This window comes from Mustela erminea, chromosome 4 (assembly GCF_009829155.1).
Source record: "Mustela erminea isolate mMusErm1 chromosome 4, mMusErm1.Pri, whole genome shotgun sequence".
NCBI lineage: Eukaryota > Metazoa > Chordata > Mammalia > Carnivora > Mustelidae > Mustela > Mustela erminea.
The window spans coordinates 34,686,944-34,759,032 of NC_045617.1; the positions used below are offsets into that span (position 1 = coordinate 34,686,944).

Here is a 72,089-nt window from a genome sequence, read left to right on the forward strand (position 1 = left end):
TAATTAGAGGAGAAAGCAGATGGCTGAGACTTATTGTAAAATTATGTACCCATTAAATGGTAACTTATGTATTCCCAGTGACTACTTTGTGTAGTAGGGTAAACTAAACATTTAAGAGGTGATTTTTTTAAAAACGTGAAACAAAATACATTTTCTCTTCTAGGCAAACTTGCTATGTGCAATCAGAATCACTTCACAGGTTAAGTTTCAAATTACTATAGGTTAACTATGTGGAATTTTTGTTCCAGATCCTTTTCATAGATATTGTGATATAGACAATTTTGGAACAAGAGTTCTTCTCATACCGTCAGCAATTTTATCCTTTCCACTTTACTTTCAAACTATTCCTCTATGAAAATTATTTTCAAAGGCATTTGACCTACTTCACAGCTGTTTTACTGTTACTTCTAAAAAAGACACATTTGGGCATGTGCTTTTTTAGGTTGTGGATAGAGGCAGGTGAGCCAGCTTATCATTATCTGATTCTGTTTTAATTCCACCCAGAGGAGGCCATGAGAGTAACCAAGCGTCGGAGGTGTGCCTCTGCCTTCTAGTGTTATCCATGCATTCCCAGCCACTCCATTAGACGCAGGTCAGTGATGCCTTCCTTCTCATACACTCATTGAACACCTGTGTTTATCAAGTACTTTCACTTTCTCTCAATGCGTATTTGGGGATCCTGCTAGCTGTGGGTGGAAAAAGGATTCTAATTTTATGGGGCATGAGGTCTGAGGATAATCAAGTACAATGTTTTAAAGACAACATTATTATACCTTTAACATTCCGCTTGCAGGTGGCAGAACCTTTAGACCAAATGTATGGCTGTGGCATTACAGAGGTTATGTCCCTGGGAGGAAGGTTGTGGAGTGAGTCCTACCATTTCCAAACCAAGACAGATTTTTGTTAGTATGTAGTTCTACTTTTTCTCTGCCTAAAATGTTCTTTTAGAGTAACTGGGGGGGCCTCACATGGTGACTAATGTTGAAATTAAAGTCATGAATTCCATTTTATCTCTGATTTGTGTTTTCATGTTAGTCAATGTTAAAGAGTCTTTGTCTAAAAGGAAGGGGTGGGCACCTGGGTGGCTCAGTGGGTTAAGCCGCTGCCTTCGGCTCGGGTCATGATCTCAGGGTCCTGGGATCGAGTCCCTCATCGGGCTCTCTGCTCAGCAGGGAGCCTGCTTCCTCCTCTCTCTCTGCCTGCCTCTCTGCCTACTTGTGATCTCTCTCTGTCAAATAAATAAATAAAATCTTTAAAAAAAATAAAAATAAAAAAAATAAAAGGAAGGGGTATTATATATTACAACAATTCCTTGGAAATTCTGGAAATATCTGCTTTGGTATTGCATGAAATAAATATATGGAAGCATAAAACTATAGTCAAATATTATGTTAACAAAAAGAGGTTGCTCAAAATACTGATGGGCATAATTCATGTTTTATTAACTGGGAAATCAGGCATTCTTTGCAATGGTTTTTTAAAAAATATTACATGTCTTTTGTTGAGAGAAAAATATTTCTGGATTACTTTCATGCAAACAATGAAAGCAATACAAAGAAGAGAGTGATGTTGTGTTTACAATAAAGACTTGCTAGGTCTCATTGGTATTCTTAGTTGTAACAATCCTTACCTTTTTTAGGACCAACTACTTAATGAATCAGCTCTGAAAGCAGCAAGCGGATATGCCTGGAGGGCTTCGAAACTGGCCTCAGTCCAGACCTCATTATCGTTAAGGATTTCAGTGTTTAAAGAACAACCAGAAGTTTAGGAGGTATGAATGCTAGCAGGATTAAGATTCCGTTCTCTTTTCTTTTAGGTTCAGAATCTTAATTTTGTCCTAGGCCTTTTCTTATAGAGTCCCAGACATCGGGGTTGACCATACCATCCACCCAAGACTTGGATTGATCCTAGGAAGCATGTTAAGATTTTAGGTCAGGATTCCCTCCCTGCAGACTTTTGGGGGTACCCTTCTTAACAAAGCATGTAAATAGGCGATGTTAGTGAAAATAATGCATCTGTTTGTTCCTTCTCCCAACTGGTCGTTGTTCTCATTTAAAAATTACCCCTTTGAATGATACTGCTTTTGTGTTTGATATACAGGAGCCCGCCCATGAGTTTAAAAGACCCTAGAAGGCACTCGGGTATAAAGAATGGAGTGGCAGCCTACACACCAGCAATAATAACTGGTTCCCAGGTGGACATGTGAATCAGCAAAAAAAATCAGCAGTGATTGATATTAATTATTCTGATTCTGTAAAGGCAAAAACTTTTAGTTAACTGTTGCAGTAGGTAAGACTCATGCATGTATGTATCTATTACTTAAATATGAGTGTGTATATGTGTGTGTATATATCTATATAGCAGGGACACTTCCACTCATTCAGTGTAAAGAGAATATAGTGATAATATTTTGGACATTTTTTTAAAGATTTTATTTATTTATTTGAGAGAGAGAGCATGAGAAGAGAGAGGTCAATGGGAGAAGAAGACTCCTTGCCGAGCAGGGAGCCCAATATGGGTCTTGGTCCTGGGGCAGTTGCTTAACCAACTGAGCCACCCAGGTGCCCTGTTTTGGACATTTTTAATTTAGCTTATTAGATTAAAATTCTGTGATTTTTTTTCTTTGGTCTTCCACCTTTATTGCTTATATACATGTATAAATTGTGCATCTATATATAATCTATAGGTACATTTGAATGTATATTGAACATATACTAAATATATATACATATTATTTATATTTATCTCCAGAAATTTTTCTTTAATCACTTGGGTAGTGATAGAATATTTTTCTCATGTTCATTGTTCCTGATCAACTACAACTACATACACTATATTGACAAACATAAAATTGGATTTTTTCTTTCTTTTTAATGTTTAAAAATTGCTCTGGGAATTCATGAAGATTCTAAACAAGGACAGACATTACATGATAAGAAATTATGTGTTAACTATGTTTTTAATACCTTTTTCTCTCCCAGTATCCAAAAGGTTAAATTCTTCTAGAATATTGTTGAATACTGAAGGGAAATTGGACAGTGGTCTCAGAAGTAAGAAACTTCAGACATAAATGTAAATCATCTTCCATTGAAACTACTCAGACTGTGCAGCTAAAACAAAAAAAGAACTTTATCTAGAGATTGATTTCCAGAAGGAAACATGTGCATTATCACCTGTCACTTGTATGTTCTTTGTTTGATAATAAATTATACAAAAGTTGTTTCCTCATAAGTCTGTGATCAATGCATGGGGCTAGAGATTTCTGATTCACTCCTGATTTTACATAAGTTAAGATAAGGAGCTACTTATTTATACGGGGCTAGAAAATATGGATTTATAGAACATATTCATTTAAAGAAGCCAGTAGGAGTTTCTAGTAGAAACAGAATACTAAAAATAACTGTGTAACCTGAGGACTTGACTCTCTCCTGGCAATTCTGGACTTACAGGCTTTCCCAAAATTTAGTAATTCCCATTTCCCACTTTCCTCCTTGTACTGGGCACCACCTCAATAACCTTCAGAAGCATATTCTTAGACATCCTCCCTCAAAATCCAGATCCAAAAACAAAAGGCCCCAAACACTGTCTTCTCAGTTTGAGTTTTAGTTTCAAGACTTATTTCTTCTCTAGAAGATCAGGGTTTGTTCAAGTGCTAATCACTATTAAGGTCCATGACACTAGTTAAAGTTGTTTTGTAAAAATTAAATATAAATGAAAGCCAAAGGAAAATTTTAAAACATGCCAATATTTTATTTCTTTATTTTAGTTTTTTAAAGATTTTATTTGTTTATTTGACACAGAGAGAGAGCACAAGCGGTGGGAATTGTAGAGGCAGATCCTGGAACCTGGGATTAAAAAGTAATGTACAATGAACAGTTGTGTATCTACCACCCAATTTACAAAACAACCCACAAAAACCCAACCCATTCCCTTGAGGTCACAGGTATTCCTCTTATCCCTCTTCCTTCACTCCTCAGATATAATGGTCAACCTGAATTTGAAATTTATTATTCACTTGTTTTTCTGTATTAGTTTAATTTTACATATGTATCTCAATCAATACATTGTTTAGACTGATAAGTTTTTGAAGTTTATGTGATTCAGTTACATCATTCTGTGTGCATTATTCTACGATTGCTTTTGCCATTCAAAATTATTTTCCTAAGATTTATTTATGTGATTGTATTTAGCTGCAATTCGTTCATTTTCTCTGCTGTATCAGATTCCATTTGCAACCATTTATTTGCAGATTCTACTGTCGATGAATTCATGGCATTTTGACAAGTTAATTTCTTTTGTGTCCACTTTCATAATCAGGACTTTTTTTATTTTTGTTTATTTGATATCCACAGACACTAAGTCACTGAGTTTGAGCATTTTAAGATTGTCATTTAATTTCCCTCTCTAACAGAACACCCTCCTCACCTGCCTTCTGTGCTGAGCGTCCTTCCGTTCTGAGCATATGCTCCACTCAGCTCACCGTGTACTGCTGTGAGCGATGATGTATAAGAAGATTGAGGCTAAAGGAAAAAATGTTGGTCAGGAATGAGTTTGGGCAATCTGCTGATAATAATAACTTTTAAAAGACCGAAATTTCAACTTTATCAAAATGTTCTGCTTTTCCGGGTTCACCACACAGTATTTTTAAATAAATGAAATGCCTCGGTGATAAGCCAGCCATTTCAATTCGCTTAGTCTGACGCCCTTTCTGTAGATAAACATACAAAACTTGGATGTTACCATATAATTTCCTATATTGATGTGCCTGGTTCGGAGTACCTGAGTTTTGTTCTTTGTTTCACTTCTATATAATAGGGAAAAAATTGCTGTTGCCACCAAAAGAGAAAGACAATCGGCAGAGCTTTTCTTTCTGTATTTTCAGTGATTTTGTAAGAAGGGAGTTAATTCCCCTGGGATGATAATACTTTATAAAATGTGCAAAAGCTTACTGTGAATCAAGGAGATGCAGTGCTGTCTTGGGAGGAAACTGAAGGAAATTTATATGGGAGATTAGAAAAAGGAGTGAGATTTTAGCCAAAAGAACTGGGGAAGTAATTAACCTCGCAGGAGAGAGAGCATGGCTTATATCTGAAGGCCTTATTGGAATGTGTATTTTTTCCTTATTGGTTGATTTACTGCATTATATATGTCAGAAAAAAAATGCAATGAAACTTAAATGAAAACATCTTGCATTGCACATGGAGTAATTTTAATTAACACTTGTATCCTGCTTGTATTTAATAAGCACAAGCCAAAGCTTGTGTAAGGGAGTGAAAGGCTGTCACACTCTATTCTATGAGTCTGCACCACTGTTCTCCTATAACGTACAGGCTTTGCTTCTGCGGATATTCACAACTCATTCTAAGGAAATGAATAAGAAAACACTCTGATGATTCTCAGGAGAAACACCAGCCTTCCTTCTCCACCCACTTGTGGTATCTTCTTCATACAGCATTCCTTCTGCTCAATTCTAGCACCTTGTAATGAAAAGCAAGAAGAATGTTTTTCCTGTCCTTGTTTCTGTGACAATCCTGGCAAGTTCCTCTTTCTTTGTAAATAAACTTAGAATGTAGTCTTGGGGAAGTGTACACTTGAAAATACAGCTAATGGATCAACTTCTTATAAATGAAAGCCTTAAAATTAATGAAGATCGAGACTGAAGTACAGTCTGTGTTAGTTTGTTAAGCTTGCACAGAAGTAGGCAATGGGGCTTAGTCATATTCTCAGGAGGGAGCTCATGCTGAAGTAGGACGGAACATTTATTATGGTTGGAATGCTTTGGCTGGACCAGCAGGCCTGAGCGAGAATGCAGAGGGACAATATGGTGCAAACTGGATTGATAGTTATGAGGCTATGCAAATGCCTTGGCTCTATAGCTATGCCGCTCTACCAGCTGGGTTACATTGACCTTGGGTTAATAATAACCTTTCCCTTCCATTTCCTCATCTAAAGAATGCTGAAAGCTATACCTGACCTATCTACTTCCCAAGATTATTGTAATCATTGAATAGAGAAATAGATGTGAAAGGTTTGTGAACTTTTAAATGTTCTTGTCCTTTAAAAAAGAATAACAATATTGTTCCTGGTCATTCATTTTTCACAGTGGCAGGAAGTAGGGTTCCAGATATTTTTCAGATGGATATAAAGCTCAGAAAGTCTAATGACTTGTCAAATGTCGCATATGGTAACCCTACTAATGTACTTGGGGTTTCATTCTAGGCTATTGCCTTTGGCCTCTGTTTTAAAAATGTTTGAAAACAAAGCAGAGTTTGTTTGTTTTTAAAGATTTATTTTTTTTAATTTTTAAAATTTTTATTAATATGCAATCTATTATTTGTTTCAGGGGTACAGGTCTGTGAATTTTCAGTCTTACACACTTCACAGCACTCACCATAGCACATACCCTCCCCAATGTCCATCGCCCAGCCACCTCATCCCTCCTCGCACACCCCCCTCCCCTCCAACATCCCTCAGTTTTTTTTCCTGAGATTAAGAGACTGTTATGTTTGTCTCCCTCTCTGGTTTCGTCCCATTTCCCATTTATTTATTTTAGACAGAGTGAGAGCAGGGGTGAGAGTGGTGGGAAGGGCATAGGGAGAGGGAGAAAAAAACCCCAGCCGACTCCACATTGAGCAGGGAGCTGACCTGGGGCTCAATCTGGGGCTTGACTACGAAGACACACAAGTGCCCCCAGGACCAGAGTTTCCTGAGGAACGAGATTGGTTGATGATTATACAGCAGGCAGAACTCTATTTTGGCTGCCAGTAACAGAAACCCAAAACAAAGTAGTTTAGGATTAAAAATAAAAGGGAGTGCATTTGTTTGTACAACTTATGTTCAGCCTTACAGATGGCCCCAGCAGCCCCCTCCTCCGGGCACTTAAGCCATTGTATAGTCCCCTCCCATACTGCTGCGGGCTGGTCTTTGTGACAAATAGGCGGCAGCAGGAGTGAAGGTATATGACTCCTGAAGATAAATCATAAAGATGTAGATTCCACCTAGCTCTCTTTCTTGGATTTGCTCATGCCAGGGGCACCTGTCATGTTCTGGGGACACACTTGTGGCTCTATGGAGAAATCCCTATGATGAAGAAATGGGGTCTCCTGACAAAAGTCGGTGAGGAACTCTGGCCAACACCATATGACTGAGTGAAGACCTTGGAAAGTTCCCTCCCACCCTAGTCACATCTTTTTTTTTTTTTTTTTTTTAAGATTTTATTTATTTATCAGAGAGAGAGAGCGTGGGAGAGAGAGCGAGCACAGGCAGACAGAATGGCAGGCAGAGGCAGAGGGAGAAGCAGGCTCCCCGCCGAGCAAGGAGCCCGATGTGGGACTCGATCCCAGGATGCTGGGATCATGACCTGAGCCAAAGGCAGCTGCTTAACCAACTGAGCCACCCAGGCGTCCCCACCCTAGTCACATCTTCCGTTGATGTTCTACTCAGCTGACATTGGTCTGGAACATGTGAAAGACCCAAAGTCAGACCACTCATCTAGTCCATTCCTGGATTCTGGACTCTTAGCAATGTGTAACATCATAAATGTCTGTCTGGGGCTAATTTATTATAGAGAAATAGATTCCTAATAAAACAAAAGACAAATCCAATGGTAAAACTTGTTGAGACACATATGGATTCATATATTCAAAGCTGTGATCAGGGCTCTACTTCATTTCATCTTCTGGCTCTGCATTTCTCCACATTTCTCCTAGTCTCGGCTCTCCCCGATGTGGTAGAAATGATGACCACCAGCTCACATTAAATTTATAGCTTTTAATTTTAGAAGAAAAGTTATAGCTTCTCCTACTCCTTTGGTAAATATTTTATACAGTGAACTGTGTATAAACTGTGAACTATGAATAGTCCTATTTGGGACAAAGGCAGAGGGATGGGTGCTTTGATTGCCTGGGTCTACGTCCTGGGTCAGATCCAGCACCACAGAGGAAGAGATACCTCTTTTATGGACTGTCCCACTGGAATCATATTAAATACAGATGGGGCTGTTCCCCAAAGAAAGAGGTATTGGATAGTCAGACATCATACATTCATCACAGGATAGGTATGACTGACTGGAGAAAAAAAAAGCTATTCTGTAGTTATTCTATATGTTGCTCTTTATACTTTTATTAAGATAAGGAAAATGTCAGATAGCAGCCACTGAGTATTTTCTCTTAAGGATGCCTTAGTCTATACGACTGAAAAGACATCTGCAATGTTTCTTTTGTTAAAGTATTAAAAATTAGCTGGCAAACAAAAATTTCACATGTTAGTGGGAGATACCCCAGAGCAGAAGTCTGGGAGTCTCGTGTGCTTTGGGTGATAATTTGTGTCCTCATGTCCTGCTCTGTCTTTACTACACATTGTCTGAAATGACTATTACAGAATTGGTTAAGCAAATCCATCCCTCAAAGGAGAGGCTGTAACTAGAAGTGGGTATTCACTCATCTTTAAAAGATCCTCGGACCTGGCATCCCTGTTTTTTGTTTTTTGTTTTTTGTTTTTTGTTTTTTTTCCGTCTAGCATCCATGTTTACTTCAGTCATTACCAGAAATTCAGATCTCTCAGAGGTTTAATACTTCTGTATATAAGATTTGATACATCCTTCATGTCAGGATGACACATCCATCTATTAACAAGACCTATTGGCTCTATCTTCAAAATATGCTTTTTTTTTTTTTTAAGATTTCATGTATTTGTTTGAGAGAGAGAAATACACACAGAGAAAGAATGAACAAAGGAAGGGGCAGAGGGAGAAGCAGGCTCCCCACTAAGCCAGGACCCTAATGTGGGGCTCAATCCCAGGACCCCAGGATCCTGACCTAAGCTGAAAGCAGACGTTTAACCATCTAAACCACCCAGGTGCCCCTTCAAAATATGCTTTTATTCAACCATTACTCACCACTGCTGCTCAACACTCTAGTCTAAGGCACAATCACCTCTATCCTGAATCAAGCTGATGGTAACCTCACTGCTTGCATTCTTGCCTCCCTAATGTCAGTTCTCCATATAGAAGCTGGGCTGCAGAGAGCCCTTAATCATGTAAATCAAATCATCAAAAACCTCCTTTTGTTTTATGTTTGAAGTCTTCATCATGGCCTGCAAAGCTCTACATTATCTGCCTCTGTGTATGCCTCTGATGCTACATCTGACCGCTGTTACCTTACTTTGTTCTAGCTACAGAGTCTTGGTGTTTCTCACTCATCATGCTAAAAATTCTTATCTCAAGTCCTTTGCACTTACTGTTCTCTGTATTTGAAATGCTCTTTGTCCACTTTGCACTGTCTCAATACCATACTTTATGCAAGACTCTGCTCAATTATTACCTTGGTTAGAACTTGCTTAGTCACCCGACTGACAAAGCTCCCATATCTGTTGTTCTGTTTATTATATAAGATGACTTGGTAGGTGTAGTGAATAAAACAAATTAAAAGATAGTGATTTTATGTGTCAATATATAACATAAACTGGCATGAATGGCTAGCTTGAAAAATCCATATAGCCAATATCCATGTTAAAATACCTTAAAGAAAAATCATAGGCTTAAGAAAGACCATAGAGATCATTCTGGCAAGCAGAGAAGGTTAGAGGGTAAATTTGAGGAGGCAGTGAATATCTATAGCATGAAAAATTTTCAGTGTCAAGTCCCAGGGAATTCCATTAGACTTAAGTAACTGTATTGATGTTTTATAAATAGATTAGGAAAATATATATTCAATAGGATGAGTCAGCAGAGTCCCTAATAACATAAACCTTGAGAATTTACACATTTAATTTATTCTTCCTCAGTGCAAAAATAAACCCCTTACAGGGGGGAAAAATAAAGAAAAGAAAAAAAAAAGAATAATGACTCTGCCAAATTTAGGTAGAACAATGAAGTAAGATAAAATGCTCTTCCCATAAGAAGGAAAATTATATGGTGGTGGGAAAGTATATGAGAGGGAAACCAGACCCTAAGGGGACAGTTTTCTGATGACCTTATAATAATGTATTCATCCATCATCCTACTATTGAAAAATTTGCTTATTTTCCATTTTTCACTATTAAAATACTTCTGCAATAAATGTAATTTTACAAGTGCTTTTTTTATACATAAGAAGGTAGTTCTGTAAAGAGATTCCTAAAAGTGAAAGTATTGAATCAAAGCTTATACAAATTACCCTCCAAAAAGATTTATATCATTTAAATCAATATTAAAAATGTGACAGCATATATCTAATTCATTCTTCTGACAAAGCTCCCATATCCATTGTTCTGTTTATTATATAAGATGACTTGGTAGGTGTAGTGAATAAAACAAATTAAAAGATAGTGATTTTATGTGTCAATATATAACATAAACTGGCATGAATGGCTAGCTTGAAAAATCCATATGTTCAACACTGGAATTATCATTTGATTTTTCTCCCAAACATATCTGTGAAAAATAATATCTTACTACTGTTTTAATTTGCATTTCTTGATTGCTACTAAGGACAACTGTCTATTCATGTATTTGTCATTTGTTCTGTGACTTGTCTGTTCATAACTTTTGCCCATTTTTTCTTTTCGCGTCTTTATTCTTTTTCTTTGGGATGCCTAAAGTCTTTATACATTATCGACAACAATCTTTTGTCTATTCAATAAGCTACAATTTTTTTTCACATATTTATTTTTTAACCTTTTTATACTTTCATTTATTATTGAAATTTTTAATAAACTGTTATCTGACATTTTCTGTCTCAGCAACACAAAGTTTCACTCAGCTACCTAAGCAAAAAACCGCAATGCCATTGTTGATTCCTCTTTTGATATTTGATCGGACACCAGCAACTCTTGTTGGCTTGACCTTTGAATCCTTTCTCACCACCATCACCTCTGCCATCCTTTCCTGAGATATCAGCCCCTTTTGCCTAGACTCTTGGTATCTTTGCTTATGCTTGTCCCTCCTGCAATCCATTCCACCACTCAGCCCAGGTGACACATTTCTTTTTGTTACCTTTCAATTATAAAACAGGAAATAAAATATTATAGAATTCATATTTTATATATACTGTATGTATATTTGATATAAAAATCAATTAAACACACATATATCCACCAACTAGCTTAAGAAACAGAATATTAGCAACATATTTGAAGGCTTCTGTGTGTCCCTTTTGACAGCATCAACACTTTTTCCTCCAGAGACAACTTCTACTCAGAATTTTGTGTCAATAATTTCCTCACTTTTCTTAAAGCTTTTGCCATATATATATATGTGGCAAAAAAAAATATAAAAGAAAATAAATATATATATAAAATATATATGTATATAATATATAAATATATATGATAATAATATAAAATATATACTATATATTAAAATATATAAATATATAATATATAAATATATATGTATATAAAATATATATGTATATAAAATATATATATAAATATATATGTATATATATATATATTAGCACGGTATATATATATATACCGTGCTAAATAATTTATTTCTTATTTTTTCTGATTGTATACTTGCTTATTTGAAACATACCATGAGGTTCTTTAATATTGATATTTATTGCTATAAATTATTCTTTCTTTAACTGCTGTCTATTATTTCTTTGTAAGAACATGCCATGATTCATTTATACATTCTATGTTGATGGGCTTTTTGTTTTTTTAATTAATTCATTCATTCATTCATTCACCCATCCATCCATCCACCCATTTTTATCTTCTGTTAGAAACAATGATTCCATGAATATATTTGCACATACCTCTCAATGTACATAGTAAGAATTTCCCTAAGATAGATACTTGCAGGTGGAAAGACTGAATTATCAGATACATACATCTTCATCTTCCACCATTGCTTGAGTATGCTATTCTTTCCCCACCAATTTTCTTTTTTTTTTTTTTTTGAGATTTTAAAAAAGATTTTAAAATCTTTTTTAATCTTTTCTAATCTTTTTAAATTAAGATTTTAAAAATTTTACTTATTTATTTGACACAGAGAGAGAGAGCATGAGCACAAGCAAGTGGAGCAGCAGGCAGAGGGAGAAGGAGAAGCAGACTCCCTAATGAACAGAGAGCCCAGTGTGGGGCTTGATTCCAGGACCCTGTGACCTTGACCTGAGCCAAAGGCAGACACGTGACTGACTGAGCCGCCCAGGTGCCCAATTCCGCACTAATTTTTATTGCCATCTCTGTTATTTGGCAAACAAGTCTGGCTTCTCCACTTTGTTTTATTGTTTCAGTTGTCTTTCTCTGTGCCAGTAACAATGTATCTTAATTATTACAGCTTTGTAACATTTTGAAAATGTAGATATATGATAGGTATGTCTCCTATTCTGGTTCTTCTTTCTAGGGTCTTGGCCAATGTTGGTTCTTCTTCATTCTTCCACATAAAGTCTATTGATTTATATTTTCTTCCATACAAATTTAGAATCAGCTTGTCATGTACCATGAAAAATCCCATTTGTTATTTTTTGTTGAAAATGGCATTAAATGTTGACTTACTATCCATGAAATGGTCTATTTCTCCCTTTAGGTCTTTTTTATTTTAATGAATTTTATGATTTTCTTCAGAAAATTTTATGTATCTTTTGGTAGATTTATTCCTAGCAAAATGTACTTGCTAATTCTGCCTGGTTAATAAAATTTAACTCTCCTTTTATGTAATCTTATACTCAGCAAATTTCATTGCTCTCTTATCAAATCCAACAATTTGCCCTTAAATATTTTTAGGTTTTTCTACACAGAAATTCACGTTACCTGCCAATAATGACAGATCTTTCTTTTTTCCAATCCTTGTATCTTTTGCTCATAGTTACACTATGAAACTAGTAGGAGACCATAGTTTGTAATGGTGTAAGACTTAATTTTTTTTTTTTAAAGATTTTATTTATTTATTTGAGAGAGAGAGAGAACGAGAGAGAGAGAGAGCATGAGACGGGGGAGAGTCAGAGGGAGAAGCAGACTCCCTGCTGAGCAAGGAGCCCGATGTGGGACTCAATCCCAGGACTCCAGGATCATGACCTGAGCTGAAGGCAGTCACTTAACCAACTGAGCCACCCAGGTTCCCCGGAAGACTTTATTTTAAAGGAAATGTTTTCAATATTTAATTTTAGAATGTGGTAAATATACTATTTTTCTAGGTAACATCAGAATGAGGAAGGTTATTATGTTCTTATTTTCTAAAACTTTGTTTTCTTAAATAATAAATTTTTCTGAATTTTAATGATTTTTTCCTACATTTATTGAGATGATCATTTTCTTCCTTTATTAATTTTGTGAAATAGAATATTTGACTTTCAATGTTGATTTATTATTGGAAAGAAACAAACTCATTAATTATTTTGTAAGGGTATCTTTGAATTTAAGATTTGTTTTCATTTTTTACATCTACAGATATAAGTATTATTGATCTAAAGAAGCTTTTTCTCATATTGTCCTTATTTGTTTTTGGAATCAACATGATATGAGCTTCTTGAACTGAGGTAAGTAGTATTCCCTCTAATAAATCAGGGAGTATTTCCTCTTCAAACATCATTAGATTTTATGTAATATAGCATAATCTATATCTCAAAAAATTGGTAGAATTTGACCATAAAATTATTTAGCCTGGTGTTTTCTTTGTGGTGAGACTTAAAACTGATTCATTTTCTTACTAAAACAATTAGGGTTTCTATTTTTGTTTTAAGACAATATTGTAAATTATATTTAAGGTGAATTTCTTTGTTTCACCTGCATTTTCAAATGTATTGACTTAAAATTATTCATAATGCTCTTTTGCTTTGTTTTAATCTCTCTTGAATTTGGAATTATGTTCTCTTTTTCAGTGCTAATGAATGACTAATTGGTAGTTTTCCTCTTTAAGTTTTGATCAATATTGCAAAAGCTTGGCAAATTTAGTAGTTTTACCAAAAGCCAAATATGACTTGATTATGCTCTCTAATGTAATTAAAATTTTTTTTTCTTCTCTGATTTCTTCTAATATGTATTAATTAATATGTATTAATGAATTAATATGTATTAATTCTTTATTCTTTTTATTTTCAAATATCTTATATGTCTTATTAATCTTTAGCTTTGTTTCTTTTCCAAAATTAATCGTTAAGGATAGAAGTTTCTTGAGTAGTGGTTTGCTATATCCAGTAGGTTAAAAGAAATATTTTCACTATTGTAAATACAGTTCTAGCTTCTTCTCCTAGTAAATACAGTTTCTAGCTTCTTTTATTATTTCTTCTTTCACCCATGAATTACAGAGAGCTTTATTTTAAGTATATTATTTTTAACATCTTGTTAATGATTTCTGAGTTGCATCGTAGTCCATAACATATATGCTTTATGATATAGACTCTAAGTATACTGAGATTCATTTTTGTGGTCTAGCAAATTCTCAATTTTTAAAAGTGTTCTATGTACTTAAAAAAAAATATTCTCCATTTGTTGGCGGTAGTGGTTCTACAATTAAATGCCAATTAAGTCAAGAAAGTTGATTGTGATTTTTAAAACTCTTCCTCAGTCTTTTCAATTTTATTAGTCTACTAAATCTATTTGGTATATTTATTGATTTATCGTTGAAGTCTATAAGTTTTTGCTTTTTGAAATTTCAGTTTATATTATTAAGTTCACAAAGATTTTAGAATTATATCTTCCTGTGAATTGAAACTTTGTAATATATATAACTCTATTGTTTAATAAAACTTTCAACATAAAGTCAATTTTTTCTGATACTGATATGGCTATACTAGTTTCTGAGGTTAATATTTTATACCATTGTTTTGTTTTCTTGTTCCTTCATTTTACTTGCCTTTTTATTTTATGTTTATATCCTATATACCAATAGTATTATAATTTTTATAATATAATCAATGCTTGAATAGCTTTATTACTCAACTTGTCATTTTCCTTTCCTCATCTTTTTTTTTTTTTTTTAATCCTGGACATTTTTTCTTGACCATTTTCCTTCTTTTTTAAGTAGGTATCTTAGAACACCCTTTTGTGAAATAGTTACAGTTAAACTCTCTCTTCTAGGGGGTCCTGAAAATATCTATATTTCTTATTTTTTTAAAAAAAATCTATATTTCAAGCTTATTATTGAAAGAGTGTTCACCAAATACAAAACTTTAGTTTGACAATTTGTTTTATATCTTGATATAGAATTTTCTAAATTTTATTATAGCTATTGAGAAATTAGCTATCAATCTAATTACATTTATTTTATGTTAACTTTGTCATGTACAAAGGTTTTTGATACTTTCTCTTTGTCTTTCTCATTTTGTGTTTTTGCTATCATGTGATTTCTGGTGGATCTCTTTGAAATTTCCCCTGCTTAGGTTTCATTCAGGTACCTGAATTTGCAAATGACATCACTCTTTCTTCAAGTTTTTGAAAATTCTCAATTATTATTTCTTTCTCTTCTCGTTTCCTGGCACTCCAATATGTCTTACAGTAGACGTTCTCATTCTTTCTTCACCTTTCCTATCTGTTTAGCTGTTTGTTGCCCGCTTTGTAATTTTGTTAGATCCATTTTTCAGTTTATTCCCAGCTCTTTGTAGTCTGTGTTAAGACATAACATGGCTTTTCTTTGTATATTTGTGTCTCATAGTTCTATTTGTTTTGTTTCTTTTCAAACCTATCAATTTTGATAGATTCTTCTTCCTTTCTCATGCATTTAGTCCTCTCCTTTATGTCTTTGTACCTTTCAGAACTATTTCTTTATATTGAGTATGGATAATTCTAATATCTTCTTTCTATTTGGGCAGATAGCCTTGTTCTTTTATTAATGATTTTATTTATTCATCAAAAATTATTTAAAGATTTTATTTATTTATTTTAGAGAGAGAAAGTGAGTTGGAGAGAGAGCACGAGCTGGGAGAGTGGTAGAGGAAGAAGCAGACAGAGTCAAACCTCTGTGAGTATGGATTTATAAGCTCAGTGGGTAAATTCTCTTTTCTTTGTTACCACAAAACCCAGAGTAAAATTCATGTTTTGGTCTTGTCTCCACTATGGCCCCCCTTTGGGTGCCCATTTTCTGTTGATCCCTGAGAGAGCTGTGTTCCAAGCCTTCCGGTGTCCTCCGTGTTCTCCAATCAGACGTGCCAGGCTTTCTCCCTCGTCCTCCATGCACTTCGTTTGTTCCAACCCAGCTTTCTTCTGCCAGAGATGGGGAGACGAATCCAGGCTTAATACAGTTCCAACGCTCAAAGTATAGATTCTGGTTGTTTCTAACCTTAGTGTTTCTAACCTTTACTTTGCCTCCAGCTTTTTAATTTTTTTTAAATAAATATGTCGTACTTGGGTGTATTTTTCTTTATATCTTTTCTGCTGTTATTGTTAGAAATGGAAGATGCAGATGTCCTTGAAACATAAATCAGATGTCACTCTCCTGCTGAAAACACTCCATTATGACCTATCACTTTAAGAATTTAATTTAAAAACATTTCCATGGCGTGTATGCATTGATATGGATGGGCCTCTTGGCTACTTCTCCATCCCATTTCCTGCAACTTTCACCCCTGTTCCCTACTTCAGACCCATAGGACTCTGATTTTCCTCTAACATATTAAACTCAAACCAGCCTTGTGGCATTTTAGTCTGTTTTTCTCTTGAGTTTGAATGCTTTCCATCCAAATCATGACTTGGTTCCTCAGTTGATTCAGACATATATTCAGTGTGTAAATATCATCTCATAGAGGTTTTCCTTATCTATCCAATATAACATAGCATCCTCTTCCTTAATCTGCTTTCGTCTTCATTGTACTTCTCTCCACCTGACATTCACATATATATGACATTTACATATATGTGTAAATACATGTGACATTATATATTATATATTACATATATATGTAATATATATGACATTCACACGTGTGTGTGTGTGTGTGTGTGTGTGTGTAATTTCTTAGTGAATTTTCTGTTTCCTGTTAGAGTTTAAGATCTGTGGAGACAACACTGAATTCCTATTATCAGTTCCTGGCCCAAAGTCATCACTGAGTAAGTATTCATTGAATTAATTAGCTGGTGCCTTCAATTCTGTTAATTTTATCTTTTGTGGATTCTTTGTACCTTGCATCAAATTTAAATAATTAGCATTCTGTAGTGTCTCCTATTTATGTTCTATGAATTTTATTTAGCCACCATTTATTGAGTTCTAAATGTAAGTTAAATATGCACATGTACTATTTCATTTAATCAGAAAAACAATCCTGAGAGGGAGATTACTATTCTTTTTTTCACAGGCGAGGAATCTAAAGTGCAGGTGAATGAATAAAGTCCCTGGGTCATGCACAGCCTTTATGAATTAAAATAAGAATCAGCACCAGTCTCAGTTATATTTGTCTCACCCAAAACTACATTCTTTACCAAATCAATGCAATTTATCATACCCCTACATTTAGTGATCAATTCATACAAATGAAAAAACTGGTGAAATCCAAATGAAGTCTGGAGTTTTGTTAATTTCCCCCACAGAAAAAAACAGCCACTGATGGAGGCAACAACATTGATGAATCTCAAATTATGTTAAGTGAAAAAAGACAGATGAAAAAGACTGCATAACAAATGTTTCTATTTGCATGGAATTCTAAAACAAGCAAAACTGTTCTACAACAGCAGAAAGCACAACCAGGGTTGCCTGAGCTTAGCAGGTGGAGAGGGTAGGCAGAAAACAGGCCTGAGGACATGATTTGGTGAGAGGGAATGTTCTCTATCTTCTTATGATGGTCACCCAGCTGTCCACATTTTCAAAACTCCTAGAAATATATAATTAAAACAGAGATGAAATGTGACACACTCATTATACCTCAATAAAGTTGATTTAAAAATAAAAAGAAACATTTACACCAAATATTCCAAAATTGTGGAAATATCTTCTTGAGTTATTAAAGCCAACATTTTATATATTATAAATATCAGTTCTTGGAGATCAGCAGAGTGGAATCAGTAGTCCTGATGTTATCACTGAATGCATGTGCAGCAGTTCTCCTAGTTCCTGTGGCTTCAATAGTCTGATCTACAGAATGAAATGGTTGTCTCACAGTTTCAAAAGTTCTGTTGGTTCTTCAATATTTAGAAACAATTCTGTTAGAAGTTATATTGTTTGGTACTCTGAGTACTTCTGGAGAATTATGTGATTCCTGATCTCTATTCCATAGTTAATCAAGCAGCATTAGTCATTTCACTCTCCAGAGACAAGAACAGAAGTAGGAACACATGGAGTTGCCCATAATCTAGAGATTAGTCTAGTTGGACTAAACTCATGTTCAGTGTGTTCTTTGTGTGAAGACATTCAAGTGTGGAGTGCACTAGATGCATTATGGTAGGCACCATGTGAAGATAATAAAAGAATTGGCTATTCTTTGGATAACTATAGTATCATTTTAATTATACTCATATCTCCCAAAGTCATGCAGATATGGTAAACGGGTGTCAGTAAGAAAGCAAGTATGTCTGTCTAGAATTAGACCCTTAAGATAAGGAGGGTCTACAAGTCACCTACTACAGTCTTTGTACACTTTTCCTGTGCTGGGCAGGAGGAAAGGAGAAGAAATTTATCATCCATGACTTTCAGGAACTTACCATGTAATGAGCAAGAAGAGAGAGGACATATTTCTAATATGTCATATTGGAATACGTATAATAGTAGAGGTAGAAAAAAAGTCCTGTGGGAGTATAGGGAGGAAAAATAATTCTGAGTCACACATCTGGGAAACTTTCTAAAATATCCATTATTTACACTGGACCTTCAGGAATGAGGAAGGTTTTTAGAAATAACTATGGGGAAGGAAGGAAGGTTATTTCAGCAATGGCGCTGATCTTGAGGCTGGGCCGCCCCTTGGGAGAGTCTCCAGAGGGACTAAACCAATGAGACTGAAGCAGCTTAAGCCCTGATCTCCACTTTCCTCTGAGCTCTTATGGCTTTGCATAAACAAGCCCAGGATCTCCGACAAGAAATCTTACGTGAGTTTAGGCTATAGGTCTTTTACAAACATTTTGATTTTAGTTTTAGGATATATTGAACGTCTCTGTAAAAGTGAGCCGCACTTCCTAATTCAAACTCCTTTATATTGTAAGGAGTAATGAATTTATTTCAGCAGCAAGACGCAGCTGCACGACCTCATTTGGAGACATTTGCAGCTATATTCATCCTTAGTGGCACGATTGCTTTGTACGTGTTCAGGTTTCTAGTCTGCAGCAATTTGGGAGAACCACCGTGAAACTATCAGCATTCCTTGAGACAGGTGATTAGAATGAAACCTTTCAAAGGTGTGCATTGAATTGGAGTTTAGCATGAGAAAAGGGGAAGAGGCAAGGCTTGATATTTTTTGCTGTAATTTGCATCGAAGCCTTATTTATATCACTGATAAATTTTAAAATGATTTTCACTTTTGATAGAGTCCTCACTCATCCTTTGGCTCCCGTCTTTCTGAGAGGTTTGGCCATGGAGCTGTGTCACGTAGCAGTTGTTAATCACTCTTGCAGTTTTAGCTCATGGTCACTGTGTGTATTTTTCTGAAGCAGTCCTCCTGGTAGGCAATCCCTGGGCAGTGTAATGTGGTGAAAATGTGCCTGCTTTCAGGTGAGGCACACCCAAATTCAACACTCAATCCTTCGGCTTCCTGGCTCTGTTCCCGGGTAGTCATATAATTTCCATTCGCATATGAGTAAAAGGAGGCTAATAATTCATCGGCTACACACAGTTGTGACATTTGATTGTTCAGGTTAATGTGAGCAATCGGACAGGGTTCCTGATTCATAGCAGGATGCCATCGACTCCCCATGACGTTGTCCTTCTCATGCGTGTTCCCACAGATGCTCAGCGGCCTCTTGTCCCTGTGTAGCTTTGGTCACTGAGCCTTGTCATGTTCCTTGAAAATGCTGTTAACTCCCACCCCCAAATCCCAGCAGATATTGCAAATACCCATCTTCCTGAAACTCTACTCTTTCTTCATAGCACTTGTCTCGGTTGGCAATTTCTATTTATTGGTGTGATTATGGGTTTGCAAACTGTGAGGGTGGGAATCAAGTCTGTCTTCCTCTCCATCACGTATCAAGTCTCTGTGTCTTGCCTGGCACTTAGGAGTATCAGAAAATAATCGTTGAATTTATAATCGAAAAAGTGGAAAAACAGAGCCTCAAATCCGAATAGAAGACACTTTGAAACCAGTGTGGAGAACATCAGCATTGCTGAATAGATAGGATATTGGAGTCAGATAAAGCTGAGTTCTCTGACACTGAATTAACGAAGTTACCTTTAAAAAAACTTGACCTTTTTGAAGCTCATTTTCTACATCTGGAAAATGAGGGCTAAAATATTCACCATAAGATTTTTCTTTCCTTTTCTTCTTCTTCTTCTTCTTTTTTAATACTAAGTAGGATAATGTAAAGGGAAGCACTGGCATACTGTGCCATATGGTAGAGACTATTAAGGGATAGTTTTAGATAACAGACAACAATAACAATAGTAATGGTAATAATAATACCATAATCTAAATAATATTCTAGCTTGAATATAAAAATCTCATTCTAGGGGTGCCTGGGTGGCTCAGTGCACTAAAGCCTCTGCCTTAGGCTCAGGTCATGATCCCAGGGTCCTGGGATAGAGCCCCGCATTGGACTCTCTGCTCAGCAGGGAGCCTACTTCCCCCCCACCTCTGCCTGCCTCTCTGCCTACTTGTTATTTCTGTCTGTCAAATAAATAAATAAAATCTTTAAAAAAAACCTCATTTTATATTGAAGCTAATGAAAACTGCAAATAATCACTAAAATTCAGTATAGGACAATGATATTTTTACCTGACTCATTCAAGAAAATGCAGTCCAAAAAATTTGCTTTGAAGAAACCAACACTCAAAAGGCTTCAGTAGCCAAGAGAATATGGTATCTGAAAAAGAGTGGGGTAAAGAGTATTTAAAGAACAGAACTAAGTTATTAGATTATGATGAAAGATCCAAGCATTAACTCCATTTAACTAAAGATGCCTCTGAGAAATGGAAAGACAAATTGCACAGGTATTTCAGAACTGAAGACAGACCCGCTCACTCCAGAAATGACCCTACTTCTTACAGGTTTTTGAAGCCTCATGGGCTTTGACAAGATTAATCTAGTGGATGCTTTTGTCTCTCTATTGGAATCTCTTGGACAAGAAGGAGCTATTGATCAATTTTCTCCCTCTGCCAACTTTTATCATCATCTCTGTCAGGTGGACTGATGTAGCTGACAAAGAAGCCCTTTGAGACAGCTCATGAATAAGCCCATGAGAATTTTTAATAATAGAAAAGCTTGTGGGCTAGGGAAGTTATTACCAGCAGAAGGTATAACTCAAAGCCTATGTGGGAAATCCTTGGTCATGAAGTGGCTTTGAGTTAGCCACACGGTGGAGGAGAATATGCATGTAACTCAAGTTCGTTGCTAACGAAAGCCTCATTGCAAAGAATGTGCAGACCAGAGAACACTCTAATGCTCTTTGGTATGCATCGTAGCTTACAGTCTTCCAGTAGTAGAGGAGACACTTTAGAATTTATTGTATACATTAATTTGATTGCACAGTGATATATTTGTTAGACAAATTACCACAGGTCTAATTAAAAGGCAGTCTTAAAGCCACCTGATTACTGATTTACACTACATTTATTCGATTCCAATGTATTTGTGGAGATAAATTAGATGTAATTTCTAGGTAATAAAACTTAAGTGGTGTAAAATCTCAAGGTTACTAGATCAAAAATGAATGGAGAAACTCAACCACATACCAAATAATGGGAGCCACTGAATGAGGTGCTGTGTATTAGAACATAAGCATAGGATAGTTAAGGGACTGTTCTTAATCTTCTGTAGTTGTTGTTGCTGACTTGTGGAGCCCACACTCATCCTCCAGTTGGAAGCCTCTGTTTCTTCATCTGACAATGAGTTGTTCGGGCTTACCCTCTAGGGTTGTTTTGTGATGCAAATAAGATAGGGAGGTGTTCTGCATTTTCAGTAATGAATAAGGACAGGTAATGAAGGTGTTCTTTTTTTGTTTTGTTTTTAAGATTTTATTTATTTATTTGACAGAGAGAGACGGAGAAAGAGAGAAAGAGCACAAGCAGGCAGAGGAGCAGGCAGAAGATGAGAGAGAAGCAGACTCCCCATTGAGCAGGGAGCCTAAGGCAGGACTCCATCCCAGGATCCTGAGATCATCACCTGAGCTGAAGGTAGATGCTTAACTGACTGAGCCACCCAGGTGTCCCAAAGGTATTTCTTCTGATGAAGTTGTGTTCCCTAGGCCATCCCGAGCCAAAAAGATTTGGTTTCCATATCCTAGAACAGTCCAGGACTCCAGAATGTGGGTGCAACTATGTTGTTTATGCTATTGGAGACAGCCTGTAAGTACTTGCATTATCATTTGTCATAATACCAATGAACACTTGGCCAAAAGACATATTTATTAATTCTAGGCTAATAATGAAAAAAAAGTTAGTTTTAAAATAACCCACTATTTGTATATTAGAAAACATAAATTATTTTCCAGTTATTCCAAATCCAGTGATCTTTGAATCATGATATTAAATTTTCTTTTAAGTTAAAAAGACTGTGATGGACAGAAATATCTGTTGGTATTGATAATTGTTCCTTCATTTTGATTCATTAGTGATGATTCATTAATGATGATTACTGATTTTTTTTAAATTGGTAGGTTTGAATAATCTCCCCGGACACAGACAAATTTTTGGAATCTTGTGTTGGTTCCTGAGAAAAATACCTTTTCACCTGAGAGGGTGAAATGGAATGGAGGGAACTGAATTAGAAGGGAGGTGGTGAATCTGTTGTGGGTTCTGGTCATGAGCTCATTTTAGGGAACAGCCTTCTATCCTTAGAAAAGTGTGTGTGTGTGTGTGTGTGTGTGTGTGTGTGTGTGTGTAACCTAAGGTGTTTATAGAGGTTTTTATTTTCTCATCTTGTCCTACTTGCAGTGCTGGGAACCCTGGGTGTATGGAAAGCCCCATGCTTACTGATTTTGCCATCTGGTGTTTGAGGAAAAAGTAACTTTCCTTATCTTTTATTAAAGATGTCTTTTTATCCTCATTTGTCTTTCCCACCAGAACCTCCAGGCTAATTATATGCATGAAAGAAGATTCTCCCTCTGTCTGTGATTAATTTTTTTTTTTTTCTTTTTGTCTCTAGTAAGTTATGCTCCTTGAGTTGCTCTGTAATCCGTGGTAAGCACCTGCTTCTTAATATATTTACTACTTCTAAAAAACTGGCACTTTTACTTTTTACACATCAAGTGTCTCCTTAAAAGAATTATTTCCACTTATCCTCACATTTTTATTAACAGCCTTTGCTTTGTTTCAATGGTCATTTTGTCCTTTCTTCTAGGATGGACCTGTCTGGGGATGTGTATTAGCACATTCACAAAAGGTAGCTTAAGGTAGAAGCCCAAGTAAGCAGCAGCACTGTAAGTGTCTAAAATCCTATTTTGTTTATTACACTTTCCAAAGTTAGATTACAAAGTTTTCCTTTTGAAAACATGATCAGTAAAATTATGTGAGATGCAGTGTTATGCAGTTAGTAACTTGAGAATCCAGTCCTGGGATTTGAAGCAAGTCATAACTATATTTCTGTGCTCACTGTAATAGCCCCACAGCTGTGAGTCATCTCTGGGTCATAGTTTCTTCATTAATAAATTTAATACTGGAACTGAATAATCTCTAATATCTCTTCTAGTTCTCAGAGAGGAGATAATTGGATTAATGTTTTGAGTTCATTACTTATTTTTGTTTCTATAGAAGATTTTTTAGTAAAGACCTAAATGAATATTTCTCAACTAAGATTGTAGTCTTACCCATAGTTTTCATATACAATACAAAGATAAGACCTAATGCTAATTAATGACCAATGCATGGAAAATGAATGGATAAATGAATTAGTTTTTTTGGATCAAAATGGCAAATTTGTTTAAAATACTAATTTAAGGTGTTCTTTCATCATAACTGTATGGAAATCCTTCTGGCTGAACTTGGCTTGAAGGACGAGAAGGATAATGGCAGTCAACATGTAATACATGAGCTATTTTAATTTGCTCTTGGCTAATATGAATATTTCTAAATGGGGAAAAAAGTCTGTTTTGGAATATCTTCTGTGCTTTGGCTCACAGCTAACATTTGGCCTCGACGATCGTCTATATGTTTGCAGCATGCTCCATTTTGTGCCTCCTCTTGTGCTACATGACATAGAAGCACGATATAGAAGATGAATGAACATAATACTAGAAACTAAGAGACGTAGTCCTGATTATTCCAACCACGGACTATGTGACCTTGAGAAACCCTCTTGATTTCTCTGAACTCTTATTTGTAAAATGAAGGGAAGGAACTGGACGAGGTGGTTGAGATTACTCCTTGACTTTATGAAGCAATGAGTATCTGCTTCTGTTTTAATGTGACCATTTGGTATTTTATGTTATTTATTAATTTTTTCTTCTTTACTCGAGTGTTCCATGATAACTTTTGAAGGTTCCTTTGTGAAATATATTTGGTATCAGTGTGTTCCCTACATGAATCAAGATTCTCCTTAAACTCAGTGGGTTAAAGCCTCTGTCTTCGGCTCAGGTTGTGATCCTGAGGTCCTGGGATGGAGCCCCACATCGCATCGGGCTCTCTGCTCAGCAGGGAGCCTGCTTCTACCTCTCTCTGTGCCTACTTGTGATCTCTGTCTGTCAGGTAAATAAATAAAATCTTAAAAAAAATAAATTGAACTGATGAATGTTTTCTAAGTTATTTGTATACTCAAGTTAGGTTTTCGGTTCATGTTAACAATGATTTGTGAATGGTAGCTTTGTGTCAAACACTAGTAGATAAACACTGATGTTAACAATAGTTTAGAGTCGATACATTCCCCCTCAAAGGTCAACTTCTTCCAAGTACTGGAAGCAACCGTTTTTGTTTAACATTATATTTCAAACAAAGCCAAATTTAATAATGTTGATAACCAAAACTTAAATTTCATGATGCAATGAAAAAACAATCCATAGTTGATATGGTAGTGTTAAAGTAGCTAGTTAGCTCTGATGGGTTTGATTTGCCTAGAAATCCATCTTTTGTCTACAGAGGTTAATGATAACTATAATAGATATGCTATTGTGCCAGATACTATAAACATAGGTTCTAAAGCTATCCTGTCAGGGAAGTACTGAACATTTCTGAATTTATAAATGGGAAGATTTAAGAAACTGGTATGAATCTGCAAAAGGATCCATGGACTTCTAATGCATTACGGAGTAGCAGCATGTTGAGATGGATAACCTTGCAGGACAGTTAAAGTGATGTGAATATGTGTTTCTGTATTGCAAATTTAGTTTCGGGTGATTGGCAAATATGATTTTTTTCCTAGTGTGCATACATGTTTGAAACATGCAGAAACAAGCATTCACATAGTTAAAGAGAAAATTTTAGCAATATGTAGAAGTTACAGTTTCCAGAAACACTGTTTTCTCCAAAGTTAAGCTATTTGGTGCTGCTGCTGTGAGGGCAGATGAAGAAGCTGGGAAGGTATTTCCCACATATGGAGAGAAAGAGATGAAGAGAGTCAGAGACAGAGTCAGAGAGGGAGACAGAGACATGGAGACAGAGAGAGATATGAAAGAGATGTTAGAGAAATGAGAACAAAGCTGCATCTTCGGACTCTATTTTGGTCAAACAATGTTCTGTTGGAAACCACTAAATTCGAAGATCTATGTTTCCAAGAAAGATCAATTGATCAAGACACATTGCAAAAATGGAAATTTGCAAATTTCTGGGATATTTAACTGTGCTAAGAGTTTTATTGTTAGTGCTTTTATTACTTTTTCATATGCCTTATTATTTTTTTTCACAAAGCAGAATGCAGCAGAAACTTCTTTGCAATCTCTTTGTTGCATTCATATTCATGGCCACTTAGCTCAGCTGATAAATGTCATGGTGATGAAATCATCCTCTATTTCAGGGCTTCACACTGTGCTGTGGCTGGAGTCTGCACTTCAGATCCCTGATGAGGCTAGAAGAAAAAAGGAAAAATATAGAGGAATTAGTGCAAATTAGTCGTCCTTAACATAAAACTTTTGTCAAAGAATTAATTATTGTATGGAGAGAGAACTACTTTTAGATCAAGTAGAGTGTTTTTTTTTTTCTATTAAAACAAATGTAACAGAAATATTAAAAATTTTTAAATCACCAATATTGTCTCCATCATAACAAAACTGTTTTTGACACATTACATCCAGAGCTTGTTGTCTTTCTCATTAATAAATATACACTTAAAAATAGATGTAATTATAACATACGCATAGTATTGACATCTGTGTTTTCATTTGTTGTCACTTTTTCTTTCTTTCTTTTTTTTTTTTTTATCTTATGAGGCATTTGTTTCATCACGTATCAGCAACATGATTTATGAAACTTCTTCTACTGTTTGGTATTAGAATTGCTTCCATTTTTTTCCTATGATGCATAATGAAGAAAACATTTTGGCCAAGATAGTTCTTTCTCTGTGAAATCACTTTCTTAGAACACACAATAACAGCAAAGATTATTGGATAAATATTTCTTTATAAATAAATAAAACTATGACAGCTAATATATACTACCACATTGTTTTCCATAACGGGTGAAAAGTTTAGTATTCCACCCACAGTACATAAATACACTTGTCTCATCACAAGTTTGTCAACATTTATTCTGTCTTTTTATTTTCAAAATTGGTGAGAGGCACAAAATAGTATTTTCATATTGCTTTTGTTTGCATCTCTTTCTAAATGCTAAACATTTTCCTGTGGAAACTGGGGACTTGCTTTTTTAAGCTTTTTAAAAATGGGTTTTTGAGACACAACTGACATCCAATAAGCTGCATACATTTACAGTCTATAACTTTATAAGTTTTGACTTATAGCCATCACTGCAATCAAGAAAAAGAACATTCCCTCTTCAACTTCTGAAAGAATTTGTGTAGATTTGGCCTTATATTTCCCTTAAGTATTTGACACGATTTACCAATAAGCCTAATCTAAGTCTGGAGATTTCTTTGTGGGAAGGTTTTTAACTACAGATTCAATATTTGAAGACAATTATTAGGTTATTTCCTTTTTTTGAATGACTTGTGTTTGTTTGTGCCTATTAGAAAATTTGCACATTTCATACAAGTTGTCAGATTTCTTGGAGTATGGTATGGTTATTCCTAAAATTCTCTTATTAACCTCCTAGTGCCTGCAGATGTATTGTCATGTAGCTCTTCTCATATATGATGTTGGTAACTTATGTATTTTTTTCCAGTCAACCCAGATCTTTTTCCATTTTATTAATCATCTCCAAGGACCAGTTTTTGATTTCATTGATTTTCTGTATTAATTTTCTAATTTTTAAATTTCTGCTCTTAGCTTTATTATCAACTTTCTTCTATTTAATTCAGATTTAACTTTTGGTTTGATGTCAGATATTGTATACTTTATCTTGTTGGATAATAGGTATTTTTAAATTCTAACCAATGCTCTTGAGCTTTGTTTTGGACACAGTTGCTTAGAAACAGTTTGATTTTGTCAAGCCTTGCTTTCAAGCTATGTTAGAATCAGAGAAACCTTTAATGGAGGACTAATTTCCCCCTACTGAGGCACTACATTCTGAGGACTCCACCCGAAATCTTGTGAATTTCAAAGTGTTTCTGTTCTCTGGAGCAGGCAGGCCCAGGAACGTAAACTAGTCCCAGCTTTGTATTATTTCTAAGGATTGTTTCCTCTAATCCTTGCAGGTTGTTTTCTCAGGTAATTTCCTCACATAAATGTTTTGATCCATGCTCTGCTGAATATTTACAGGGGTCTCAGTGTAGACCCTTGGATCTCTTGGTCCTGTGTCTCCTTCCCCAGCTCTCTCCGATTTGGTGCTCTATCCTCAGCTCAGGCACTTTTGTGTCATCCTTGCTGACTTTTCAGAAGTGGTTTCGCTTGCTTTTCATCTCTGACTCATCTCTTTATTTGTCTATTTATTTTTATGTAATGGATGTTGTATCAGAAAAATAACTTATAGAAATAATTGACAGCTCAGGATGACTACATTCCTTTATTATAGTACTTTTTATTATATTTTATTCATTTTTTTAAAGATTTTTTTTTAATTTTTTATTTTTTATAAACATATGTTTTATCCCCAGGGGCACAGGTCTGTGAATCACCAGGTTTATATACTTCACAGCACTCACCAAAGCACATACCCTCCCCAGTATCCATAATCCCACCCCCTTCTCCCAAACCCCCTCCCCCCAGCAACCCTCAGTTTGTTTTGTGAGATTAAGAGTCACTTATGGTTTGTCTCCCTCCCAATCCCATCTTGTTTCATTGATTCTTCTCCTACCCACTTAAGCCCCCATGTTGCATCACCACTTCCTCATATCAGGGAGATCATATGATAATTGTCTTTCTCTGCTTGACTTATTTCGCTAAGCATGATACGCTCTAGTTCCATCCATGTTGTCGCAAATGGCAAGATTTCATTTCTTTTGATGGCTGCATAGTATTCCATTGTGTATATATACCACATCTTCTTGATCCATTCATCTGTTGATGGACATCTAGGTTCTTTCCATAGTTTGGCTATTGTGGACATTGCTGCTTTAAAGATTTTTTTAAAAAATTATTTATTTGGGGCACCTGACTGGCTCAGTGGGTTAATCCTCTGCCTTCAGCTCAGGTCATGATCTCGGGGTCCTGGGATCGAGTCCCGCATCAGGCTCTCTGCTCAGCGGGGAGCCTGCTTCCCCCTCTCTCTCTGCCTGCCTCTCTGCCTACTTGTGATCTCCCTCCCTCTGTCAAATAAATAAATAAATAAAATCTTTAAAAAAAATTTATTTATTTGACGGAGACAGAGATCACAAGTAGGCAGAGAGGCAGGCAGAGAGGGGGAAGCAGGCTTCCCACTGAGCAGAGAGACCAGGACCCTGAGATCATGACCGAAGGCAGAAGCCCAACCCACTGAGCCACACAGGTGCCCCAACTACCTTCTTTTAAAGAAGACTTTTATTGCTTCTGCATAAGTCTGCATAACTTGACACTGAGATTTGGGTTTAAAGTCTTCTGGTCTGCACTGAGTACCTGGTTATAGCCTGGGCAAGAACTTCTTTCCTGGGTTTCTTCTTTCCTTTTAATTCTGAAATGTGGTTTTTTGGATTCCAACCCAAAGCGGACCATGAGGTTTAGCAGGATTACACAGTTCACAGGTCCTGGAGGCAGATACATGTCACCCAAGACCTATAATGATGTTAAAAATGCATAAAATAAAAAGTAGTTCAGCTTTCTATGATGACCAGTTTATGACTGGTTAAAGTCCCTGGCCAAATGCTCCATGTCCAGTGCCTTGTTAAAATATCGGGGTCCCACCCTTTCCAGTGGTATTTTAATTACTTACTGCCCACCTACTTGACACACTTGGGGAGATGATTTTTATTATTTCATCCATCTTTTTAGTTATGTTTTAAGTAAGAGTTTTTCTGAAATATTTAGTCCACTGACAATACATTTCCCTTTAAAAGTTAAGAAGCAATGTTATGCAGTGGAATAGTCACTGTCCTAAATGTTAAATTCAGTATTATGTTAGGTCTTTTAAATTCTCATAACACTAAATACAACATCCAAAAAATTATGAGAATTAAAACTCTCTCCAGCTATGACCAAATGTCCCCTGGGGAGCAAAGCTGCTGTGGGTGCAGAGCCACTGCTTACCAGACCGCTTGCAGGCTGCGCCACCTCCCCTCTCCGGTCCGTACTCCTAACCATCATGCTGTACGGTCTGTGTGGAGGCCTGGGGCCCCACCGCAGTTTCTACAAACCCCCAATGTCTCACTGCTTGTCCTTTCTTCACAGACAGGACACTCCAATTAAACAATTTTTTTTTCTTCTCCGTCCTTCCCCTTCTCATGGAGAAGACCTTTATTCAGCATGTAATCCTTTCTCTTCTGAATACCTCTCCTGTCCAGTGTAAATGCTGTTCCTTTTCTGGAGTCAGTCTTTATCTTCTCCCGTGCATTTCTCCCCACTCTGAATGTGATTTCTCCCCTGCAGGTAGGAGCTGGATCCATTGGAGGATATATCATGAAAACTATGAGGGAAGAATGTGTGTCTTATCCATCTATGGTCTTCTAGAAACAAAGGACAGTTCCCTGCCCATAGTAGGCACTAAGTAAATGTTTGTTGACTGAATAAATTGCTGTTTTTTGTAAGAGATAGTGATTGTCTTTTATGCACTGATTCTAGGAAGAAACTACATCCTTACCTTCTGTTTTGAGATCATCATAAATTTATTACCAAAGGATTTAAGTAAATGATACCCTGCCCGAGTTCCTGCTTCTTTGAACATATGAATTCTTAGAATGTTATGTCTCATGCATGGACTACTAGGTAACATTTGCTTCCATTTATTTGTCTGCTAATAAGCTGTTTTGTTTTTTTTTTTCTTTACTGTTGATTTTTTTTAAAAAAAATAATTTAAGGGCTTTGATTGTATGCAAGCCATTCAATTTTGTCTGTCCATGTCAACAGTTTTATTAATTTTAGAATCCATAAGAAGAGAATTCTACAACCAATTGAAATTAAACTGAAAATAAACTTAATTTTGGTTCATTTTTCTTTATGGTTCGGTTGTTCCTTGTGTATTACTTCATTAACCCAGAGTAAAATCAAGTTAGAGCAGCATTTCCTAAAGAAAGTTCTACCAACGCTGTTAGGAGACCCATAGAATAAAATGTTGATGGTTATATAAACTGTGGATACTTTATGGTGTATCCTGCTCTGGGGAATTCATAATTCACAGTATCAAATTAAAAGTAGTAAGAAAACCTACAGCAGAAATCAGTCAGTCATTGGCTCAACCTCATTTAACCTATTTCTGAACAGTAGACCTTAGTGGTTAAGCACTGAGGCCTTGGTTCTAGTTGGCCTGGCCTCAGATGCTAAATCTACCACTTTCTAACTTTGTAAACTTGGATGAGTGTCCCATTTCTGTGGCTGGGATAAAGGAGGTAATGATGGAGCTTTAGGGTGTTGTAAGGATTAAATAATACATGTGAAGTTCATGTAACTCTTGAGCAATAAGGGCTTGAACTACAGGGGTCTACATATACATGTTTTTTTTTTTACAGTACAGTCCTGTGAATGTAATGTCTCTCCTTATGATTTTCTTAAGAACATTTTCTTTTATCTGGCATACTTTATTGTAAGAATATAGTACATAGTTTGTATGCAAAATAAGTTAATCAATTATTTTATGTTATTGGTGAGGCTTCCAGTCAGCAGCTGTTAAGTTTTTGGGGAGTCAAAAGTTATATGGAGTTTTGATTGTATGGGTGGGGCTCGGGGCGGTCAGTGCTCCTAACATCCACATTGTTCAAGAGTCAGCTGTTACTTAAAATATTGCCTGGATTATTGAAAACTCTCAATATATATTTACTATTATTTCCATTTAATTATTAATCCTCATTATAATTTATTAATAATTTTAGCTAATAATTACATTATAATTATTGGGAAATATTTGTCAACCTAATTGATATGGTTAATATATTTAATAATAAGTTACTGACAATTATTTATTATTATTACCATATAAATCCTGACCACAGGATTTGTTTTGGAGTAAGAACTATTGGGATCACTATGAGATTTGTTAGGGATTTTGGGGGGCTGCTACAGAGATTTTTTATATAACAGCCTTTTTAGGGAAGTCTTCCCAGATGGATTAGTTTTTATCTCTGAGCACTCACCTGCAGAGGGGATAGCTAATCCAAGTAGGAAAAAGCCAGTGAATTCCTGTGTACACTTGGATCCAAACTGTAAACCTTAGCTGGAGGAGTTTTCTTTTCCCTCCAGGTGTACTGAGGTGCCCTGCGATCTTATCTGCCCGGAGAGAAGAATAAAGCATGAAGACATGTCTCATACAAGACACATCCACATCCACACAGATGAACATACAGAAACACAGACCTGCCCATCATGACAAATATACCAGGCAGCCATACTCACCGAAGACAAACTCACATCTGGGGGGCGCTGTTGGAAGTTCCCGCAGGCTTTCCTGTTCCTTGTCCCACTCGCAAGACACTTGGCACTGTGAGTTCTCTAAACCACACTACAGAATGCTTTCATTATGTTTTCCTTTGGCTTACTTTAGCTCCTGTTGATTTATCTTATTACCATTTTCTCCAGAAATACCTCAATTTTAATAAGAATACCTCAAATTTTATTGCAACAAAAAAAACTTGGTAAAATCTCAAATTCTTCTCATATTTTAAAAGTATCAATCAATATATCCATACAAACTTGAGATTTATTTTGACTATATTTGACAAATAGCTATGAGTTTAAAAAAACTTACTCTTTATTTAGAGCCTTAGAAACATGATATATATATATGCATCATGTTTAAAAGTTGGAAGTCAGAAAATAGCTTTAATATTAAAGTCAAGATAGGGTCAACAGAGATTAGTAATATGCTAGCTTAATCTATTTTAGTGAAATGGAGAATTTTGTATTTTGCATTTAAATTTAATAAATAGGTCATAATAAGACTGGCTCATAAGGAATTAGTTAGAAAATTTTAACTGAAACAAATGAAATACTAGGACTCTAAGGCAAATTTTATGAATTAAGAAAGTGAATTATTAATTAATATAATAATTATTGTGAATTAATATAATAATTAATTATTGCGAATTATTTCCAAACTGGAAATAATTTTGCCATCAGTTTATAGTGGCTCTAATGAGAGTATCCATTATGAAATCACCTAGTATATAGACTCCACAGCTGATTAATTGCAAAAAGCTGTATGAAGTTTTCTGAAGAATCCAGGTGAAATAAATACTGTAACATAAAATCAGTGGCTACTGTTACTGTCTGCATATTTCATAAAGGCTTCAGTCTGCATATTTAACATGATTAAGTTACCACTGAGAGTTTAGGATGCTAAAGTGAATTTTAAATTTCAGACTGATTGAAAATTATATTATTGTGGTTTCATTCACTGGAAATTCTAAACATTGATTCTACAGTTTTCAAAGTATTGGTTAAGGGTACATTAGTATTTTTATTTCTAGATCTGATTGAAGATATAATCTTACGATTGACCATTTTAGAAATAGATTTAGACTGCCACTTTCTAAGTTGTAAAGATTTTTAGAATTTAAAAATGGAAATGCAATTCTTAAAGGCTGCATTAAGAAATTAACACTATCCTGTGCACATATCCATGTAGACATACAGATAGAAAAGACAGTTGGGTGATTTTACACTAAAATAATGATTATTATATTGATGCTGTTTACTTTTTCCTGATCCTGAAGTGAGAAAAATATTTTTTTGTATTATCTCCTTGCTTAGTTTGAAGACAAAGATTTAAAAAAAAAAATCTCCTAAAGTATATTTTAGTGCAGAGAATAAAAATTTTATGTCATAATAGAAAAATTTGGCAAATATTGTAGATTATTTTGTTTTTGATCAACTTTTCTGTTTATCTCTCATGTGGCTCTTTGGGTAAAAATGTAACTCCAGCAGAGTTAATTCTTCTCTAGGAGTAAACAGTTAAAAGCTATTTCTTTGAGAAAGAGCTAATTGGAAGAGAGTTGATGAGAGTGTAGTTCTCAAAACTCTCATCAATATTTGTCTACATCTTTGCTGGAACAAATGTTTGCCCTCTGAGTGTCTTTATAAGCCAAAAAATGTAAAGTACTTGACCAGATTGCTAAACTGCAGATTTTTGGAAATTTGGAGTTCCTAGCTTTCTTTTCTTGTTAGCAACATTTAAATCATGATCTAGATAAGTTCAGAGACTTATCAAAATTGATCAGCTTTCTAAAATAACTGCTCAAGACTCAATGGTGTTTTCACCTCTGGTATCCATTCTGCTCACTGAGCTGCTGAGTTCCTCCTTTGGTCCAGTCTTAACTGAGTCCCTGATGTCAAGTTTCTCCTGGTCTCCACCGACTACAAGCCTGGTCTTTACAAGACTTCTCTCAGACAAGGGGAACTCCAGCCATCCCTCCTTCACTCTCTTCTTCCGGACGTCTGCTCCTGCCTTCTGTGCCATGTTCTGCCTCCCCGTTTGGGCTCCCTTTCACATATAGAGATGTATTTACTCCTTCGGTTGCCCTGCTCTAATCATTTCCCTGGTCCTGAACTATCATTTGTTGTCTGTTGCCCCAACCTGTGGAAATCACATAATGCTTTAGATACTGGAATGAACTTTCTTTTATATCTAAAACTTGCATCCGCCTATTACCTGCCCTGTTTCAGTTGGCAGAACTGTTTCGAGGTCTCAGTTTCTCTCTATAATTTGTTCTGTCTCATTAAAGCTAATAAGATCATATCTGAAAGGCACTTGAGCCTGGAGATTATTAGGGTAAGGGGGAGAAAAGGAACAGGATCAAGAATTTTGCTTAATTGAAATCACTGTTGTCAATGTGCTTTGTACCAAAGTCAGGATTAGTGTTTTCCTTCTTTTAACATCCACAAATCTGAAGATATAAGATGATCTTTCAGTTTTCTTGGCCATTAAATGAAATTTATGAGAGAAATAGTTTTATTAGGTAATCTAATAACAGAATACGATGGACTGAAGTGTTTTGGCAAATAACTAATGAAACTATTCAGAGTTTTAGTTAGTTCTAATTAGAGCATCTAGACTAGAAATCCTGAAGAAGATCAGATGTTCTGACTGTGCCGCTGACTGGATATCCTCTGGAGAAATTTCCAGGATGCGCATGGAATGTGAATCTGGAGTCCCCCAGTATCTTGAATGCAGGCCAGAAAAAGCTGCATCACAACCCTGTAGCAAAGGCAGGTATTGAGAAGGACCCATCAGAATCTAGTGTCCAGTGATACTAATCCCAAGTTGCTTTAGAGTAAAAGGTAGCTGGCCCTAGAGCAACATTTTTGAGAGTATTACTTCGACCACTACTTTAATGTGATATAAGTCAGCATTATAGAAAAACAGCATTGCTATGATGAAATATAGTTAGGAGCTGCTGAGTTAAATAAGAGTAAACAATGTCCTTTACTTAAGGACATCCTGGGCACTTTATTATATGAAAGTGTTTTATTCAAAAGATGGATATTTTTGTGAAGCATTTTTTCAAATGCTTTTGATCATTTGCCAGAATTTTATTCAATGAAAACCACAAAGAATGAATGTTTGAAACTTGTCTAATTTGGGACATAGATTTAAGGAACATATTTGATGCAGTGTTAGATGCGGAATGATCATCTGCAAACATGATCACTTACTAAAATAAATAACATATGTTGACAAATTTAATGAATGGCCAAATGGTCATGCAAATGTTTTCTTGTACTTCTAAGCTCATAAACTCTAAAAATAGTATTTTGTACTTGAATTATGATTTGTATAATTAAAACCCAAGTTTTAGGTCTAGCTATTGATTTTTGGGCTTAATATTTTATTCTATGGTACAGTCTGGCAATCCCAAAGGGATGCTTAACCTTGAGAAATAATGTATTTGCTCTTTTTTCACAGAACTATGTGTTGTAGGGATTCACAGCCCTGCCAGTTTCTGGGAATTGGACTGATTGCCTTGTTGACTTATGGCGACATATCCATTGTTAAAGGTATTTTTTTAAAAAAGAATTAGAAGTCTACTTTAAGTGTTAGAGTACAAAACTGAATTTCCTATTCAGAAAGAAATTTCCAGCTTCCCTCAAGCTGGTTCTATTCTCAAGAAAGCTTGCCAGACTGCTTATTAATATGATACATTCTGAGTTACCATTATCACCAGCTTACTTTGGATACTTTGGATATGGTATCCAAAGTATACCATATACTTTGGTATACTATATATATACCAAACATATTTGTGGATACCACATATCCAAAGTATATACTTTTGGATATGATAATTCCCAAAGCAGAGTCTTCTCTACAAGGAATTTTTGTTTGTTTGTTTCAGAGCACCTGGCTACTGAGAGTAAGTTATCAAACATTCAGTTTTCTTTCTGTCTCTAGGATACATCCAGTCATGTTCTCTGACTTTTCTCTGTGATGAAAACCTCTTTCTGTCTAGCCATCAACAGAGTAGTAATTTGGAGATAGAAGACAAAACAAAAACAATATATTTTTTGAACAATACAGTTTAATAGATAATGTAAGAACTGAAAAAAAATGTTTAGGAAAATGTTTGAGTTTCTTGTAAATAATAGCTAAGTACTTACTTGAGTTCCTTGTAAATAATAGCTAAGTACTTACTTTGTCAGATACTGTTATACATCTTTCATTTAATCATCAAAGCGATCCTGTAAGTAAAGTGTTATTATGCTTGTCTTCCATGAGTGGAAACAGGGGTGAAGAGAAATAAATGACCTTCTCAAAGCCACAGAGTTGGTAGTGAGAGAGCTGAGTTGAGTATGGACATCCTGCTCCAAAACGCAGACACTTGAAGCCACCACATTACATGACCTCTCTTCAGCTAAAGAGAGATCCTATTCATTAAAACAGATTAAACTTGACCAGGAAGGCGGATAAGATATTATGATGCTTGTTTCCATGTTTTCATGATTTAGAGTTTTTGAAAAGTGCATTGTGGCTTTGCTCACACCGTGTGTCTGCTTGTAAATTTTCAAGGACTTTATATCACACTGCAGTATACATCATTTTAAACCAACCAGCCTAGCCTGTATTTGTCAGTTTAAAAGCCTAGTCTGTATTTGTCAGTTTAAGTGTCAAGCACTCTGTATTCTGGCCTTTTTTCAACATTCTAATGCTTTACCTAATGTTATTCTTAATGGACATACCACTAAAATCAGCCAGGTTTATTTAACTTATCCTGCCTCCAAGACTTTGTTCATATTCCCATTGCAAGATCTATCCACATATCCTCTCAGATCGTCCAATTAAATTCTTTTTCAAGGACTATTTCACAGGTAGTGAAATAGTCTTCCATGAAAATGCTGATGTCCTTACCTTCTGTCTTGACTTTGAAACTTCTGAAATAGATTTTAAATATGGAATACCTTTGCATCACAGGGGATGTGACCTTTGAGTGCAATCTTCAGGATGTTGAGGGTTCACTGGGCAGAAAAATGGCCTGGAATCTGGATGGTGTGGGAACTGTCACAGAGAGCAAACATGACAGAGCATCACAAGGGAAAAGCTTAGAAAAATTGGTAGAAGCCAAATAATAAAGAAGTGTATGCAACTTATTACCAATTGCAGAATATATTTTGTAAACAATGATTAACCAAGGGGAGATCCTAACAAGTGCATGACTTTTTGAAAAAATTATAGGCTAATCAACACTATAGTTGAATTCTGTCATATCACCTTTACTTTGTTTTTCTCACCAGTGGTAGTCTAGAGGGATGATTTCCAAGCCTTTAAGAAATTATTGCTTTAGTCTAGGAAGGATGTTGAGAACCTCAATGACTGAACAGGGCAAGAATCGTGATATAGAAGAAAGGGGACATATGTATGACCAGTTCATGTCAAGTAAATGTAGGGAAAAGGAAGGGAAATAATCAAGAATTATTTCAAAATTTTTGACTTGCGCAACATAGTTTTTTTTTTTTTAAGATTTTATTTATTTATTTGACAGAGAGAGATCACAAGTAGGCAGAGAAGCAGGCAGAGAAAGAGACAGAAGCAGGCTCCCTGCTGAGCACAGAGCCAGGACCCTGAGATCATGACCCAAGCCGAAAGCAGAGGCTTTAACCCACTGAGCCACCCAGGCGCCCCGCAACATAGTTTTTAATAGTGTCATTAAGAACATGAAAGATTAGAAGGGAACAGACAATTGGAAATTAGAGGTATATGGCTGAAGAGAGAAGTTCAAAATGGATATATACACTTAGGACTTTAGGCTACTGGTAATTGTTGATTCGATATACTTGAGTAAAAACAATCGGGAGAATATGCAGAGAAATAGAGAATTGAAAATGCACAGTGAGGCATCTTTCAAGCCAGGATCAAAGCAGAATCAAGAGTTGGGAAGATTCTCCTGGTCCCCACACATAAGCTCAAAACATTAATGGATTTAATTTCATTCCCAAGCAATGCAAAAGTAAGTAAACAAACTAGTGTAGAACAGTTTACATATGCACACTGACTGCCATTTTTTGATTTAGTATTTGCAATAAATGTATAATCTCTAAGATATATTTGTTTTTAAATTTTAACTCAGTATATACAGGGGATCCTGTATATATTTTGCATGTAAGTCCAAATGAATCTTCTCAAGTGAATGATTTTGAATGTAAGTATTATAAATAACCAGCACTATTGCACATTTAATTGAATTCTTTTATTTTAAATATTCACAGTACAGGAATTCATTAAGCCTGAATAGAACATCATTATTTACACATCTAAGGAATAACTCCAGTGGTAAATCAGTGAAGTGCTTACATTGAATATAGGAAATATGATTGAAGAAAGAGAATTCTCCTGACACATACAGGCTCAAACCCTTTATACATTTATTTCTGCCTTGGGATCTTAGCACAGATCACTGAAGCCACTATTAATTGCTGAACAAAATTTCAAAAAATTATAACTATACCAAACACACCATATATTTATAAACCCAGAAAGACATCAATGGGCCAGAAATCCACATTACGATGGCATTTTTAAGGGAAGGAAATTTCAAATGACATCTCCAGTTTAATTTGTGGAAAATGCAAGTTCTTCAAATAGCTGAATATACAGATTTCCTATGGCATTTTGCCTTGCATGGCTTCTTAAAATACTTGCTTAGCTGCCATAACATGTTATGTTATTTACAAGTTGAATTAATGAAGGGAACAATATGGTAGCAAACTAAGAGCCCAGATCAGTTGTTTACTGAATGCCATACACATGCAACATCCTGGTCAGTGAAGATGGCCTCCATACTGCCAGGACTGGCTACTCAACGTTTGGATTAATGCTTTCCTCCAGGATGTAGCAAGACTCAGTTGCATGATTTTCACTTGGAATAGTAGCTAGACTCAACTTTTCTTACTATTATACTAACTTCACTGAAGCAGTTAAAATTGAACTTGAATGAACCAAACATCTGTAAATAAATAAATAAATAAATGTATAAATAGAATCCCTACTGTTTTAATAACATAGCAATAAAATTACCTTCCAACAGTATAAATGCTTATAAATGCTTAATATTGATGTTTTAAGTCACCAAGTGCTATTTCTAGCCTTACTATATTATGATGAATGACTAATTTCATTTGGGAAGTGGTCATTGGTCCATGTATATTATCTGTTTGGAATTAAGCCCTTTTAAAAGCACAAGTATATTTCCTGAAGAACACCAAAGAAAAATAAAAACATGAACAAAACTTCACCAAATGGCATAATTTCTGTTCCCAAAGACTACTGCAAATTATCAGCATGTAGAGGCCTGGTCTTTGCAGCCAAAATGTGTATTTTCTACACATTTTTTTCCCCCCTAATCACTCAAGTTACCGAGAAAAATATTTTTCCTCCCTGCTCTACCAAGTACACTGATTGGCTGTTCACACTGCCTGGATATTCTACATTATTGCCCAATTTAGTGTTGTGCAGACCTGGCCTCACGTGTTTTCCGTTCCCACATCCCTCCCCACCACCCCTGGCAGTAATACTGATTTTGGCAGTGTAAAAAGAAAAAAGACACACTCTTCTTGATTGTAGAAAAAGCTGCCAGAATATTGTGTTCATAGTATAGAACTGATTAAGATGATATTTTTCATATCTTCATGCTTTTATAATAGTAAATTTCTATGCAGTAAATTGTATCATTTGCCAACAAATGATTTTATTTGTTTTATTTTATTGCCAACAAGAAACTTGAAGAAGAAAATTGGGGGTGGGGGGATTTTACCACATTATGCTGCCCAGTTAAAGAAAAGCAAAGCAACATTTTCTATTGGCTCATTAGCACTAAGAACAACATTTTCACTTTTCTCAAGTTTAAAAAGAATTGTTTGAAAGACGTGAATCATGCACACAGACTGGGACAAAGCCTATGTATGAGTTGGCAGTGTAAATGCCCCCCTCCCCCAAAGTTGCATGATTCACCAAAGGCATGCATTTTTCCATCTAATATAACACAGCCTTAATATCTTTATATAATTTCTGACACATTTTATTTCAAACATGCACTGGCTACTAAAATAAGATTTTAAAGAAAAGCTGATGTTTGATATAAAATAATCATGTCTTTTCAAGTGTGGAAAAATACTCTACAAAAAAATAAGTAGAAAAGTGGTTTCTGATCAATGTGTGATTTTATCTATAAAAATCCAGATGACTAATTAGTGTGCTTACAACAACCCTATGGGGTCTGCATTGCAATTTTACACATACATGAAGTTAATAGCATTAAACAACTATTAGCACAATGCAAGTAAATCCTTATCAGAAATAACAAGAACTATAAACTGTACATTTGGCATTTAGGTTTCAGAGTATTTTTAAGAGTCTGCTTATATATGATAGTACAATAGTGCAAAATCACATTACATTAATAAAACATACAATTACCACCCAAATAATTTATGGATTACTGACCCTTACAATTCACATATTGGCTAGAATTGGCACATTTTGTTTCACCATGATAGTTTTGACTTCTTTGAGTGCACATTGTTTTATTCAAAGTTACACTTGAACTACAGAGAAAAAGTGTAGGCTTATGTGTGTCTGTATGGGTGTTTTTGAGGAGATGAGAGAAAGTATGTAAACTTCACTGCAGCTTTCTTCTTTAGCAACCTTTTAATTGGAACTCCTATAGAAACTGCTTGGTAACTATTTTCTCTTCTTTCTTATGGCTCCCAGCACAGTGACATGGCCACACGGAAGAGACCGAGAAGGAAAGAAGGAACATTCCAGAAAAGTATATGGCAGCCTATGCACTGTGCCAGGCTAACTAACCCAGAATATCAAATCAAAAAAGTCAAGATCTAATAAGCACTTCTCAGTGGGCTCTAATGCACCACACTATTGATTGATGAGAAGTCAGTGTCCCAGAAAAGCTAGTGAATCATGCAATCGATTGCACCACTGGGAACTTGGTTCTAATCCTTAGTTTACTACTCTTTTCCTCCTTTCTGCAGCTTTGTGAGCTGGAATCTGTGTTGAAACTTGTGAGCTCTTCCTTCACTTTTTCCCTTTAAAAACCTCTCTTATACGTACAGGTTGTTTCAGTTTCAGAATAAACTACATTATTCCAATGAAGATGATTAATCTCAATAATTTCACTCAGATAATTCTGACCAGTTGCATTTCCTCCAGCAAACACTCTTTTCTTTTTACCTTCTTCTTATGTACTATTTATGAAAATGGTCTTTTTGTATTGTCACAATTACTCCACTAATCCTGATTCCTGCAAAACCCAACCTTATATTAAAAAAAAAAAAAAAGGAGACAAGAGGGGGAAAGGTGCGCATGAATAAGTACTTCGCCTTTGAAGGCTGCCATTATGCTGATAGCTCTAGAGATTTAAATTTTTAATTTAAGAGTAAAAAAAAAAGATGTCATTATTTTCACTATGTTTTTCTATCTCCATTTACAATGCTACATCTTCCAGCCCAAGAGCTCTCATTGATTTGAATGTAAAGGATCTGCAAGCTAAATGATTTTTTTTTCCTTGTCAGTGAACTTCTGGTCTCAAGTACAATACTCTTTGTGCTTCAATTCATTATTTTTGAATACTATGTAAAATATTTGAGATAGGCCATCTATCATGTAAAAAGGGGACTGCTCCTACTTTTACATTGAACCAGATATTCTCGGTCTGTTCAAGGTTCTTAAAGAAGAAAACCAGTGTGTGGCAGGCCTGGATCTTATTGTAGTCACCGGAGATACATACCCTGTCCTAGATGACAGTGAGCTCTCTTCTTGCAATCTGGCCTTGGAAAAGGATGGCCTCTTCAGGATTGTTTCATCTGAGGGACTGGAGGTGGCTAATGAGGCCAATCAGAGAAAGGGATGCAGTCTTGTAACTCTTGTGCATATTTCTTGCATAATGAGTAGTACCAGCTTGTTGATTTAGTCTGGGTACCATATCTGAGAGCCTGCTTTTCTATCTCCTTCCATCAATCAAAATGGAATGTGAAAGGTGCAGTAAGAGTCACCAGAGTTAACACCTCTGAAAAAAATCACTCTCAGAGTTTTTCAGACATAATTTATATTTGTTTTTTATAGCAAAACTCCAGCAAGCTCTAATGTAACATACTTTATGTATACAACTAATTCAATAATTTGTTTCCCAGATGATTCAGATGACTAATTTAATTTTTGAAGTTTTCTAACATTGTATCTGAAATAAACATTTCTAATGTTCTTTAAAGTGAGACAATTGGAAACTGCTTAAAAATACTATTTTGAATATTATTCATTTCTGACATATCAATGTAAAACATTTAAGTTTCCTTTTTTATTAAAGTACAACTTAGTGTGCAAATGAACAGTTGAGGTTATTTGTGTCAAATTTTTATTTATTATGCAATTAGAGCAGTCTTAATCACAGTCTGGCTAGGAATTATTTTATTTCTGCACCACTAAACAAATACATACATGTTTATTGAATTTATGCTCTCCCATTTTAAAGGGACCTTTAGAATTTTTTAACTTTAGAAAAAGTAGATGAAGACTTGATTCTGCTTCCTAACTTAGATCATAACCTGACTCTGCCGCTGAGCTGATGTGGTTGATGGAGTCAGGTTGCTGAATATTTCGGGATCCCTGTCTTTACCAGCAAATCACCTCTGAGAATCTTCCTTCTATTCCATTCTGTGACATAAGCTATGCCAACTAATAATAAGCTAAACTGACTGTTAATTTTCTGATCGCTCATAACAGTGAGGGGAAATTAGGCTTGCTTGGGTTCCACTTATTTTAAGAAATGGTGTATGTGTTTAGTAAGTCAAATAATGCCTATGTACTCCCCCTTCCATTACTGAGTCATTATAGAAGATGTGAATGCATGCTTCCACACTATATTTATTTGTTTCTTTTTTTCTGAAGATTATTCCTTTGGCTTATTTAAATTCGCAATGATTCTTAAAAGCTGTCTGCTTAACATTTTCAGTTTACAACTGAAATTTGGAAGTAGTTTTGAATTCCTCACAGTGATATTTTGTTATAATAAATTATTGTAAATTTGAACACAGTATCTATTCACTTATATGTTATTTTATTTGTCCATGCACACACACACACACACACACGCACGCGCGCGCACAGACACATCGGGAATCTGCTACCTCCACTTCATAGATGCAAAATCTGAGGCCAATACGAGTCAGGTAGCCTGTCTACAGTTAGGGAGTGGCAGAACTGAGATTCAGTTGGAAATCTGTGGTCACCAAGACTCCATGTGCTAGAGCTAGCTCATTGCTATATGCCAATTGCAAATTACTTTTCCACCCATCAAGCAAGGGCTTTGGGACATGGAAAATAGGTTCTCTTAAACATATACATTGGATTAGCAGATCACAGAAGCATAAAATTTTATGGCTGTAAAGGATCTTAGTAATTGGATAGTCCAATTTTCGTGTTGCAAAATACAAACATACATTTAGAACCCAAAAAGAGAATGAGAGATATTTTTTCAAGATTTATAAACTTTTCTTTTCCTAGTAATACCTCCAGGCCAAGAATTGAACAGGTCTTTTGTGTCGACTGCTGGTTCCCAGAGATAGCCCCACATTAGTGTCATCTAAGGTGTCTTTACAATTGTTGGTCTCTGGGTCCCATTTCAAACCATTCAGATCAGATCTCTGGAGATGGCGTTTGGGAGTCCACAATTTTAAATCCTCTCCAAGAGACCCACACATGCATCCAGACCTGAGAAATACTGCTATAAACCAACCACAACTTAAAAGAAGATTTGGACACTGTAGATAATCTGCCCCAAATTGAGGGATTAGTTAGCAAGCACCATGCTCATGCATGAAATAATTAGGCAAATAGAATATCTTGGCTCTTAAGGTAGAGAAACACTTTACTGACATATCCAGGACGATCCCAAGTGAATTAAAGACATTAGCTTCTATCAGCTCAGAATACACTCCATTTTAGAGGTGGTTATGACACAGACCTCAAACCTGACAGCACATCAGAACTATCTGGGGAAATTTTTAAAATACAGATTCCAGCTCCCATTTCAGACCCAGAGAATCAGAAACTGCATATTATTAATATTTTCCCAAATGATTCTTACGCAGCCAGGAAATTCCAAAGACATGTGGGTGTTCAAGAACCACTGGCTAAGTTAGGATGGTTTATCAACTACAACGTGAAACAGACTAACTTAGGAAGTATATTAAAAGCATATTTTTTTTCTTTTTTTTTTTTGGACTTGTTTGGAGAGAATTGCCTGAGCAGGGTCAAGGTATCAGTATTATTCATAAATACCTCTGGTGATTCCGGGTCTGGCGACCCAGGAATCAGGCTTTTCAGTTACCTTGACAAAGACAGCTGACATTGGAGAGATTTTTTTTTTAATTTTTTACAATATTTTCAAAGTAGATCAAATGAAAAACATATGGTAACTGTAAATTAAGAATAACTAAATTGTTTGGATATATTCAATCTGGTTTACTCAAATGAGGCTCCTTGTTTCATTGTCACCTGGGGATTTGCAGTGTGCCTCCACTGCTTCCTTGAAACTTTTGCATTGATAAAAAAAAGTTTTAGATTATTGTAATAAGAATGTGGATGATATAGAAAAATCAATAATATTTTAAAATAATGCTCATTATATGGTTGGTTTTCTGTAGGCAATTAAGGTCTCCGTGAGTCATGAGTATATGAATTACAAAAGGTGAGGTAGAGAATGAAGGGGAAGGAGTTAACGGAAGAAGTTCAGTTAATTGAGCACTTGCTATATTCTAAGCACAGGGTTAGGTTCTTTCCACATATTAGTTGAAATAATCTGTTTTACACTTTAAAAGTCTATTCAGAGAAGTAAGAGTGACATCCATTTGAAATATTGACCTTCAAAAAATGATATGGTCATTGGAATTTCATTTGCAAATACACGCGTATTGTCAGTTTAGATCTTAGATGAGAGAGTAACAACTCCAGAAGGAGCCTTGCAAACAACAAGGTCCGGAGAGGTTAGCTGGATTTCTGAAAATGAGTTTGTTGAACCAATAACCCAGCCGAGCATTGTCTGGTTTAGCTGACTCTCTCTCATTTTTGTTCTGTTAACTGCTCTGTATGATGCTTATGAATATGGATGCATTCAATATGAATTACTGAGAGGGAGAACACTTTGGATTGTAGTTGAGCTTACCCATTTGCAAAATGCTACAAAATCTTTAGATGAGAGGCATCTAGAAAAAAGTATCATCTTAACGGACTGATGTTTGCAGTACAAAGGAGTGCAGTTAGGTGGGAAAGAAACTACATTTTCCTCCGTGCACAGTTTGGTAATAAATATGTGCCCTTCACAGTGCTCGCACTTTATATTCTCCTCAAATACTAACTGTCTTTCCTATTAGAAACAATTGGTGTTCATATTTGAATAGAATGTTAACAAGTTCCAAATCCCTTAAAATCTTTCTTGAAATGTTACTTCTTTTGGGTTGCTAGGATGCAAGAAGATTGGAAGGACATAAAGACTTCCTTTGCATCCAGTCAGTAAATTCACCAAAGAAATAAATATAAAATATAATCTCTAACTGGTTCCAATAAGCTAGAACTGTTATCACACTTTAATAAAATTCTGCATGACCTCCAATGCAATTTCTTTATTCACTGAACAAATATTTGTTGAGATCCCTCTCTGTGATAGGCACCGTGCTTATCTCTAAGATCCTGAAATTTTTATATTTAACAGTTCAATTGTAATTAATTTGTTAAGAAGCTCCCCTAAATGAGATCAGAGTTCAAGGGAACTCAAAGGTATGGTTAAGGTCATAATGTCACAAGGTCATAATGTAAGGACCTAAACCTTGTTTTGGTAACATTACTTCATGTGAAGACATTTTCTAGACAAAGGCAAAGGCATTACCTTAAGACTCATGGAATCTAGTTTGAAAATAGGCAATCAAAAAGATATCAATTGTATAATTTCCTATTCTTACCATATTTAACCTCCAATTGGAGGCAAGAATTTAAAGCCTCAGCAAATAATTCCTAAATATTCCGTCACTTTATACATCAAGTGCTCTGAGCTTTCTAAGCCCTCACAACAGAAAGCATTTCTGCACATTCTAGGATTATCAAGACATGTAGTAAGTGCAAAATTTTAAGCTGACATTGGTTTCCCACTAAGATAATTTTTTTCCAGTCTCTACTTCTAAACTTTATGGCTGTCATATAATATGACTGTCATGTCTTTTTTTTTTTTTAAGGAGTTTAATACTGTTGGATATGAAGAATTCAGTATATATTCTTACAAAGAAGACTTATAATAATATTTATATATTCTTACTAGTAAGGCCTATAATAATTAAAATTTAATATTCAGACTATTAAAGATTTTTTTAAAATAGAACAAAACTTTTTAAGTGGTCTATTCTGTTTTTATATCCACAGTTTATCCCCTGGCATAATTATTTGTTTTTATAACCAAAAGCAAGCTAATTTTGTTGACTCCATATCTTTCACCAGGAGATATCCTTTAAAAGAATTGCAATTCATGGTATTTATTAATGGAGTGCCTCAGAACCATACACCATCTTTGAGGGTCACATTTCACTTAAAATGTAGTCAAAATCCATTTCCTTCTGCTAAAGCTCATCTCCTAAAATATTTAAAACAGAAAGAATGCTAACAAGTTTGATGTTTTATTTACTATATACTTTTTTCAAAAGTCAAAGTGCTTCCACATAGAGTGTACCATTCCTTAGGCCTTAACTAGACCAATAAGGCATTCACATTTTTATGAATTGAGACATACTTCTATGGTTAGATGAGAATACAATGAAAAATAACATAGCATTGAGAGATAGGGCACCCTTACATTCAGTCTTGGGTGTGTCACTAGCTGTGTGTGTGTGTGTGTGTGAACATATTTCTTGAATAAAGGTTATCTCTGGATCTGGTTAATCCATAAGTAGATCAAGGGATTGGTTTGTAAACATTGCTATAATACCATCTAGCCCTAAAACTTACAAAGAAATACTCCCAGAACTGATGGGCTAAGTTGACTCATTCATTTGGGCACTTCAAATTCAGAAAAGTTATTCTTCTGGGACCTGGTAATGGGTTTTTAATATATAGATGTGTCAGTTAGTGACATAGTATTATTGCCTTGGCTTGAGTCATATTATCAGCATGTGATTATACTCAGTCTAAAAAAGAGACCAAATTCATATTTGACAAGAGAGGTGATGCCCCCAGGTTTCTTAGTTCTTTGAAATCATGGGCGCCCACCACAGCCAAGATGGGTTGTCAAGACACTGAATGCTTCGCTACTTTTGAGGAAAGCAGGTGCTTGCTAAACATGTTAGCCATGCAAACTGTTTAGAACTCTACGCTTTTTGTAGGATGACAAAAGGATGACAAAGCCTGTGTAAATGTATGAATTAGACTTTTTAACCTGATGAAATTAATGTAGGTGAGATTTGTCTTTATCTACGAGGGCATCCACACAGACACACCACTTCTTGATGCGATGTGTTAGAAGACATAATATGGAGGGGACCTACATCAGGTCAAATGAGTGAACAAAGTTTGCAGCTCAGAAATATGTCAAATCCCTGAGCAACGGGGGAAATATGCTATCTTATTTTCATTGAATCAACAGTGCCTCATATAAACTCCATTGAGAGGAGTACCTGCATTAACACAGACTCAAAGAAAGCTTTCATGTATCTCTCCACTTAACTGTAAGCTCCTGTAGGGCAGTGACAGTAACTTGTTCGTCTTTATCTCTGGTTAGGGCATTGCCTGACACAACATGCCTGCTCGACATGGGTAAAGAAATGCACCTGAGGATCAAACAGTCCTCCATCTCATGCCAGAATCTTCCTCTGGTTCACTCCTCCTAGAGCTCCAGAGAGCTCATTCCCACACAAGGCAGTCTGGGGCAATGGACATATGTCTTACTTACTGAACTCAAGTTTGTCTCTATCTAACTTCCATTTGATGTAGAAGATGGTGGATTTGTATTCTAATAATGTTAACATGTAACAGGACTATTAGAATATGTCACAATTAGATCCAAAAAGATGTCATCAGAACACTCCAGTTCTTCTGATGGGTTTTTGGCCTGAATGGAATAGTCATTAAAGATTCTTTTGGGGACATGTTTTTCTTGAAAAATCCTTAACATCCCATCTTTTTTCACCTACTAATCTCTGCTTATCTCCAGCTCTTAACCTTACAAAGGAAAATTGTTTTGTACAACTGTAGGTTCAGGGATGAATCTTCCAAGAACTTAGTGTAATGGCAAGTTTATTTTGGTTCTGTAAAGCTCTGAGGGCCATGGTCACAAGTGCTATATATGAATAATTATGAAAATGAAATATAAAACATCATCTCCAGTTAATATTTCTACGCTAGAACTGTCACTTTCTTGAAGCAAACAAAAATTTTCCCATGATTTTCACTGACATTCATTTCTTCATTCAATAAATGTGCATTGAGATCATACTCTGGGTTAGAATTGTGTATTTTCTATAGATCCCCACTTTATTATGTTTAATATCTTCTGCATAACACCTTAATGATAATTTTATTTCCGTTCTTGTAATGTGAGAGCAAACTTTTAAAATGTTTTGTCTATTTATTTGTCCACATGGTAAAATGAAACTTTTAAATATTGGTGCTTGGAAAAAATATTTAAAATTTTTATGTTATTCAAGATTATACATAAATGTACCGCTTGTAAATATGATTTGTATCTATACACATTCTTTTCCTTTGTTATTTGAGGAAATTATTTGTTTTATTATAATAGTAAGTGTAAGGATTGGGAAGAGAACTATCCTAGATATTCTTATGTATTGTCAGGATTATTTCCCAAGTTCTACAAATCCCCCCAAGTTGGATATTTAGAAATACTTGAATAATTTCACTTAAGATCTTGAGAACCAGTGGTTGCATTTGTAAGACTGCTTAATGAAAATAAATGAAAAGTCTAATACCTTCCTGAAAAAAACAGTTCAGCTTCACTATCTTTTTTATTCACTGCATGAATAATTCTCCCTTCACAAAAAATGTGGTAAGCAGGTAAAAAGTATATCTAATAGAGACAGTTACACACTTTGTTCACTTTGAAGTCAAAGAGGTTAGAACTCCGTTAAAAATACCTTTCCTTTGTTATATTAGGCAAACTTGGAACTAGAGATCATGGTATTTAGTGAAAATATTTCATATTTTAAGATGCGCATTGTCATCTCCCAAATAGTTTGAATAGCTGACCAATGTAGAAACAACAATCATATCACGAATGTACATTACAAACAACTACCAAAATGTGAAAAACAATGTTTACAAATGGTAGCAAAGAATAAATTAATTTTCAGTGCACATAATTAGGTATATACAGGATAATTTAAAACCAAAGGGAGTGATTGCTAGTGCTGAGCTCTCAGAAATCTCCATCAAAGTGTACATGTTACCCAAGAGAGAGTGATAAAAATAAATTGTGACACAAAAGCAGAATGTTGTCTCTCTTCTTATCCTCAAAACTTGGATGATAGCTCATCAAAATAATTTTTCCAAGTGTGCAAATGATGGAAAACTTTAATTCCAAAACCATTTCTCTAAATTACCAACAGATTTATATTCTTGATGCCTTTTCACATGATCACAAGCCAAGCATGCATGTGATTCCCAAAATCGTGGGAGATTCACTGTGAAATCCTTCCTCCAGTTAAAGTAACTAAGGTATAACTTATTGTTTTTGTCAACTTCTTTCAGATACTTGGCTAGCTCACTGGGAGAGTTATAATCTTCCACATGAATGAATGAATCTGCTGGAATATAATTCTCATAATTTTCCCTAGACGGCCCCAGAACAACAGGTACAGAGCCAGCTAAAAAAGCATTATAGAGCTTTTCTGTGATGTAATCTTTGTGGATTGAGTTTTCAAAAGAAAGATAGAATTTGCAAGTAGATATGGTAGGAATCAAATTTTTATCATTCACATACTCTCCAAATGCTTGCCCATACGTATGGATTTCAATGCTTTTGCTTAGCTCATTGTAATACTTGACCCTGGCGTGCTCAGGGTTCCAGTTACTTACAACCCAGCACACTAACTTCTCTTTGCTTGGCACTTCAAACACGAAGGGGTTTGTGCTCACCGTCAAGAAGCCGTAAGGCACTTGGATATCTGAGTCGCGGCGGTAAGTCAGAGTCAAGTTGAACAGGTGCTCAATGCCACTTTTTTGGGGCGTGTGAGTTGGTGATTCCAAATTCATCCAAATCCATTTCTGGAAGGGTGGCCTGGCCTGCTGAGGTAAGTTAGTCAGATCCCAACTGATGTCTCGGTGATGGATCAGAACTGCGTGAGATTTGTTGTACAGAGAACGGTCTGTTGTGAGATGGCATCCTTGGATGTTGAACATTGCTTGGCAAGATGTAAGGTCAAAGGTCTGCCCAAATGGCCACACCCAAATCAGGATAGTAGTTTCATTAAAATAATCAGTTTTGGTGGAGAAGAAGTTTTTCATTTTCAGCACTGAGCTGGCTGACTCCATTGGACTGAAGATCCAGCTGTTGGTAGGCTTGATGTAAATGAGCAGACAGGCCATGAAGCAGCCCAGGATAATGCAGACGATTAAAAATGGGCGGAGAATTCCTTTGGATGCTGATGTCATAATTTTTTCTGTGAAAGAGAACGATGGAGGTAGGTAGAGGTAGTGATGAAAAGCTAACCATAAATACAATTTGAGGTTAACGGGTGATACATTTCAAAATATACTTAATCACAAAACCAGATGCATTTTCCTTTTTTAGTGTTACTAAACCATTAGAGAAATGGAGCTTTTATTAAGCCAAGAAACTGCCTTCAAAGGAACTTTCCCTTGAACTCCATAAATAATGCGTCAGAATTTGTTAGAAGTCTGCCTGCATATCTTGAAGCCGGGTTACATCTGTTTTCAATGCCATCCTTACCTGTTATTTTATTTGTTTCTAGAAAGCTGGCACAAAGACTGGCATCACCAAGACTATGACTAAAATTTTTTGTACTTTGAAACCACATCAGATCTGAGAATATTCCTTAGTTTATATGACTATTATTAATTATAAATAATTACTATAATTATTTACTCGTGCATTTTTGAGATTGTAATATAACTTTGCAGTTCAGATGGAGTTCAGTAGAAAACCAAAATTTTTAAAGAAAAACTTTTTTTTTTTTAATGCCAAAAGTAGATTTTATTTTTTTTTTTAATTAATTTTTTATTTTTTGTAGACATATATTTTTATCCCCAGGGGTACAGGTCTGTGAATCACCAGGTTTTTGATATAAGCTCATCTTTACTGCCAAAAATGCATCACAAGGGATCTCTTATAAGAAATGGCAGCTCTTGGTTTGATATCTGTTATTTTGTTTTGTTTTTAAGTAAGTACACGGGTGCAAAAATTTGAGAAATTAAAATCTCTTTTTTAATTTTTAATATTTATTTTTTCTTACAATTTTTCTTATTTACTTTTAATAATCTGTTAGTACACCCAAGATCTACTAGGTTGTGATAATAAAATGCTATAGTGGCATTAGAAAAACATTCTCATGTGGTATCAGGACTTTAAAAAAAGTTTTTCTTAGCACTAAAATGATATTAGTATAATAAAAATAAATGGATTCTCAAAAGAAAAGAATTGTGTTTCATGGAGGACAAAATTGATCTTGTGAATTATAGGAGATTGCAGCTAAAAAGATGAATTAAGGCTTTTTGATTTTTTTTTTTAATGGAAGAGTCTTCAAGGTTTTTCCTCTTTGACTTTCATGTCTTCTTATGAATATGAACGCAAAGATAAAATATGTAATATGTTTGCAAAACTGTCTTTTGATCAAATTCTTACTGATCCTCTGAAATTCATGATTCTTTTCACCAAAATAATGTGGTCTATTATTTCAGATTCATTAAAATATTTTGAAGTCTTGATCAAAAGCTAGTGTACAAACATGAGCAGTTTCCTTCCAGAAAAAAAGGGAGAAATTGTTCTTTATTTAATTACCTAAATTTATGTGAACATTTAAAAAAAATCACTTTTTTTTTTTTTTTGCTGTTATACAGCTTTTCTTAAAGCATATGACATATTCTATGTAGTTCCCTTGATTTTATGAATCCAAAGATTCTGGATATTATATCCTGGAGAACTCCCAGAAGAGAATTATTGGAATCAAGGACTGAGACTTACCATCAAATTTAGCTTCAGCCCCATCCAGTCAATAACAAAAGGAAAATAAAAGAAGTGTCTACCAAATATGTTCAGAAACTATTAATTAACTCCTGAGCTACGAAGAAAATAGAAAGGAATATGAAAGAAATCTTAGCTGTTTAGAACTAAATGACATTGTTGACTCTACATGTGAGATTTTGTGGAATGTGGCTAAAACAGTACTTAATTTACAGGAAATTTACAGGTTTGCACAGTTTGCGGGAAGTTAGTTAACAAAATTGCCAACTGAACAAGCTGGACAGAGAACAATGGGCCAAAGCTAAAGCAATAAGAAGTAAAAAATTTAGATAAGGATTGAAATCATTGAAATTGAGAGCAAAAATTAGAGAAGACTAATAATACCGCATGTAACTACGTGAAGTGATGAATTAACTAAACATATAGTAGTAATCATTTTGTAATATCGACATATATCAAATCGGTATGTTGTACTGCTTACACTAATATAATGTTACATGTGAATTATAACTCAATAAAACTAAAAAAAAATCCAGAGACAAACTTCACACAAGAATAATCATGAAAAAAGGAAATTAATTTTTTTAAAGAAATTCAGTTTAAATATAAAAAAGCGCAGATGATTATGAAACAGAAAAAAATAAAAAATGACTATATGTAGTAATTTTATGTTCATGAATTTAAAAAACTGATGAAATGGATGGTTATATATCTGTACAAATAGAAAAATGCCAATTTTAATGAGAATTTCTTATTAAACAAATAGCAGTTAGTGAAGTGGAATTGATAAATGATATTGAAAACAAATAGTAGACCTCGGTGGCTTTGTAGGAGTGATATCAATTGTTCAATAAATAGAGAATATTACTGTCATTTTTTAAAAAATCCAGAAAACAAAAAAAAGCTTAACTCATTACATGAAGTCAATTATTAACCTATTACTAAAAGGAAATATAAAAAGTTTAAAAAGGTCTATTTCACTTATGAACACAGATACAAACATTGAGCAATAAAGAAAATTAAAATATATTATGACATAATTCAAGAGTAGGTTTATGTAGGTTCATGTACATTTGATCCTACTTTATAAATTTGACTGGTTGGATAATCTATTTCTACACTCTGAGAGAAGCTACTGGAAAGATCGCTTTTTTAATGGAGTAATAATACTAACCTGTAATATACATGATTTGACTGAGCAATGAAGTGTTTTTCTCCTGTAAGACCAATGTTTAATGGTATTTCGAAATGTTTTCATTGATAGGGTGCCGGGGTGGCTCAGTCAGGTAAGCATGTGACTCTTGATTTCAGCTCAGGTCATGATCTCATGGTTGCGAGGTTGAGCCCTGCATTGAGCTCCACACTGTGTCTGGAGCCCCATCAAGATTGTCTATCTCCCTCTTTATCTCTCCTTCTGCCCCTTCCTCCACTCATTCGCACTCTCTCTCCCTTTCTCAAAAGAACAAGGGAAAAAAGAGAGACAGAGAGAGAGAGAGAGAGAGAGAGAAAGAGAGAACTGTTCTCATTGAAAAAGTTCCCTTAAGTCCTTTTTGAATTGAAATGCAATGTCAGTAACTAAATAAATAATGTCAATTCATTGCAATAAGTTATAGCTTAAATAGCCCCTGTTCAGTAAATGCTCATTCTCAGCTAGGTCCTGTGCAGAGCACTGTGCAGAGCACTTCCATTTCCTTTAATCCTCAGAGAACCTCTATAAAGAAGTCTTTTATCACCTTTGATGAAAAAAACTGAAGTCTGGGGTGCCTGGGTGGTTCAGTTGGTTAAATGTCTGCTTTTGGTTCAGGTTATGATCCCAGGGTCCTGGGATTAAGCCCCAGATCCGGGTCCCTGCTCAATGGGGAGTCTGCTTCTCCCTCTGACCCTCTGACCCTTCCACTGCTCATGTTCTCTCTCAGATAAATAAATAAAATCTTAAAAAATAAAAAGAAAAAACTGAGGGTCAGAGATATATGCAACTAGCTTAACCATTGAGTTATGCTCTTTCTTGCCTTCTACAATCTCTTTGAACAAGTAATACAAGCCTCAGTTGTCTATTTAGGAGCATTTGACACTTCTGGTTTTATTGTTTTGGTTTCTCTGGCCTCTACCCTTTATAATTGAGGATTACTTATCCATGCATTAAATTTTGAGCAATTTCCTTTAACAAGAATACCTGACACTTATATGATACTTTCTAGTGTCAAACATTGATTTTAGCACTTACGTTAACACACACACACACACACACACACACACACACCCATGTATTACCTCATTGTAATCCCATTTTATTGATAAAGAAACAGGCTTCTAATGGTTAAGAAACTTGCCCAGGGTTACCCAGTTCAGAAGTGGCAGAGCACACTTTCAAACAAACCCAGGTCATTGGTTCTAGTTTGAGTCATGAACACTACATTTTATGTTCACTGATTCTCCAGGCTGCAGCTAGAGAACCAATAACCAGAATGCAAGCCCTATGAAGGCCTTTGTTTCTTCACCGCTTAATCCTCATCACCAGAATACAGTAGGTGTTTAATAAATGCTATATATGTTGCATGAATGAGTGGGTGGATTGCCTAGTCCCTACCCTGTGCAAGGTAAAATGCTAGGTAACTAGATAAGCAAAAATAAGCCACGTGTGAATGAAGAAATAGATACTTAGTTGCTTTCTTTGTGCATTTAACATGTATACTTTCAGAAAATAACTACCATCACAGTTGGCATACAGATATTTCTACCGCTAAATGAGCAAAATCCCCTAGCTTTATCATGTTTCAAAGTTGGAATCTATCTAGTATACTTTAATTTAATAACTCCTCTTTTTGGCCAAATGAGGGGGGGGGGGGTGGAAAGGTCACCAGGCAAGAAACAATGTTCCTTTCACTGCAGGCCTCTCAGTTTTTCTGCTTCCTGGACATTTTGTATTGAGGTTCTTTTTTGTTAACTCTCCGCACACCTCTCCCCTCAGCTTTTCATTGCTGTTGGGGTCCATTTCTGAACAATAGGGGCAGTTACTCAGTAACCCCTGCTTTGTATAGAAACTGTCACAAAAGTTTGCCTCTTGGAGCCTAACTGACATCCCCTTGACAGGAACCTTTAAACTTACTTCTCATAACTAAAATTCAGTTGGATATCCAACACATCTTTAACTGTTAATTGATACAACCTATTTTTAAAGCACCCATAGCCATGTAACTTTAGCTCTCACTAGAGAGAGCAATAAATTTATAGCATAAAGCAAATTATAACCATAAATAGTATAATGAAAACTTCTCAATTATTTTTGATAGTCTTAAGTGCCATAAAAAAATATAAAGACATTAGTATTAATAATTAACAAAATCTTTTGTAAAAATGTAACTTGATGGGACTTGGTGTGCATACACTTCTGCTTTCCATTAAGAGACTCCCTTCAGTGTCAGGCCTTAGGAATCTCCACTGAGGGTTAGAGAACAGAAGGGAGCCTGGAATAGAAGAGGTTCAAGCACCATACTCACATCATAAATATGCTTCAAGGAATTAGGGAGAAAAAATGTGAAACCAAAGTGAATAAGAGGCTTCTCTAAGGAATAGTAATTCTACTTTAAGTTTTTGGTCTGTGAGTGTTTGTGCACGTTCCTGTGTTGAATCCTTATTTTACACTGAAAGAAATGGGTATATTTAGAACAGAATTCAATACCTGCCTGAAACTTACAAGACAGAAGAGGACAGTTGGGCTTTAACTTGCCTCTTTAGACTTCACTTAGATAGCAGCCACCCCCTCATTCTTCAACCCACCTCTCTGGTTCACAGTAGCAGGCATGTGGGACTGGAAGAGGGTTTCCCTATGCCCTCTGGAGGTCTTGAGTCAACATGTTTGCCAATTGTTGTGTGGTACACCTCTTCTCTATTTGTTGTGTGGGTGCACAATGAGCGCATTCCTGAAATGGTAAGACTTTTCATCCATGTAAAGAAATAGAACTTTCGATCCACTTAGGGATCTTCAGATCAGTTCAGACCAGTCTCCAAGAGATGAATCATGGACAAATTAAGTGGATTAAAATTAGAAATATTTAAAGAAAATAAGTGATTGTCATTCATTGTGACTTCTTCCCTGTTAACAATAAAATTTGTAAAGTGCTTTTGATAGTGGCTGGACCAGAGAAAGAACTATGTAAGTGTTTGCTATTATATTATTACTCTCTGTTGCAGTCAAGAATCTGAGCTTTCACCGTAGTTGAATTTCTTTTGGAATAATAAATCCTTCTTATGTCTATGCAGATTATTACCATTTCTAACGAAACACACACACACAATCTCCTCTAAGTTCAAAACATAAATTAATAAATTTCGGAGAACTATATAATATACAATTTCTAATGAATTTAAACATGGTCTTTCAATAATTCATGGAGTCACACTTTTTACAAAAAGTTACTCTATGAGCATATTATATTTAAAGGATTCTATAGCAGGTATTTGTTAGTTTATAGTGTCTGGATCAATCTTCCTTCTTCTGATAATACCACCCTAATTTCCTATTGGGCTATTACCTCTCCCTCCTGTATACAATCTTTGGGATTGCAGAGAATGTTATTTCCCCCTTTCCTAAACCACATTGGGCAGAAAATTCAGATCATGCAAGCTCTGACTCTGGGACTTGGAAAGTTGAGTAGAAGGGTCAGGATGGAAAATGTTGGAGCTGATTAACCACAGTAGGGCTTCCTTATAAGATAATTATATAAACTCTACTACCTGCATCCAAGGATCTGCTTGGGATCCTGCCTTCCTGGGCTGGCCTCTTCAGCTATTGCTTCAGTTCGAAGAACTACTCTATAAACTTGCAATAATTTCCTTTTTGTCTGTTTCAGTTATAATTGTTTTTATTACTTGAAACAAGCAAATCCAAGCAAACAACCTTACAACAACCCACAACAAAATAAACCTAACCAAGGAAACAAACAAACAAAAACTCAACTAATTATCTCACCTCCTCTTTTTTTCTTTATGCAGGTTAGGAAGTGTATACCTAGAATCCTTCAAAATATGTCCATAATTATTTGGATTAAAAAAAAAACCCAAAAAACTATAGGGGCACCTGGGTGGCTTAGTGGGTTAAAGCCTCTGCCTTCAGCTCAGGTCATGATCCCAGGGTCCTGGGATCGAGACCCACATGGGGCTCTCTGCTCAGTGGGGGGCCTGCTTTCTCCTCTTTCTGCCTGCCTCTCTGCCTACTTGTGACCTTTGTCTGTCAAATAAATAAATGAAATAAAATAAAAACTCTCTATAAATTCTCAAAACAGCAAACCTATCTCTTCATTTTATTTTAAGCTGTAGATGCCATCCAGAATTTAGGTATTTGGTGGTAGGTGGTATTTAACTAAGCTATTACTTACCTGTTTGTTCAGGTTCAAAGAACAATGGTGTTCCCTACATATTTATTATGAGGTTTGGTGTCATGATATCAATAGGATTCTGCAAAAGTCTTCTGAATCCTACCCTGAATGTTCATATTTTGAATTGCCTAGCTTTATTTATTTTTTGGGTTGTTTGTTTTTGTTATGATTTTGTTTTGCTCTCACTTCTTCCTGTGACTTTTACAGTAAGATCCTTTCCAAGAATAAAAATGTCTTATACTTTCAATACCCTATACCAAATTATATTCTGCCTCAAGATACTGTAAGACTTTATATATTCATCACTTCACTTTCGAAAATTCCCTTGACACTTCACAATCCACTGAATCTTCCTCATGGGCATTCCTGCTCTGAGTTCTCACTATTCTCCCCATTAGGTCCTGAGCCAAATGCGTCCTGTCTTTGGGAGAGATGCCATTTACTTTTTGGCAAGAAGACACTGGCTGATCTCTGGAATGCTATCAAATTTGTGTTCGCAAGCCTTTCTCAAAGACCTTTGGGTATTAGCTCTGGTATTTCCATGGGTGAGCCTCTTTTATTTCCTCGAAACACTGGAGAGGCTTCCACCAAAATATGCCACTTTTAATGGTTGACTTTGCTTTTCCCGAATATTCCTCAGATTGTGCTCTAGCACACATAAAAATTCCCTGACTTATTTCTCCTTTGGGATATTACCTCTAAAATGCTCAGAAATGTCTCTCTTTTTTTCCCCCTTCTCATTTTTGTCTCACACATTGGTTTCCTTCAGTGTACAAACTGCCTATGGTGGCTTTTCCTGCATGGCAAACTTCTTCATCTTAAGCAGGTTCTACATTCATTCTCTTTGAAATTTATTTCAAATTCAGAGATTAACCTTTTTCAGTTTGATCTTTTATCTGCTTCTTTCTACTCATAATGACTTGTTTGCAATTGCTGTCTTTATTCATTTTAGATCTATTTGCCTGCCTTAGCTATAGCTAAAGCAATCAGATCTGACACTGAGCCAAGTGTAACTTGGCTCCTGTGCTACCTTCCCAGAGGGAATACCACAGACAGGGCCAGGGATGCTCTCTGGCAGCTACCTAGAACATGCTTTCTGGTGTTCCTTGAGGCTAGCATTCTTTCATAATTTGGCTGTCAGCACCAGTGCTTTCTACTATTATTGTCAGGTGTAGCCTGTAGCAGCAGCCAATGAAGGTCAAGGGAGCCTTAAAAACAACAACAACAACAAAAAAAACCCAAATCCTCAAACTCTCATTTTGAGCTGATGTATTACTATGTGTTTCCAACTCTGACGATGAGAATTTTTTCCTTCCAGATGACAAAGTAGAGTAGCTTGTTCCTGACATCTCCTGTCCTTCAAATCCACACCCCACCTAGTACCATTTATGCCTCCTATATAGTCCTTAGATTAGTTGACTTCTTTTTACTTCTCCAGGTCTGGCATCTGTCTCCTCTGTTATAGACTGCTACTCTTGCTTTCTCAGTGGTACATCTGGCACTCGCTTTTGATGCATTCAGTTGATTCACAAGGCAGTAGACCAGTGGTTCTGAAAATGTGGTCCCCAGAGGAGCCATATCATCAGCATTGCTTGGGCTTGTAAGAAATGAGATTCTCCCACTGGAACCCAGAAATAAGGAATCAGAAACTGGGCTGTGGCCCAAGAATCTATCTTAAAAAGTCCTTTCAGTGATTCTGAAATATTGCATGTCCCTTCTGCATTTCCAGCATGGCCATGGTTGGCCTTCTTTCACTGAGGAAGTCACTGGACCAACTCTTCCCTCTCCCTGGAGCAATTTCCCTCCTGTCTCTGTTGATTTCCTCCTTTCTGCTCCACTGGCAGTAGATTATAGGATTCCTGACAACCTCCTGACACCCACCCCACTACATACACAGTAAATCAAAGGCCCCAAGTACATGTCTCATGGTTCTATCTGTCGTTTTTACAAAGCACTTACCACGGTAACGAGGGTACATATATTTATGTATTTGATTAGTGTTGTTGCCTCTGTTTGGTTGTAACTAGGCTCACATAATAGACATTGGGTTTTTTCCTCAGTATCCAATTTCTCGATCCTAGTCAGATGTATATATCCTTGCTTTCAACAAATGCTTTTTTGAGTGACCAAGTAGATAGCAATTATTGACCATTTGCAATGTTACAGGAACAAGGCTAAATCTTTTCAATAAATTTTATCATTTTATTTTCAGGAAAAAACCCCTTTTTTTGTGTATTTGAAAAACAAATACATCTCACTTTCTACATGCCAAGCATGATTCTAAGCACTTAAGAAATAATAATTATTTTAAATCCATAATGATGAGATATAATATACACTATAGTTACATTCATTTTATAGATGAGGAAACTGATGCACATCTATCCGTCCCATGTCACACCAGTAAGTGATAAATCAAGATGTGGACACTAGTGGCTTGGCTTTTTAATGTGTTGCTCTAAAAATGCAAGTTAAGAATTGAGAATTCCGGCTTACAATTGCAAAACTGTGAATTCTGTGAATTATAGGATAGAAAATTTATTTTATGACATATATTGCTCTGAGGTTCTTGTTCATTAGAACAAACTAGGTCACCAATACTTCCTCTCTACTCTTTTCCTGGAAACCAATGACCAGAAACAGAATACTAGAAGTTTTAGATAATTCTCTTCCTGTCCCTGAGAGAGTGCAGAAGGGTGAATTAGCGCAGGAGAGAAGTCTAGCTTTGTTTTATTATCAGGCTGTTTATCAAGCAATTCCAGGAATACAAAGAATAATTGACACATTTGGAATTGGTAATCCCTGGCTTCTGATCATTGTATTCCTGATAGCTACATTCTCTTTGAGGTGAATCCTTATGTGCTTCTTTGTTGAGCCAGCTTTGAAAATTGACCTCAAAGAGCCATGTAGACTAAAAACAATAAAGGTAGAGAAAAAGAACCTCTATAAAAATTTCAGTTATATCCCAGAGTTTGTGCACACAATGTCATCATTTAAAGATTTAAAAACATTTAAAAACATTTAAAGATTTTACATGTATTTAACCATTACTTGAGACAGAATAATTTCTTTTCTCTAAGTTTTACATTCTAAATTCCCTGTTTCCCAGCAGACTACTACATAAGGTCTTTTTCTTTCGATGATTATGCTATGATTGTTTGACCTTCATCAGCCTTACTACCAATAATCTCTGCAAGGAGGTCCCTCAGTTGTTTTTGTAAATGATCTCGGGAGGGAGTTTCCTATGGACCCAAACCGGTCCAGCAGCAACAGTCCCCATCCACTGCGTTTGTCCATCTTCCTCCTTTGGCTACTACGGGTCTGACAATCCAACCAATGCAGCCTCGCTCTGCTCCTACCATCAAATGTGTGGGTTTACAACCTCAAAGCCAGCTGTCCCCTGATCCTTGCTTTATGTTCCTTGGCTCTTTCTTACACACTTTCTCCAACATTAAAATTCTTGCTTTTTAAGTCACAAAAACAAAAATGAAACAAAAACAGCGCACCATCGTGCATATCAAAAGATGTTAACAGATACTAAAAAGAAGGTTGCCATAAAAAAAGAACATATCTACCTGTAGAAGTAAACAAAATATTAGATGAGGCATTGCCATGACAACGGTTTCTGGATCACACCAAATTTTACAGACTGATCATCTTTTGAACTCATGTGAAGCTAATTAGCACCAGCTTTACTGGGATTATTAAAAACACATTGCTGTAGTTAGTGAGAAGATTCTGAAACTTCAAGTTAAATCTCAATAAGAGAATAGGCCAATAAGAATCAAAACACAAAGGATAAGTCACTAAGAAACCAACAGCCTAAGAGACACTCTGATAAAAGTGTGGCTAAAGAAATTTCAAGAAAGAAGAAAGTTCAATCAACTTGCAACTGAGTAATCTGAAAATGAACTGTTTGATTAAGATACTTAACAAAGATGATATTAGAAGAAAGGTAAGAAGGAGGAATTTAGAAGTAAAAGATGCAAGAGTGAAAAACCCTTAAATTTAAGATACAAACACTCCAGTCCTTGGGTGGGGGAAAGGGGAGGCGGGAGGACTTCCACTGAATCACCATTACTGGGCCTGCCCCAGTGGCTTCTTTCTCCTAGGGTCAGCTAACATTCCTATTGTGATTTCATTCCTAATAAATAATCTTTTGAATATTCAGTTCACCAAGTAGTTGAAGACTCAGAAGAAAGTACTGTATTTGGTGAACATAGTAGAGAAAATGAAAAGAAAGTAGATGAGTAGAGAATCGTCCTAGGTCCTCTTCTCCCACCACACAGGAAAAGACAGCTGTCTGGTCATGGAAGGCTGGTTCCTCCTCCTTAACTCTGGAATCTAAGTAAGTCAAGTGACCTCATTGTATTTATTCTCTCTGATTTTTCCTAATCTTCAATTTCTCTCTCTGATGGTTGCTTTCCATTAGGATTTAAATATAATCATAGTTCTTGTCTTCTATTAAAGAACCTCCACTCTCCCCAATACTGCCCCTCTGTTTTCTCTATTCTCCACAGATAGCCACATTATTCATATACCTATCTAAGCCTCTGACTGGAAATTATTATTTATTCCTTCAACTCCCTTACCCAATATCTAGTCAATTATTACACTTAATCAATTGAAATGCTGTAGTGTTTATAAAGTCTCACTCACTTTCTCTATTGTTATGTCATGGTTTAGGCCTGCTTCACTTATTTCCTGGATTATTATAATGAACAAGCAACTGTTTTCACTGGTAACGGTCTTATTTTCATACCATTTATAGTAAACACTGTGACTCTTTTTCTTCTTTTCAACTTCTCCCTTTCAAAAAAGTTTTGTTGTAAAGCAGTATTGGGGAGGAAAGCCTCAAAGCAGCTAGCCTATGATCCCTCCTTATTACCAGGGGGATGTTCTGGGGAGTGGCAGGTTAAGGAGGCAGGTGATCTGGTGCGGTGTTTTTGTAAACATGATAACTTGACCTTCAGGCCAACAGACGACTCACATTTGCTGGAAGGGAGAATTCTTATCTATGAAATACTTTCAGTAAGATGTTCTTGGTTTAGGATTGCTTATTGTAAATGAACCTAAACTTGGATGGATTTATGAAGCATGACTTCCTAGAGAGCATCACATAAGCTATAAAACTCTCTTAAGTATAAAATAAAGATGTCTTACAATTTTAATGCTCCCTACTCTGTGAGTGACACTGGGGACTTCTATTATTCTGGACCAGAGACCAGGTATGATGCAAAAAGGAGAGCTTATAGAGACTGCTAGGATATTTCAGACTTCTCCCTGACTCATGACTGATTGCGTCCTTAAAATATTGGCACTTTGATACAGGGCACAATCTCTGACAGAAATGAGTTTCTTATGGCAGTCTAATTCTTTGTATTAGCTTAATATTTGCTACACAATTTTGAAAATACATGAGTGCAATAAATGGAAGCAGTCTATAAACCAATTCACAGAAATAATAACAATATTTTGTGTGTCTTTCTACTCTATCATAGAGATCTATTTAGCTAACTATTCACCCTTCTAGTTTCAATTATCAAGTGTTTTTAAACAATAATGAGAACGAATAGATTCAAATATCTTTTTTCTTCTGGCTTTTTTTTTTTTTTTAACCTATCTTTAAGTTGTGATCATTTGCTCATATCATCAAGAAAAAAACTTGATTTTTCTTGGAGGGGGTAAGGGGCAGAGGGAGAGGGAGAGAGAGAATCTTAAGAAGGTTCCATGCTAAGTGTGAAGCCTGATGTGGGACTCAACAGGGGGCTCAGTAGGGTGTTTGATGGAGGACTCAAGCTCACAACCCTGAGATCATGATCCAAGCCAAAATCAAGACTTGGACACTTAACTGACTAATCCACCCAGCGGGTCAGAAAAAACTTGATTTTTAATGGTCAAATAACCTTTCATCATATGAATATACTACTAATTAATTCTCCACTCATTTATTTTTGGTCATAAATACCATTTTCACTTTTTTCTAATGTAATTGTTATCACGATATATAATTTATACAGTGAATCTATGATTATGTTTCTGATTATCTCCCTAGGATTGCTTTATAGAAGGAGAAAATTGGATAAAAGAGCATGAACAATTTCAAAGCCATATATCCATTAAAAAGACATAAGAACACATGTATTTCCAGACATACTATTAACTTTTAAGGTATATGTGCTTAGTTTTCCAAATTACATTTACTGTGTAACTTGTTAAGTTGGAAGAACTTTTTTTTTCTTTTTAAAGATTTATTTATTTGAGAGACAGAGCAAGCAAGAACGAGTTGGGAGGAGGGGTAGAGGCAGAAGCAGACTTCTTGGTAGTAGGAAGCCCAATGCAGCGCTCAGTCCCAGGACCCCAAGATCATGACCTGAGCTGAAGGCAGAGGCTCAATAAACTGAGCCACCCAGGTGCCCTGAATTTTTTTTTTTAATATTTTATTTATTTGAAAGAGAGAGAGAGAGAGAGCATGTGGGGGAATAGTAGGGGTCAGGAGGAAGGGGCAGAGGGAGAGGGAAAAACAGACTCCTCATTGAGCAGGGAGTCTGAGGTGGTTTCAATCCCAGGACCCCAAGATCAGGGCCTGAGTGGAAGGCAGACACTTAACCAACAGCCATCCAGGTACCCGTAAATTGGAAGAACTTTTTATTAGTTATATGTAATGATATGACAATATCTTTTCAATTACATATTTCAAAGTTTTTAGTTTTGATTTACTTTTGACATTTTTAACATACAAAGTTGTTAAATTTTAGGGGTGCCTGGGTGGCTCAGTGGGTTAAGCTTCTGCCTTCGGCTTAGGTCATGATCTCAGAGTCCTGAGATCGAGTCCCACATCAGACTCTGCTCAGAAGGGAGCCTGCTTCCCCCTCTCTCTCTGCCTGTCTCTCTCCCTACTTGTGATCTCTCTCTGTCAAATAAATAAATAAAATCTTAAAAAAAAGAATTTATAAAAAAGCAAAGTTATTAAATTTTATACAGTCAAGTATATATCTCTTTCTCCCTTTGCTTCTGTTTGTATTTATACTTAGAAAGTATATCATAACTAAAGATCAGTCAAATCACTATGTTATTCTAGGATTTAATTGCTTATGTTAACTGAATATATAACTGAATATATTTTTAAAATACCCAACCAATTATTCCCAACGATATTTATTGCATACTCTGTCCTTTGCACACTCTTTTATAGTGGTTTATTTATCAATTTCATGGGGCGCTTGGGTGGCTTAGTCAGTTAAGTATCCGACTCTTGATTTTGGGTCAGGTCATCGCCTTGGGGTTGACGCCATGAGGTTGAGCCCCAAGTCATGTTCCGTGCTGAGTGTGGAGACTGTTTGTGATTGTATTTCTCCCTCTGCCCCTTCACACACCCTCTCTTGAAAAACCCAGACAAAACAATTCTAGGTTGCGTATATGTCTGGATTTATCTCAAGGGCTTGTATTCCATTCCATTCATCTGTTGATTGCAGTGTTTATAGGATGCTTTAATATATTAGTTTCCCCCATAATTACTTTCTTCAATTGTTTATCACTTGTTTATTCTTCCAGATAACAAAATTATTTTTGTCAAGTCCATCTCTTAATCTGATTAGTATATGGAAGAAATATCTCATTATGTTTATTTAAAGTATTTGAAATAATGGCATACTGAATGTATTTATTCTTCTCAATGAAAATGTACTGTCATTATACTAAAATTGTTTATATCTCACAGTAAAAGTTTGTGGTATCTTACATACATAGAATATTTATTATTTCTGAGAAATATTCTATTTCTAGAATATTTATTGTCCTTTGTTATTGTATAAGGCATCTTTCCCCTTACTATATGATTATTTCTGAACAAAACTAATAATTTTCCTTTTTTAAATTTTATTGGAATACGTTACAGAAATCTTCATATTAATTTAAAAATGTTGTGTTTATTTTATTGAGTCTTTAAGATACACATATAAATCTTTTGTAAATAATAATGTTTTTCTTTACAATTTTCAGTAGGTAAAATACATTTTGGTGGCTTGAAGTTTTGGGAATTCTGTTAAATAGGAATGATAATTGGCATCTATGGCACATTTTTACTTGTAAGAACTGTCTCATCTCTGGTTATGTGTCAGAGTACTATTTATTTTTTTTTTGAAGATTTTATTTACTTATTTGAGAGAAAGAGAGAGCAAAGGAGAGAGAGCACAAACTTGGGGAAGGGGCAAAGGGTGAGGGAGAAGTAGACTTCCTCCTGAGCTTTGAGCCCAACATAGGACATGATCCCAAGACCCTGAGATCATGACCTGACCCAAAGGAAGACACGTAACTGACTGAGCCACCCAGGCAACCCTAGAGTACTTAAAAAAAAAAAAAATTATTTGCAAGAGCGAGAGAGAGAGAAAGGGCACATATGCATGTGCATGCATGAGTGTGGTATGGGGCAGAGGGAGAGAATCTTCAAGCAGACTCCCTGCTGAGTGTGGGGAGTCCAGCACTGTGCTAGATCTCAAGATGCTGAGATCCTGACCGGGACTGAAACCAAGTGTCTGGAAACTCAACAGGTTGAGCCACCCAGGCACTGTGAAATATTATTCTTACATCAAGGAAATTGTTTTCTACTACACTTAATTCTTTGTTTCCTTGTTTTAATTAAATGTTTTTTCTTCTACTGTATGTGTCCATAGATAGGTCTTTGATGTGTTTTGCTGTTATTTTCTTAGCTAATCTTTCTTAGTTAATTCTTCCTTAAATTACTGCTTGACACTATTTTTCCATTGAAATTAGTGCTGCTATTGATTTGGGTATTTTTACACACATATCTAGAAATGATTATGTATTTTTTGTTATGGGGCCTTCTTAATTAACTTTTGGTATTAAGGCTAGGATACCCACATAAAAAGTTAAATGAAATAAATACAAGCATTGTACAATTCCAAACAAAGTGTAAATGTGAAATAAATGTTAAACAATGTTATTTATTTTATGTAGCAGACAGTATTAGTGAAAAGATTTTGTAACACTAGGATTATCTTTCCTTGAGTTTGAATCCTGCTGTTGGTCCTGCTCCTTGTCTTTTTTATATTATTGTACTACATTATATTGGTAATATTTCCGATTTCTTTTATTCATGTATTTGAATTTTTGATATTACTTGAGTTAATTTCAATTATTTGTATTTTCCCAGAACTGTCCACAGCATTAAGATTTTCAAATATATTAACTTATCATTGCATATGGTACTTTAAAAAACATAGGAGCAGCAAAGTGACAATAGTAACCTCCTCTGATTTTGTTCTTCTGTTACTTCCCTGGGTCTAGTTTTATTCACTTACCCTTAAAGGAACTGGATGCAGCATTACCTCCTGTTATGGACTGAATGTTTATGTTCTCCCCAAATTTCATATTTTAATGCCTTAATCCCTAGTGATTTTGGAGATGAAGCCTCTAAGGAATTAATACAGTTAAATTAGGTCATTAGGGTAGGATTCTAAACTGATAGGCTCAGCATCCCTAGAAGAGCACCTTGTTTTTCCCCTTGTCCCTGCAAACCCACAAGGTCATGCGAGCACAGAGCTAGAAGGTGGCCATCTGTAACCAATGGGGTGAGCTCTCACCAGACACCACCACATCTTAATCTTGTAATCGTAGCCTCCAGAACTGTGAGAAAATAAATTTCTGTTGTTTTAGCCACCCAGTGTGTGGCATTTTATTGTAGCAGACCCTAGCAGACTAATGTACTTCCTCATCGAAGTGTTACTTCCACAGTACTCTTACTATGAATGTCTGTCACAGCTCTTACTTTACTGTCTTGCTCAAGAAATATTTCTTATATAAATGAAAGCAACAAAAATTCATATACTTCTTCCTGAAGGGATGAACTCACTATTCAGTTAACTGTGTATATGTTAATGGGGCTGATTATCTCTAGGTGTAATGATGTACATTACGTCATTTATATTCTGGGCATGAAAAGCAAAGAAATAAATCCTGACTGTCTTCCCTTTGGTATCTGAGCCACCAGTAGATCTTCTCCAATAATATCTATTGGTCTCTCTCTAAACTTAAAATGGTTTAGAGTTACAAAGATAACAATATTCACTCATAATGTGTTCAACTGACTCAAACTTGTTTTTTACTTTGATGCTATGTGAAATAAATGCTAGATTGTATCTTTAAAAATTATGAAAAAGAGGACCATCAACTGGCTTCTGGAAGATGCAGGACACATGGCACATGGTTCTGTGACTGAAAACACGTGCTCTGGACACAGAGTGCCCGATTTTCAATCCAGGATCTACCTTTGGCTCTCTATGAAATTCTCGGGGAACACCTTCAACTTCTCCAGGTCTCAGTTATTCATCTAAAAAATAAGAATACCTACCTGCCAGATTTGTGCATGTATGATTAATTGATACATGTAAACCACCTGGAACAGTCTTTGGTGCATAGAAAGTATTTGGCAATTATCAGCTGTGGTATTTACTACATATACATGTGTCCGGCTATCCAGTATTTCTCATTACTGGATATGAAACTGCCACATGTAGCAGTAGCGGGAATAAACTTTGCAGTTCCTCTGAGTCACAGAATTGCAGGAGATTTTACATGGAATAACCGAGTCACTTAACCACTGGTCACTTCTCAGAAAAAAAACAAAGTGGCATTTTGCAGCATGAATGTGTCACTACTTGTCATTGGTCACGATGCAAAAAGCAATTTGCTCCATTTTAATTTGATTTTATTCCATCTTTTAGAGTAATTACCAGACAATTATTTTGTCATAAAATGTATGCTCAATAGGCAAATCTGGCTCCATGAGATTAAGAAACTCATTTTCTCTGATGTGCTTTGCCCCTCTTTGACCTTCAATTTCTGAAAACATATTTTTCAGGTGTTCTCTTTGGGAGTAAGTGATTTTTCAGTCATTTTCATTTTCTTAATTTTCATTGTTCTTATGTGTTGAAATTCCATTTTTTTTCTACAACCAGCAAACTAACTAACCCATGGTTTTGTATATAACAAATGCTCATAAAATATTTTTGAAGTTTTTATGTTTATGTGACACAATGTTATAAATGAATATTACAACAATATATGTAAGCTCCCTTAAGGAACTCACAAACCAGAAAAACAAGTAGCAAAAGAAGATAACAATCCTGCTCAATAATATACACTGTAAAAGATATTATCTTAATATGAAAGACTTCCTCCTCTGTGCTCCCATAGTTGCTGTGTATCTCCCTAACTGGACACTTGTATTATAATGAAGTCAAGGTTGATTTCCTTGTGTTCCTTCCATCTTAGACCCTAAGCTCCACAGAAGCATGAACCAAATTTATTTTGACATCCTATTATAGTTACCTAACACAGTCTCAGGTACATGGAAGGCGTAAGTTTCTTCTAAATGAGTAAGTGAATAAATGAACGGATGAATGAATGTTCAAGAAAATGTTATGAATTTATGGCTTTTTCTTTCTTTCTTTAGAGTGGAAAGAATAAATTTCCAAGGTCATATGCATTATGAGACGATGATCCTCAAGCTCCCACTCTCTGGAAATTTCCAACCATAACAATTTCAGTGCTTTTAAGATAGTGGTTTTCTGCTCCTGTGGTATAAAAGAAGACTCAGATGCTTTAGAAATCCCGAAGCTAGGGAAACTGCAAAAGTTTTGTTTTGCTAAATGACAACTCTGTGAAATCTAAATATAAATGAGATCCTTAAAGCAAAAGAACACAGTATTTAAATGTGATTCCATGAATTGCTGACAATACAGTTGATGGGAAGCAAATATAAGCAGTTTGAAACCAAATCACCTGCTCTCAGAAGCAGTGAGAAGGGAGATGGAAGTTTTTTACTGTTTATTATATTAAATGATTAACATATTGATAGGGCTGGGAAACCCTTAGTACTATATTTCATGTTCTTTCTATTTATATTTCAGTTACATAATAAATTGAATGAGAAATTGAGACTCAAGTAATTATTTCTAAAAATGATGGCATTATTCAAGGCCTGGAGTTAGAGTCTCCTTAATTAATGATTGTCAGGTGGTTGACAATGGAAATGTTTGCAAGACTTACATTGACTGAAGATGAGAAGATTTGTGAGCATTTGTGTTGAAGGCAATAGAAAATAATTAAGAAACAGTTTTTAGCTGGGAGGCGTCTTTGTGATAATTTAATCTGACAGCCTCATTTTATAGCTTGATAGCATTATGAAATAGATATGTAAAAGTCAAATTAGCACTAATACTACATATTTGTGACACAATAGGAACTTGAAGCCACATAGTTTGACTTCCAGTTCAAGACTTCCCATAATACAATGGCTCTTCTCTTCATGAAATGAAGAAACTGTGATAGTAATAATTCAAAATGAAAAAGAGTCCAAAATCAAATCACTGAGTGAATTAAAATGAAAATAATTCAAATAGAAATGTAAATTGAACAGGAAAGTCTTGCCTGGATATTGAATGGAACTAGTAGCTTGTCTTGGCCACACTGCTACACATTCTTTTACTGTCTTCTCCTTCAGGGCACTGCATCGTGTCCCAGACACCTGAACCCAGGGAGGTTGGGTTGAAAGGGAACCCAAGCCAAATGGTCATGTAGATGGACACACAAATTTATTCTTTAAAAAAAAAATTTTTTTTTTTTTTTAAGATTTATGTATTTGAGAGAGAGAGAGAGAGAGAGAGAGATAGCTCCTGCATGCAGGAGTGGGGAAAGGGATAGAAGGAGAGGGAAAGAAAGAATCCCAAGCAGACTCTGGGCTCCAGGAGAGAACCTGATAGTTGGGGAGAGATCAACTGGGGGGTTCAATCTTATCATCCAGAGATCATGACCTGAGCTGAAACCAAAAGTCAGAGGCTTAACAGACAGCCACCAAGGTGCCCCCATAAGTTTGTTCTTAAGTCTGGTATTCTTTTAGTCCTTTTAAAGTTGGAGGATACCTTATCCTGCCCCACACTATAAGAAAAAAAAGCCTGCCTATAAAGAATTGCTTCTGCTCTGGGTAAAGAAAATTTCTGGTGGGTATGGTTCTAAGAGAGTATATATTTAGTTAGTTAGTTGAAGATTTTATTTATTTGAAAGACAGAGAGTAGGTGTGTAAAAGAGACAGAAAGAGGGAGAAAGAGTGCATATGAGCAGTGGGGTGGGGGAGAGGGAGAGGAACAAGCAGACCTGTAGTGGTAGCAGATAGCCAGGAAGCATGGCTCTGAGGCTGGAAAATACCAGACTGGAAGATGCTTCCCCTCTTTCTCTTGGATTTATCCAAGGTTTGGAGAAAAGCAAGGGAAAAGAGACAATGCCGGAGAGAATAAACAATTCAACATAGAATGGATAAGGAAGATGTGGTCCATATACACTATGGAGTATTATGCCTCCATCAGAAAGGATGAATACCCAACTTTTGTAGCAACATGGACGGGACTCGAAGAGATTATGCTGAATAAAATAAGTCAAGCAGAGAGAGTCAATTATCAAATGGTTTAACTTATTTTTGGAGCATATCAAATAGTATGGAGGACATGGGGAGTTAGAGAGGAGAAGGGAGTTGGGGGAAATTGGAAGGGAGGTGAACCATGAGAGACTATGGACTCTGGAAAACAATCTGAGGGTTTTGAAGGAGCGGGGGATGGAAGGTTGGGGTACCAGGTGGTGGGTATTATAGAGGGCACAGATTGCATGGAGCACTGGGTGTGGTGAAAAAATAATGAATACTGTTATACTGAAAATAAATAAAAAATAAATTAAAAACAAACAAACAAACAAACAAACAAAACAAAACAAAAAAACAATTTAACATGACCAAAAGAGACTGTTTCAATCAGGGGCTGGCAAACTATATGCCCAGTGGCCAACTCTAACCATAGCCTGTTTTTGTAAAAAAATTTACTGGAAAACAGATACATCCATCTGTTTACATATTGTCTAAGGCCACTTTTGTGCTACAATGACACAGCTGAGTAGCAGTGGCAGAGACCTTTTGGCCCACAAAGCCTAAAATATTTACCAACTAGCCTTCTGTGGTAAGTTTGCAACTTCCTGGTTTAAAGCATCAGGTAGAACTCATTTTAAAGCATAATGTCTACTTATTTATTTATTTATTTTTCTTGATATGCGATGGCACAGGTAAAAAGCCCGAGTAGTTTTAAGCAACAAACTCCACATTTTATTGCTGGTTAAATCTACATGAAATTTCACAGTCAAGACATTTGTATGTAAATAACCATCACTATCAGCCACAGTATGGTTGAACTTACAGTAAGTTTTCTCTGCTTGCTTCAAAGTGACCATATTTCTTATAGAATTCTTAGCAGACAATGTAGTATTGGCAATGTACTTAGTTGAGACAGAAGGTGGGAGTGAGGTAGCAAAGAAATGAAAAACAGTTTCTCACCTTTACTTAATAGAGGCAGAGCCAAATGTACTAGAT

At 35.7% G+C, this 72,089-nt stretch overlaps 1 protein-coding gene and 1 long non-coding RNA gene across 2 annotated transcripts; both read right to left on the reverse strand.

Moving 5' to 3' along the window:
* Positions 1-25,753: 25,753 nt before the first annotated feature.
* On the reverse strand, positions 25,754-31,854 carry LOC116588214. Its single transcript, XR_004284846.1, has 4 exons — positions 31,728-31,854; positions 29,933-30,067; positions 29,065-29,220; positions 25,754-25,985 (listed from the first exon to the last, which is right to left on the reverse strand). It is a non-coding gene; the product is annotated as an uncharacterized LOC116588214 (long non-coding RNA).
* Positions 31,855-38,255: 6,401 nt separating this feature from the next.
* On the reverse strand, positions 38,256-50,739 carry FUT9 (fucosyltransferase 9). Its single transcript, XM_032339028.1, has one exon. It carries the CDS (start codon positions 50,735-50,737, stop codon positions 49,658-49,660), a length of 1,080 nt encoding a protein of 359 aa, XP_032194919.1. The 5' UTR covers positions 50,738-50,739; the 3' UTR covers positions 38,256-49,657.
* Between the last annotated feature and the right edge of the window lie 21,350 nt (positions 50,740-72,089).

Coding starts and splice junctions, on each gene's coding strand:
- FUT9 (XM_032339028.1), bottom strand. CDS start 50,737: ATGACATCAGCATCCAAAGGAATTCTCCGCCCATTTTTAATCGTCTGC.